The 72,089-nt window shown below is 47.1% G+C and overlaps 2 protein-coding genes across 2 annotated transcripts; both read right to left on the bottom strand.

The window, feature by feature from the left end:
• Positions 1-18,209: 18,209 nt before the first annotated feature.
• On the bottom strand, positions 18,210-49,113 carry LOC149347156 (2-Hydroxyacid oxidase 1-like). The gene is made up of 9 exons (XM_089541507.1): positions 49,098-49,113; positions 48,151-48,325; positions 38,256-38,407; positions 36,608-36,863; positions 28,324-28,487; positions 27,772-27,863; positions 20,239-20,397; positions 19,545-19,614; positions 18,210-18,322 (listed from the first exon to the last, which is right to left on the bottom strand). Exons 1-9 carry the CDS (start codon positions 49,111-49,113, stop codon positions 18,210-18,212), a joined length of 1,197 nt encoding a protein of 398 aa, XP_089397633.1.
• LOC149347157 (uncharacterized) lies at positions 45,059-47,668 on the bottom strand. Its single transcript, XM_089586902.1, has 3 exons — positions 47,229-47,668; positions 46,982-47,164; positions 45,059-45,557 (listed from the first exon to the last, which is right to left on the bottom strand). Exons 1-3 carry the CDS (start codon positions 47,494-47,496, stop codon positions 45,088-45,090), a joined length of 921 nt encoding a protein of 306 aa, XP_089443028.1. The 5' UTR covers positions 47,497-47,668; the 3' UTR covers positions 45,059-45,087.
• Positions 49,114-72,089: the final 22,976 nt, after the last annotated feature.

Below are 72,089 nucleotides of genomic sequence, written 5' to 3' on the forward strand. Positions count from 1 at the left end.
GACCTGAACTGCGGAAGGAGAATCTACGGCTACGTCAAAGCCTTCCTCTCAAACAGAACGGCAACGATTGGCCTGGGGGAGCTCAGATCAGACAAATTTCTTACTCCAAATAAAGGAACACCTCAAGGATCGGTCATCTCCCCTACGGTCTTCAACATAGCCATGATTGGCTTGGCAAAACAGTTAAAAGCAATCGACGGCATACACCATGCCATGTATGCCGACGACATCACCATCGGGGTCAACACAGGCTCGCTCGGAGAGAAAGAAGAGAAATTACAAAAGGCAGCCATCTGCGTAGAGAACTACGTCAGAGCAAGAGGGCTAGCATGCTCCACCGAGAAATCAGAGCTCCTAAGAGTTTGGAGAGGAAAACAAAATCGCACAGTCCCCACTAGCGACGACTTAAAGTTGAACGTCTACCTCGAGGGGAAGTCGATACCGGAAAAAACACTCATCAGAATCTTGGGGATGTGGATACAGTCAAACCAACGCTGCACTCACACTCTCGCCCTACTCAAAGCATCCACTCTACAAGTGGCCCGCATGATCACGCGCATCTCACACAGACGTCATGGCATGCGAGAGGAGGACACACTCAAGTTGGTCAGAAGCCTGGTAGTCAGCCGAGTGACATACAGTCTCCCCTACTACAATCCCATCAAGAGTGAGGTACAACAGGCGGACGTGATTCTACGCAAAGCCTACAAAACCGCACTCCACCTTCCTCACAGCACTTCAACCGAAAAGCTCCTAGCCCTAGGACTAAACAACACTTTCGATGAATTGAGAGAGGCACAACTAGTCTCCCAACTGCGCAGACTACAACAGACCCCATCTGGCAGGGAGCTCCTAAAGAAACTGGGCCGCGCCGATCAAATTCAAGAAATACATAGGACAGAAACAATTCCGGACGAATATCGCAACACACTAAAAGTAACGCCAATGCCCCGGAACATGGATTCCAACCTACACAAAGCACGCAGAGAGGCAAGGGCTGAATACCTACAAAAGACATTAGCACCCCAAGAAACGACGGCATACGTGGACGCAGCCACATACATTAGAACAGCGGGGCAGCACAACAGCAATGCGGTAACAACGGTGATTGACTCAACCCTACGCGAGATCACCAGCGCATCACTACAAGACTGTACGATAGTCGAGGCTGAGGAAGCGGCCGTCGCTCTAGCGGCAGCGGAGGGCTATCGGTGTAAACGGTCTCTAAAAATCCTTACAGACTCACAAACAGCATGCCGCAACTACCTACGCGGCAGAATAGGGCACAGAGCGCTCCGCATACTCCGCTCTGGGGGCCACATAACACAACGACAAACAAACGAAGAACCAATCAGGCATACGATAGTATGGACGCCGGGACATACGGGAGTAACAGGGAACCAAGAGGCGGACAGGATAGCTCGAGGGTACACTTATTACCGAGCATCCAACGTAGACGACCTCGAGGGGAACGAGCCTGTACCCCAAGATTATTCGGCGATACTAAATTATTACAAGGGCTGCAGAAAGCGGTATCCACCACCGGACAACTCGCTTAGCAGAGAGGACTCTGTCGCGTGGAGGCAGCTACAGACGGGCTCCTACCCGAACCTACACGTACTCAACAAAATATATCCAACACAATACAATGACAAATGCCCTTGGTGCCAAGAACCCCCCACGCTGTACCACATAACGTGGGCATGCCAGAGGATAAGCGTGGTACCAGTGATAACAACCCGAGTGCGGAGCAATGGGAGGGAGTGCTCTCCAGCGATCGCCGGGTCGACCAAGAAGGTCTGATTCGGCGAGCAAAACTGGCCGCAGCATCCAGCGGAGCCCTGGACTAAGGGCAACCGACCTTTGAGCAAGATGGACGAAGCCATCTCAAAACCGCCGAACACAATCCGAATCTAGAGCTAATAAAGTTTTCACTCACTCACTCACTGGAGTGCAATCTGTCTATTGTACTGTGTTATGTATTTGAAAGCATCAAGGCATTGATGTATGTGTTTTGGCATTCGCCACTGACTTTGTGAGCGCATGCATGTGCGCGCGAATTTTGTGTTTTGTGAATATTGTTACACAATATTCTTGAAGGAAGGGGCAGTGTCACAAAATTCGGCGCATTTTAGAAACAAACAAAGAAAAACCGCCGCGCGCACGGCGTCTCGCCGGCGCGACCCGAGAGGGAGGGAAGGAAACCCCCGCTGGGCGCCTAGCCTGTGTGCCCGTGCGCTCTCTCCCCTCCACCACCACTCACCGACGCGGCGTGCGCCGAGAGAATGAGTCATCCATGGGGAAGATTTCTCTAGAACATCCGAGTCGCTTCTACAGCTGACGGGGGGAAAAGCGCGTAGCCTTGCGTGCACTAAGACACGTCCCCCTCGCCCGTCGGCGACGGCGCCACTCAAGAACACGCTGGAATCTTCGAGATGCGACCCCCGACCTCTGACCAATGGGGACGCGCGGCCAGTGAGAAGAGGGAAGGGAGACAGCACTGCCAATGCTGCGTGTATGTGCGCGCCTACTCTGGCGCGTAGAACAAACAGACGTGGAAGCGAGTCTATAAAAGAAGGCGTTGACCGCTATCAGTCAGTCCGGACCGCCGTTTAAGCTTCATCGAAGCGCGCCCGTTCGACTCCCGGGAAAACACCACTCGGTCAGCATCGGACCAACGAGGCAACGTTCGCCAGTCTGCGGGACGGCAACGTCATGGAACTCTGGTCGTCGGACTGCCGCAGTGCCCGGTGAACAAATTGTGTTTTGTTTGTTTACCTCTCTCTGTTGTGTTAGTTCACTTTAGGTGCAATATTGTCTTTGTACTGTAGTCTCTCTCTCGAGTTTAACTTTGCCCGAGTTGCATTGTTTGTTAACCACTTTGTATGTGTTTTTACTAGTGATTGTGAAATCCTCTGTATCGTCTCTTAGCTGTATAAACTTTGTTTTTTTTGTAAACCTTTGGCTCCGACCCATTCTCTGGCTTGCGACCAGCGAAAGCTGGGCACCGAACGCCCAAAAACCTCTTGTCACTTGGTAGTTGGTCTCCGCTGAGCTTGCCACGCTGAGTCGAGGGCATCTTCTTCGAGTCCGAGGCCGCTACCCCCACACGCTCTTAGGGTGTCTGGGAGCTTCCCACTAAATGTGCGCGAAGTCTGGGTGACAACCGGAATATTTGCGGCCGTCCTGGCATTGCTGTGATTATGGGAAAGCTAGCAGAAGGTGAACACAACAAAATTAAGATTTAATTTTTTAAAATTGTTTCATTTTACCCCGCTAGACGGCAAAACGAGACTGTGCGCGAGGAAAAATGAGGCGGCCCTCCCAAAAAAGTGAATCACTCAATCATGTAGCAAATCACAAAGGAGGCCTTTTGGCACCAAGCCTATCTCTTTGAGCCGATCTTCGAGTCACAAATGCTGCAGTCAGACGTATAAATGCGCTGTTTTCTCGAATGACTCGCTTCACACCTTGTGGTTGTGTAACGAGGTTTTGGGTATATCGTGGCTCCTCGATCGGTTTCAGTTTCCTGTAATCTTCGCAACAATATCTGGTTTAATATCTTGGCTGTTGCTATTGCGCTTCGAAGCTGTCGCATGGAGCCGCAATATATTTCTGAAATCACTGTACGGGGCCATGGTACACTGGTTGCAGGCAGATGGTTTCTAAAACAAACACAAAGTTAACAGGGGAGGGGAAAACCTCAGGGCGCTTTCCAATGTTTCGGAAAAGCGGGCCTGGAGAAGGCGTGTTAGCGGGCCTAAATAGGGCCTACACTCCAAGGAGAAAGTCCAGCTGAGGGGAGGAGGGCGGGAAGTGGCAGGGGTGTTAGGATCAGAAGCGCGAACCTTCTCCAGGTGTGATGGCTGGTAAACAGGGTTAACGTGCTTAGCTGCGAAACTGTGAAAGGAAATAGGCCCATGCGATTTATGAAGTTTTTGTAGGTCAGAGGAAACAGGTGTCCTTCACCGTCAGCACCTATCTTCGATATTGGCTGTTCTTGCAAGACAAAAAATCTGCAGAGCTTAGATATTACAAATAATTTCGTGCAGTTCCTGTCCTTCGAATTACTTCTGTGAGGGCATCTTTAGAGATTCGAAAACCTATGGTGACACCGGTAGTGTTTGTTGTTCTCCCGTGTTTCTACATGTTTTCTTTGCGCCAATTCGTAATCACTTCTCTTCTTTCGTATGTTCAGGCCATCTCAGGGAGCAAGCGCATAAATAAAAAGATTCAGAGGAGGTATAAAATACAATATCTTCACTGAATACTCGAGACAACGCCGTGGTGTCGCACTTTGGTCCACATGTAGCCATGAACCCAAATAACTCTCCCGGCAAAAGTGGACTGCCAAAGCGCCTTGAAATTTTCAAAGGAGTAGCTGTAATACAAAAATGCTGAAGAAAAATTAAGAACGCTTTCTGGTTGCCCATGTTTCATTCTCCTATCTCCTTTTCACAACTGTCATATCTTATACTAACTTCGTTTTTTCTTTTTTCCTGGCGGCGAGGGTTAATTTTGTTCGGCTGATAACCGTGTGTTACGCTATATTGGGTTATAGTGGCAGTGTACAGCAGGCCTGGGTAGGGCTTTTGAAAAGTTCCTATCGCGCCGCCTTGTTGGGCTCCGTGGTGAAGGGCTGGCGTCATTGATGAACATTGAACATTTTTTCTAGCTTACCATTTTTTATCACCGATCTCTGTCGCAAAGTGGGGCTCATTGAGACAGCGAAATACTTCTGAAAGAATCCAACCAGCTTGCCACAATTCCACGTGGTACACTCTGAGCACGCAGAAAACACTGCTACACTAATTTCACTCTTTTTTGTCATCAAAACTAATGCAGATACCATATACCAAGGCTGCAAGATGAAGTTGCAAATGGAGAACTCAGGATTGAACTCCTCCACAACCACAAATCCCGAAAAATTGTCAGAAATCACATCTTTTGGAGACATCCTAGTGGCAGTCAGCCTATACCGATCCTTGAGTACAGTACGGGGAGTTATCTGAGATGACGGCATGTTACAAAACTTCTATAAGGGCTAAAGGCACAGAACGTGACCAACTTGTAAAGAATAAAAATGCGTAGAGGCAACAAGGAAATAGAAATAAAACACATTGCTCTTGACACTTGCATCACGATTACTGCCACAATCTGTAGAAATCGGCTACATGAAGCTTATATTGAGGCAGTACATACCAAATCCACGACGCTGATAGAAGTGCCAACGGTACGGCCATGACTCTCAGAGCTGCCGGGCACAATTGACGGGCGTCAAGCGCGCATTCTATGAGCATAACTCGGATAACTGCGCGGTTGAACACGATCTTTGCATAAATTGTTAGGGCCACCACCATGAGTACTCACCAGCATGGCCAGTATAGAAACAAGAGAAAGAAAATGTTGCAGTCAAAGTACAACAAAACATAACCTTCAAGGAAGCACAGAAGCAAGTTTCTTTAACGCACAAACTTAGCTTCTCTGCTGTAGAGCAAAATGGCAGGGCACCACGGCGGATTTCGGCTTCTCCTCTGGCCACACGCAGTGAGAGTGGAGCAGGGCCAATGGTACCACTACTGGCAGCAGCTGGAGCTGCGCAACCGCCCACAAAAGAGTCTGCGTGGACCTCCATCTCAGTGGTCCCCAAGGCCTCTCCCCACAAGGACTGGCTCGACACAAACACACTAGTGCGTTTTGCTCCGACGTCCAAGCTATCCGAGGATGCGGTGGACATAACTAAATGTAGTCCAGTGCCATCAACTCCGGATGGACGGCGGGACTCTTTCCATCGACCCAAAAGAAAGAATCCCCGGATCAGGGAGCCTCAAAACAAAATTTATTTCTTTCAGATCACACGTATAGTTGGTTGGTTGGTTGGTTTATGGGGTTTAACGTCCCAAAGCGACTAAGGCTATGAGAGACGCCGTAGTGGAGGGCTCCGGAAATTTCGACCACCTGGGGTTCTTTAACGTGCACTGACATCGCACAGTACACGGGACTCGAGAATTTCTCCCCCAAAGAAATTCAACCGCCGCGGCCGGGATCGAAAACGCGTCTTTCGGGTCAGCAGCCGAGCACCATAACCACCGAGCCATCGCGGCGAGATCACACGTATAATAGAAATGACTTGCATACACTGGAACTGCAGAGGACTTATTTATAACCTAAACAACATAAGATATACTAGCCACATACTCACCTGTTGCCTTGCGTTGGAAAGAAACAAAAGTAGGCTGTAAATGAAAACACGTTCTCAAAAACTAAAAGGCCGTCCACCGGCAGAGAGAGAGGTAAGCAGGCTATCAGGAGGCGTTGCTATCATAGTTTAAAACTGAGTTCCAGCTCGAGCACACGAGAACTAGATTAGAAGTTGTGGCGCCACCCGGCAGACATTTTAAACAATTGAAATGTGCAGCGTATATCTAGAACTACATCTTAGGATATCATGTATGACTTAAAAGACCTTCTAGAGTAACTACGCGAATCGTTTTTGATAGCCGCATCTTTTAACGCCAACTCCAACTTTTGTGGTAGTGACAAAACCTACACCAGAGGTCAAGTCAAGGGGGATTTTATACTATGTAATAACAACTGCCTACTAAACGCTGGAAATCCAACCTAATGTCCTACCTCAGGAAGAAGGAACCGCTTAAACTTACATTTTACTTCATCTGCTAGATTTGAAGATTTAAAATGGAATGCCTAAAACAGACCATGTGGTATTGATCGTCTGCCGTACTGATCAACCTATCGTCTTAACGAGAATTCATTTCAAGAAAACCACGAAGTTAGAAGCTTGATTTAGTCGACTGGCCATTGTTTCTGGAAAAGGTCAGTTTAGATAAAATAGATTCGCAGAACCTCAGTGCAGACGAGTTTAATAAATTTTCTCCAAACTGTTTTATTTTTTCTGCGCTCCTAGGTGTACATCAGTACTCTGGAGTAGTAAAACAAAACCACAAAGTTTAGTATACACAGCAATGTAGATACCCAACATAAGAGAATTTCATGATTTTAAATAAAGCGACAGCGACGGCCCGATACATCCATCGCAGTGCCGAAAAAATCTATGGAAACAATACGTGCAGTCTATAAACAGCTCAACCACATCAAAACAAATGTGAGAGAAGGTTAGAAAGCTAAATAGCAGCTACTCCTCATTCAGTTTCCCTCCTGACAGCTCCGCGTATACGGACAGGTATACAAGAACAGGCAGACATTTTAGGTGAATATTTTTCTGCAGATTCCAGTTCATCTCACTACAGTCATTTCTAAAATGCGAAACTGAGCAGGGAAGTAAAAACTGCTGCCAAATGGCAGTGTAAACGAACCGTACAATTTAAATAGAGTACAAAAGATCCATACAGTAGTGTCTGGTGGTAAGCAAATGGTACCTTGCAAAGATGAAATACATTAACAAATGCTAGCCCATCTCTGAGCCTTAAAACCACAATGCTAGCCCATCTCTGAGCTCAACCACAGAAATAGAGAGACCCTATTTCTGTGGTGCTCAACGTTATGTGTTTGAGTTTTCTTTTTTTTTTCGTTCTGCTTATTGCGTTGTTTTTTTCCTTACGCTCATTTTGCGTGTTGTTCCGCCACATTTTGATACTTGCTGACTTCTACGGTGTTGCGCTTAAATTGTTTTCTTTTAGTTGAGTTCCTCATGTTAGATGATAGTTCTTGTATCTTCATGTTCGAATTTTTTACCACCTCCCCGATGTATTACCCTCGTGCCGAGGGCTTTGAGGGGTTTCTTGAAATAAAACTCTGGGGAAGCGAAGCAGGTGCCCGGCCCAACCTGTGGGGGTGCTGACGGATTTAAAATCTGCCCTTCAAAAGTTAAAGCTATGGTTCCCCACTGATGTTTTTTGTCAGCTCTCTGCGATGGTGGATAACCTTTACAACAAATGCTTGTGTATTTGTTTCCTAATGAATGACCTCACACATCGGAGTCATAGGCAACGAGGTGGCGAACAGCCTCATCCATAAAGCACTGTCAGGTAATCCATCAGTAAATGCCCCTCAAGATGCGAAGAATCTCTTCAGAGCAACGAAGCTTAGCCATTTTAGTACCCTGTGGAACTAATCTAACAAGACATGTGCGGTCAAGGGACTAAGAAGATTGCAGGCAGCTTCACAAAATCGCATTCGCACTGGCTATGTATGCTCTCACCCCCGCGTGGATGTATAAAACTGGCCTAGTATCGTGTCCCCTGCGTTCCACCTGTGATATGTGGGGGGATATAGAACATTATCTTATGTGCTCTCCTGAAAAACGCGCAAAGATAAGTGAGCGAGCCAGCAGCCTCGCACCGTTCACTTCAAGACATTGTGCTGAATGCCCTGAATTCAGTCACTTATATACGAGGCTTCTTGCCAGCACTGGGATGTAGACTCAGATAGTGAGAGGAACAGCTGACCATTGAATATTATTGGTTGTTGTGTGTTTAGCGATGTGTCTCAGCCGGGTCATTGGTCTGTGCCTGACTTACGGACCTTATTGAACATTGAAGTCCAGCTAAGGTTGCACAATTGCCGGCCGAATCCACAAGGATAATCCCACCTACGGCTTGCATCAACCTCAACTTCTGAAGAATTGATCACAATACTGCTGCAAGCTTGAATTTCCCTTTCGCTAGCACCGCCCTGGCATTAGCTGCCCGGCTTCCGACGTCACACGAAGAAACATTCTTTCCCAATACAGTACTTGTTACTTTTGCGATGCTCGAAGTCGCACCCCTTGCAATTAATTCTACTGTTCTGAACTAACGAATCAATAGTCTTCTGGACTTAAAGGAATATGCGCATGCATAACTTTAAGAGCTCATATATTGGTACTCATCATATTGCCACGTATCATTGTAGAGTTTGTTCGTTCACGCTCAAGGCTGCAGGAAAGGGTTGTTATCACTTTTGTTCGTGACGCGAGAAGCGACCGGACTAATCTCGATTGTACACAGCCATGAACAGCTGCATCTACTTGTTTCTAGATTACTCTAGATGATCTCGACCTGTTATCTCGAAGTTTCCTTGCCGGCTTTAAATTGAACGATGCCGCGAGCAGCGGGCATTCGTAGATGGACGATTGACGAGCACGCTTGTTGCTTCCGCCGCTACCGAGTGATTCAGTTCTTTTGCGGGCGCAAGTCAGCCCAAATAAAGAGCTTCGTTTGCAAGTATTTCTGGTGTCTTCCTGACCGCTGGACTGCCGTCACTACAACGTGACAATATGCAATTTTTTCTATCGTTGCTTGCAATGTGTGACGCACCCTTCAGAATTGATGATTTCCAAAGTTGTTCCGTGTATAAAAATGAAGACCCATTGAATTTGTCCAGCTACCGGCTGATTTCTGAAGAGCGCGTTATCAACAATATTTACTAATTATTTTACCTCGCCATATTTACTACCTTTAAGACAAGTTTGGCTTGTGATTCAAACATTCATTGCAATTCACATGAATTCAATGCAGCACTGCACGAAAATAAACTGGCTGTTTTTGCATTTGTTATTTTAAAAAGAGCATTTGATACGTGGATCACGGAATTCTGCTCAACAAATTAAGGCATACTGGATTGCATGCCGATGTCTAAAACTTGCTATCAAGTTATATTGCATATGGCCAGAAAGGTGTAGTTATAAATAACGATATATCATTCCTAGAATATTTACAGACGGGGTTCACCAAGGATCCGTTTTTGGGCCCATGCTGTTGTCGCTATATTTGAATGACTTGCCGTCGGTGGAAAAATTCCCCAAAATGTTTCTTTCATGCGGGTGACACTGCAGTGATAGTTTCAGCTGACAACCATGAGGATTCTGAAGTCGTAAAAATACAAAAAAAGTTCTAGAAATGAACAAGCTCACAGTTCATCCCAATAAAACCAGATTCATAGTTTTCAACTCACCAGAAAACAATTATTGACAACCAACAGATCTACATTATTATTTATGATTGTTAATAATAATGGTCAGAAACTGGAACGAAAAAACTGATTTAAATATCTTGGCCCTATTCTAGACGAACATCTGCACTGGATGTGTGCAAAGCTAGATTTCGACGAGGATGTCATTAACGCGCGTTTGTTCCCTCACTTACTACGCCCGCTTCCTATCTCTTAATGTTACACCTATCGTTTTTCTTTCCATAGCCCGCTGCGTTGTACTTGTCTTAAGCTGAACCCTCTTCGTTAGGCTCCATGTTTTTGCCCCATAGGTGAGTAGCGGTGAGATACAGCTGTTCCATATTTTTGAAGGTTATTGGTAAAATGCCATTCATGATCTCAGAGAACCTTCAATATGCGCTCCATCGCGTTCATACCCTTCTAGTTATTTCCCTGTCATGATCCGGGTCATCGGTCACTACCTGCCCTAAGTAGACGTATTCCCTTAGTAATTCTAGCCCCTCGCTACCAATCACGAACTTCTGTTCCCTTGCTAGTCTGTTGAACATCACCTTGGTTTTCTGCATGTCAATTTTTAGCCCCGCCTTTCTGCTCTGCCTATCTCACTCATTGCTTTGTGGCTCATGTCCTGAGTGAATGAGCAAGGCAATGTCATGGGCGAATCGGAAATTACTTAGGTATTCTTCATTAAATCTTATCCCCAACTGTTCACAATTCAGACCCCGGAATACCTGGTGTAAACAGGCGGTGAATAGCATTGGCGAGAGCGTGTCTCCGTGCCTGACACCTTTCCTTACTGGAATTTTAAGGCTGACTTAACGGACGACTATGGCAGTTGTGCGATCGTTATAAATCTCTTCCAATATTTTCCCATAACACTCTTCTACATCCTGATTCCGCAATGCCTGCATGAGAGCTTATTATTCCACTGAGTCAAAGGCTTTCCATAATTAAGGAAGGCTATCTGAAGCGGTCGGTTATATTCTGCGCATATCTCTATCACCTGATTGATAGCGTCAATATGGTCTATTGTCGACTATCCGTTACGCAAGCCTTCCTGACATATAACTATTGTCTTCATCCTATCCATTGGTTACTAAAAGGCGCGATTCGAATCATGACACAAAGAAATCATATCGATCCCGGTAGACCACCGTGGCTGATGTAGAGATGCGGCAGGCGTTGGTAAAATGAAATGAAATCAGCCACGTGTTGGAATACCACGAGATCTGTTGGAGAGGTAGAAAATATAACCTCTCATAGCTTCCCTCATGAGGAGTTGCATCGAAATACACTACCAGGAATTCAGTCTACGGGGCGCAAATTGTAATGCGGGTCAGGGGACGGCTTCAATGCGAAAGTTGAAAATCGATTGACGAAATATTTAGGGGAATCCCCCAAGGTGGAGAAGATTTGTAATAAGGGAGTAATTACTCATTGACGTCCACCCGAGTGCAGCCATACGGCCACAAAGGTTTCTGTGAAAGCTGTATAGCTTTCCTTTGTGGCCGTATGGCTGCGCTCGGGTGGACGTCAATGAGTAATTACTCCCTTATTGAAAATCGATTGGTATGAAGATTGCAAATCAGAAAAAGAAAGGACAACAAAACATGTTGCTATTCGCAGGGTCAGCGATGGTCCTGTCTACGCTTATGAAAATGGTTTATAGACCGTCTATAGACTTTTTATGAACGTTATTGCCTTCATATTCGTTTTTGCTTTTGTCGATTCATAGATTGCACAGTGTATATGTACAAACGTGTACTAAAAGCAAATGGTCATAAATCAATATATTGTGAATGGACCATCAAATCATTTCTTTAGACTATGAACCAGGAGACAGAAATTGTCTTTAGAAAGTTTGCAGAGTTTATAGACAAAAGTGTATGGACAGTCTTGAGACAGTCTGAAGAAATTGTCAGGATACTTCTTTGTGCCTTGGCGCTGCACTGTATATTACATAAGAATGTACCGTCTAGCTCAACACGACCATCAGAGGCTAGTAGGGGTGAAAAGCGCCTGCTAGAGAGCAGCCCCTCAAGTCACAGCTGCAGCGGCAGCAAGCGCTGTCAGCTAAGGATACTGCGACCGAATTGCAGGTAGCAGTGCGTCTCCTGTATCGATGTTACCGAGCTGTGGGGACACGGTTGTTCATTGCATCGAAGATGTTGTGCCATTGAACTAGCGGATATTCTGACGGTAGAACCGTCCTCGTTCGCGATAAACGATTGTTCGTTATAGCTGCCGCCGCTAAAGTGGGCTCTACTGTAAGTTAATACAACCAGACCACTCAAAGACCGCTCAAAATAGAGCAATAAAAAAACGAATTTCGTGCCTTCTCCCATACACACAAGCATCTACCGAATGGGACCAAGTAATATTTAATGGGCAAATAAAAAAAAACATCTTGACGAGGAACGGAGGCATCAGTCAAGGAGAATAAAAGACAGAGGAAAGCTGGAATGAAGAGAGTAGATGTTTGACAGAGAAGCAAAGAAAAAGTTAAAGAAAGCAAAAGACAAAACACAGGAACCGCAGAAACAGCCAGGATAGAAAAAAATTACTACGCTGGTAAATACGATAGGAAGGTGCCGGCCGAGCCATGCACATAATCTCTTTCTAGTGTGATCCACGGCGGTGGCTCAGTAGTTACGGCACTCGGCTGCTGACCCGAAAGACGCGGGTTCGATCTCTGCAGCTTTACAAAAACAAGGACACAGAAAGAAGTAGACAGAACCGTCCTGTGTACTTCTTTCTTTGTCATCGTTTTTGTAGGCTGAAAAACTTCTTCAAGAAACCATGCTTCAACAACTAGTCCCACAACCTGTTTTGTTAAGTGATTGATCGAGTGGGTGGATACGTGCCCGCTTCTAGCTGTGTTATTGCTTACGACGAAGACGATCTAGTGGGTTGAGACATGACTGCTTCTAGCTCTGTGTTTTTGCCTTGTTTTGCCTGTTTTTTCGCGTTTTGCGTGGGTGGGACAGTGCCCTTCGTGAGAACGAATGCCGAAGACGCCCCTGCGGAGAGGTTCGCGGCAAGGTGGGCTGATGCTGATGTGGAAAAACCCAGCCGAAACCCTAAGGCGCAAGCTAGCCTTAGCTCGGCTCTGCCGAACGAGACCGCTCTGCGCGCCTGCATGGATTATGCGTCGTCAAGGACAATTCGCGGGCGTCCGCTGTGTTGCCACCCGACGCAGCCTCCACGTCCACGCTATCTTCAGCGCCTACGGGCCTCCAACCTGCTCCGTCTCCCGATGCCACGACACTGGTCTTTGCCATGGACTGCTCCAGCGCCTCCGTGCCTGTGGCGCACCCTCAAGAAAGAGTGCCCGTCACACCTGTTCAGTACTCCCGTCAAGGGCCGACGCCAGCGTCTGAGCCCCTGCCGACTCCCCTGATGCCCCCCGTGAGTCAAGCCTCGCTTCCACCTGCTCCTCACTCTTTCCGCGTCACCGCCAAGCCTACATTGCGGTTTGATATGACTGCAATCTCTGCCCGTGTGTTCAAGCCACAACCGACGATGCTCTTTGCTCTTCGAACTACTGCGGATTCACCTTTCATCACCCGTCGAACACCATCACGGTAAACTTGTCATCCTTAGTGGACACCCAAAAAGTGTGCAAAGTTAAGTGGATATCTTGGACGATAGCAAGCATGTCCCGGTACAAATATATTTTGCATCTATCTCTGACACCCTCCGCTAGATGGTTTATCATGTCGACAACACAAGTTCTCCGCAGGAGGTGCTCGTAAACAATTGCTGTGAATCTCACGTAGTGCTGTGAATCTCACGTAGCACCGTAGCAAGCACGCCTCTGGGGCGCCGGGGTTTATACCGGCTCGTTCTGCAAGGCCCTTTCACTCTGCCGGAGTACCTTACCTGCTACGGTGCTATCATCAAACCATAGGCCTTCCGACCGCGTCGTAATTTTTTATATCATTGCCACAAAGTAGGCCATATGCAAAATACCTGCCCTAATCCTGCTTCTATGGTCGATATGAATGAAGCAACAGTTCTTTGTGCCCTATGGAAATCGCCGGACAGTGACATTCGCTTTCCCACTTGTCCAAAGAAGAAGCGAGTGAAGAAGTTGCACAAGCCATCTGTGCAAAAGAATATTCCTACAAATAATCGCTTTGCTGCTCTCGCATGTGACGACGAAGACTTCCCTGAACTTCCTTTAACTGACCCGGCTGCTCACCACGCCTCTTCTCAGCACCTGTATTCTCGGCAGCATTTATACGCACAAGCGGCTCGCCATCATGAACCATATTGTACACCAACATGACCAGTGCATTCCTCACAAGTGAATTCCACAGATGAAGACACAGGTTTAGGAAACGCCATCGTAGAGGCTTGCCGTCGACTAGACGATCTCACCCCGCGCCGGGAACCACGTCACTCTCATTCCTCTCGAAAAATATTGGTCACTCGGGAGCAATCCTCACAGTAGTCACCTCCAATAAGCACTGGGAAACAATCAGGTGACGACCACCCGTTAACCGTGACTACCTCGACAGTGGATAAAATATTGGCGCTCATGAAGCAATTGACCTCCCTCATCATAGAAGCTCTTCGGCCTCGCCATGCGTTGCGCATCATCTATGGTGGTGCAGTGACACTGTCGAGGCTTTCGTAAACAGGCCTCTGAGGTGAACGTCCGCCGTCGCGACGGAAAGCTGTAGACATGTGCATTCCTGTTCCAAGAGCATAATTCACTTCCATGCCTTTCATGGCTTTCAGGAATCTGCGGTTAACCTTCACCCTCTATCTCTGATCGCCGTTGCATCACGTCCTGCCTCAGCCCAGGTAAATCTGCTGTCTATATTGACAGCTCAATTCCCCATACTCCGCTAGACCTTTCACTGTGGTGCAACACACTTCAAGAGGTCGTCGCCCTTCTTTTGAAACCAGCACGCATCCCTCTTATTCTAGTTTTTTTTTTATGGCCGTCCTGGCTCCGCATCACCGAATCTTGGATGGGTTCATTTTCTCCATGCTACCAGCCCGCGTATCCCTTTTCTAGTTGGTCGAAACTTCAACGGCGCACACACTTCGTGCGTCCTAATCACTGCCCTGTTCTTATATCCCTCACTTCTTTGCGTCTACGGAAAATATGCCACAGCGTATGCATAACATCATGGGACTCCGTACGCGCTGACAATCGTTTATCTACATTAAACATGTCTTCAGCACTGTCTACTCTTTCTGCTGTTCTCGCAACTCATACTGCTACCCTTACGGCAAATGAAGGTGACTCAAACCCGGATATACACCTGAATCTGTGGGCTCTTCGTCGAGAAGCCGATAATTATGCTTCTCACCACCCTGAGGACCCTCGGCTCTTTCCTCTCTTCACCGAGCTACCACACGTGCGCCGTGTTATGCAAACTACTAGGCAGGCAATGCTGGGCTGCATGGTTTGCGCACCTGTCCTCTACGGAGGGCAATTGACATCTTTGGGGAGTGTTTCACGCCATGGAGCGCCCTCCCCAGGTTACACATTACACAAAGCATTCGCCTCGCGCTGAATGTGGATGGATATATATATATATTTGCACAAGTGGCACGTCAGTTTCTGCCACACCATGGCAGCACCTCTACATCGCCTCCTGACTTATCAGTTATAGAGCCCTCCGATGAGATTACTTCTGACCTAACCATGACAGAATTGCTGGCATTCATTGAACGCCTTAAAACTACCACTTCTCCACGGCATGACGGCACACCTAACTCTTTATTTCGTAACTTGGAAGGGTCTGCTTTGCAAACCATACTTGATACTTTCAACCAAGTGTGGAACTCTGGCGTCCTGCGTGGAGTGTGGAAGTATTGTACATGTATTGTGGTCCTAATACTCAAGTCAGGTCAGCCTCTAGTATCTCTCTCGGCCCTTCGTCCAATTTCTCTCACCCCTACTATCTGCATGCTTTACGAAAACATTCTCGCTGCACGCTTGTCATGGTGGCTGGAATCCCACTATTGGTACCCCGATTCCCAAATCGCTGCCCGTCCGCAGATTGGAACGGAGGATGGTCTTGCTACTTCGGCTGCTGACGTGCTTCTCTACTCTCCGCACAGTCACCTTGTCCGAACCGTGATCGCTACAGACATAACAAAGGTGTTTGATAACATCCTTCACTCTGCCATTTTTGCTTCCCTTCAAACACTTGTTTCCCTAACCGGTTTCTCCTCTCCGTTCACGCCTTTTTAACTATCGAACCTTCAGTGTACGTGTCCACGGAAAGCCCTTTGGTAAGTTAACTTCCAATAGAGGAGTGCCCCAGGGCTCCGTTCTCGCCCGCACATTGTTCAATGTGGCTTTTATTCCTCTTATTCGAGCCCTAGTAGCCATCCCTTCTATCCGTGTGCTTGCGTAGCCCGATGACATAACCTTGTTGTGCTGTCACCCAGATGCGTCTATCCATCAGTCGGTCCTCCAGGACGCGCTGGATGTCTTGACATCTTCCCTCCCCCCTCTGTGTCTAACCCTCTCGCCTACTAAATCATGTTTCATTCGCATTGGAAACAAAGCCGGCTGACTGAAAGCTCCCCCTTTAAATTTTACATTTCATAGATCTCCAATTCCTCAGGTAGAAACTGTTCGTATTCTTGGCCTTCTCTTTCATACCTATTGGACTGGCTCGCCATGGCTGACGGCCACCCGAAAATCGGCTAAAGCTACACTAAGGCTGATTCATCGCACAGCTATGCAATTTTGTGGCGCGTGCTCATACCGCCCGGCAGCTTGTGCGCGCTATCCTTCAGCCACGGATAATATATCAGGCTCAATTTCAACGTCTCACCCGCAGACAGTGGGACTCTCTTCAAACTGTCAATCGTAAGGCTATGCGCGCTATAACATATTTGCCCCGTTTAACAAATATACCCGCGCTTCAGGAGTTCGCCCAACTTAATACTCTCAGTGAACTCATCGACCAGCGGGCGGCAAACAGAGCTCGCAAAGAGTCTCTACAACTTCATCGTTTAAAGACTCTCCCTTCGTTGTCGCACTGTCAGCTCACCGTTTCCCCGTCGGCTTGAGCCGCGTATCTGCCTGAGGGGTGAATACTGTACACCGATGCATCACATACTGCAGAGCGGGAAGTTATTGCTGTATATAGACCCTCCCATCCGCATCTCAACTCTCGCGGATACACCGCGGATGTATACACCGCGGATACATCCACCGCCCTGGCATTGAAACTTCAAGCCATTTACAATCGCTGAGCGAAAAAGTGGACGTGCTTAAAATGCATTTCAAACGTATTATATTAATTTCATATTTATTTCGCATTTTTTTGTTCCTATGCTTAAAATGCAGTACGAATGCTTTCTGAGTACACTAGGAATAATATTTTGAACGTCCTTTATAATGCGTGAAAAGTACATTTTTGTCCGCTCAGTATGTCTATAATGCATTCAAAATATACTCTAAATATACAATAAATACATCAGAAATAGACGAAAAATATACATTTAATACACTAAAATGTACTCACTTCGGCTTAAAAAGGTCTACTGGTCGGTTTCGCAGAATGATACGGGTTAATGCTTCGACTGCAGGACGAATTGTAGACTCGTAGTTATCAATGAAGAGGTGCATGAGGTTTTAAGGGCACGTGACTGAATGAGAACGGCAAAGATAACTACACACCATACCATGACGAAAGTGCCGCACTAAACAAGAAATGCTCTGACAAGCGCCATAATTGGCTTGCCTTATATAAACCCGCCGAGAGCAACGCACCCTCCCCACCCCTCCCCCCCTTTTTTGAACTTTCTATATTCTACATTCCACACCCCCTTTCCCAACTTAGGCCTCATGGCAGACTTCTCGAATAAGACAAAAAAAAGTGATCGATCCCGGCCTCGGCGGTGGAATTATGGAGGCGAAATTCTGGAGACCCGCGTACTGCGCGATATCAGTGCACGTTGAAGAACAGCAGGTGGTCGAAATTTCCGGAGCCCTCCACTACGGCGTCCCTCATAGCCCGAGTCGCTTTCTGACGGCAAACCCTCACAAAAGAAAATCCTTGTAGTGTGCTGCCAAGATAAGAAGGAGAGTGTGCCAGCCCATCACGTCCATTATTAATGCATGAAATGTTTCGGGATTCAGACACTTGACTGGCTGGCCTTGGTTCCAGCGTCAGCACAGTTGGCTGACTGTCATAGTCTGAAAAGTTTGATAAATTCTAGTGAAAAATTCAAGTAGCCGTTTACACAAGATACGCGATATCAAAAGACGCCATGTTTTCACGTTTTTATTTCACTTCATTCGTCTGTCCTTCTGTATATTAGATGCAGTGTACCGAGGGCACTTTTGGCTTGCGGGTGCTCCACAGTGGCTCGGAGTAGTGTCCCTCGCGTGCTATGAAGTCCGTGCACAAGACCCTGGAATCGGGGCAGCCTGTAAAGCAAGGAGCAGTGTTTAAAAAAATGATAGTACATGAAAGTGAAAAGATCCGTCATGTCTTTCGCTGGAGGCTTCCAATGAACACGCTGTAATTTTGTTTTACACAGTTATGTGGATTTTCACTGATTTTCCTTGTTGATTGTTTCCCTCAATCAGCACTGGACTGGGCAGAAAAAATATCAATAAATCGTCCTTCCCTCTGCTTTCTCTACCCAGTGGGTGTTTGATTGGCGCCTTGCGCTAAGCAGACTCTTATTTCCGAAGTACAGTACAGCTTTTGGACGTTAAACCCCATAACACACCACATCTAAATAAATTTTTTTTCCACCCAGAAATTGAAACTGGATCGCACGACCACTTTCACGACATTTTTTGCCTGTCCAAACGCTTCCGTTGACGAGAAATTGAGCGTCCGTCTAACATAGCGCATCGCGAAGCAACATTACTGTGCCGTCTATGGTTCGGCGTTGCCTTCACAAATCAAAGTGCTTTCCGGATCGCAGTGGCCGCCAGCCCTTCTTGTGTAAACTGTGCCTGTGAAGAGACAGTCAGCCGTCTTCTGTGCGAATGCCCTTTGTGAATCAAAGACGTAAGCTGCGTTGTGCTCTGGACCGCCTTGATCCTCGCCCTTTCACATACGCGAAGATCCTTGGTCCGTGGCCACAACAGTCGACCACCATCATGGCTTACAAGGCCCTGTTTTGTTTTTACGAGGACTGCCTTGATTGACAGATTTAAGACTGTGTTTCTCGTTCCTTCTCTCTTCCCTTTTAAATCCCCACATTCCCTTCCCGGGTGCAGGGCAGCCAACCGGAAACCTTTCTGCTTAACATCCCTGTGTCTCCACCCTCTCTGTATCTATCTTCTTCACCCTGGTAGCTATTATTTCGCGACCTCTAAGACTGCGCTCGATGTCATAAGCGGTGTTGCAATATTAACTTGTGGGCAATTTTCGTGTGAGAATTGTTTTGATAAAAGCCATCTCTTAAAGCTGGAATATGCTATATTTGTTCAAATAGGCGTAGTTCTTGACCTTTATTTTGTACTCTTAAGCCAATCTGAGGAAAATGACATGCATGACAAGCGTGTAGTTAGGACAAGAAGGAAATTTCAAAGTTAGGGTGTTAGAACGGAAATGGAGAGCCTTGTGGAATGAGAAAAATAAAAATAGATGGCTCACTTGGAGGCAAAAATTTATTTGGGGTGGGTTCCTTACCAAGAAGTTGCATTGTCCGTTTGAATTCACTCCTCAGTATGTCCAATACCTTATCAACTCCTTTCTTGCCCTGTTCATGTAGAAGGTTGTCGTAGAGCAAAAACAAATACAAAAATTCTTTGAGTTAAGACTGGTTTCGGTATAATAATGAATAGGTTTTTCCTCCTACACTGAAGATAATACTAGTGCATATAATACTGCATATACATACTACATAGAACAAGGATACTAGAAAAGTAATTCTCCATTGAAAATCGCTAGCACTTAGGAGACGTCGCGATGAAGGCACGAAAGCATTAAATTTTGTCTGAAATTGTTCGAGGTGTTTGATGGTTGGCAAATTTAGAACACTCTACAAACCCTTGATAAAGTCCGAACATGCGGCGAAGTGGTTTGCAACGAGCTAGAAATTTCAGGTTTTGTTCTATTGGGTTCTATTAGGCGATCTGATTTCGCGCAGCTAGTGGTTCGCTGCATAGGTTCCAGTGATGGCCTACGACCGAGTCGCAGATATTCGGGGAGGCTGTACGTGGCACTGTGCAAATATGTAAATAACCTAAAGAGAACGGGATGAAAAATGATCCTCAGCATAGCTTTGGCAGAGCCGCGAAAGCAGGATACGCATAGTTCTATTCATATTAGTGTGAGGCTTGGGAGCTATGACATTTTTATGAAGAGAGTGGGTGTGGCGTACGTTGTAGGCGAGCCCCCATAATACAGGCCTTCCCACGAAGACTGCGCGGGCTCCGAGGCTGAGCGCCTTGGCAACGTCGGCGCCCGAGCGCACTCCACCATCCAGGTACACCTCCATATGCTCGCCTACTGCCGCCGCCACCTCGGGGAGGGCCTCGATCTGGCGCAGGAAGTACACTGTACAATATTTAACTAGTATTTAGCACAGGAAACAAAAAAAAACGACACAGGAAGCCGCACCTCGCATGTAACACCGTTTCCTGAAACAACCAGCGTGCATTGGTCGCTTGCCATTCAATCCGAACACTTATCATCTAGAGAAGAATACCGACGGCGGACGTTGCCGTCACTCCATTCTTTCAATGGGCACGACAGACTGGCCACTTCTGGCAAAGGCGGTACGTTGTTAAAGGTCCAGGGATAAATTTTTAATAGCGTCTTGGAGCACGGCCAAGTTCCCCTTGCGGGTCATGGCCACCGTCACCGCCGACATAAAATAACTCTATGCCGCTACCTGCGCCACAGCATCTTGGCGCGCTGCTAATGCCTGCGCTGTTGACAGCGCCGACAACGGCGAAAAACTGAGGAAGGGTTTAAGCAGAGCTAACATTATAGAAAAACAACCAATGTGCTTGGAGTGTGGAATTGAAAAAAATATATGAACGCCGCATGATTTTGGCTGCGATACAAGAACAAATTGGGCGATGTTGCGAAAAAAGTGACGTCTTTGGTGGCCTGAGCGCGAGGAAAAGCCAGCGCGGATGAGGAGGAAAACAAAGAACAGTAAAGAGACCTGGCTATATGTAATATTGCCACAGTACGAACCAATCAGTGGCGCCGTACCGCGGCCGAACTGTTCTAGCTTGGACTTGCCAAGCATTCGGCATTCGAGGTGCTCGAAGATTGTCTTCTTCCTCGCTCGAGCTGCCTGTTGGCTGGCACGCCCCCCTCGTCTAATTAGAACCTGGGCTGTTTCTTCACCCGTTTGCCGGTGGCATAATTGGTGGAGATCCTGGGTAGCGTACCATGTACTCGGAATGCGAGAACACTCTCTACGCCTGTTCTCCACGCGTGGACGCAGCCCCCGTCCACAAAGCGAGCCGCCGTCTGCGAGGCCTACAACCGGAGTTCGGTCAGCTGACAGCGCCGGTAAGAGCGGTAAGTGCCATGACATGCACCGTGGCTAGCCAGACAACTGAGCATTCCGGGAATGCCCCGCCATTTGTCCACGCACCTCGGTCGCCGCCACCGTTCCACGGGGACAGGTTCGAGGAGGCAGAAGACTGGTTGGCCAGCTTTGACCGAGTGGCGGGTTTCAACGAATGGGACGGCGAGCGCAAATTGCGCAACGTCTACTTTGCGCTGCAGGACTCAGCCAAAACGTGGTTTGAGAACCACGAAACTTCGTTTACCACCTGGGAGGTTTTTCGACGAGGACTGCTAGCGACGTTTACCACCACCGAAAGAAAAGAAAAGGCTGAAATCGCCCTACACTCGAGGTCACAGCAGTCAAACGAAAGCGTCGCGATGTTCATCGAGGACATGACGCGACCGTTCCATCGGGCCGACCCTGCTATGCCAGAGGCCAAGAAGGTGCCCTACCTAATGCGCGACGTAAAAGAGCAGCTATTCGCCGGACTGGTCTGTGACCCGCCAAGAATAGTGGTAGACTTCACAAGGGAGGCAACGAGTATCGAGCGTTCACTGCAGGAACGGAGTGCGCACTACAGACCTGAGGCTACTGTAGCACCCGCTTCCCAGTACACGCCTACGCCGCTGCCCGCCAAGGAGCTTCGGGAGCTTGTAAGAAGGGTTGTGCGCGAGGAATTGGCGAAACTTCGCTTGGAAGCTCCACAGGCCAGTGTCGCTGCCGTAACGGATGTGGTCAGTGACGAAATCCGACGAGCTATGGAGCCGCCCCCAGCTCCACACCCGGTGCCCTCTGTTATGACGGACAGCGAGGCACTACGAAGTCCTGGGCCAGTGATGCAAGCCTTTTGCCCCCTCGTTCCCATGCCAGTGCCATCTCTGCAGTACCCGAGCGCAGCAGTACCATCTGTGCCGCAGGAGTACAGGCCCCCCATGAGCAAAGCGCACGTGTGGCGTACGCCAAACAATCGGCCGCTCTGTTACCACTGCGGGGGGCTCGGCCACATCCTCCGCCACTGCCCCTGCCGCAGAATGGGTTTAAGGGGGTTTTCACCTGACGCACCTCGACCGTGCTACAGTGAAAGACCACGGGATATCGAGCTGTACCTGGCTGATAACGTGCAGTTCTCGATCCCGCAGCGGCGCTAGTCCCGATCACCATCCCCAAGGCGGTTCTCTTCGCCCGGCCACCCATCGTCCTCTGGCCAGTTCAGAGGTGCGTCCCCACATCGGGAAAACTGAAGACGGCGTCCTCCGGAGGTAGGGCCGCCGCTACTGGACCGTGTCAAGAGCCTCCATTCGAAGATTCGCTGCGACGCTCCGACCGACGACGACCTGGCCTGACGACCTCAACGACGCGCTGCGACCGACTGGTTTCTGCCGAAATTCCGGTATCCGCCGACAACCACGACGTTACCGCACTAGTGGATACCGGCGCCGATTTTTCTGTAATGAGCAGTCGGTTAGTCACGGCCCTGTGGAAGGTTCTGACCTCTTGGTCTGGGCCGCAGATCCGGACAGCTGGTGACCACGTCGAAACGCCGATCAGTGTCTGCACTTCGCTAATCTAGATCCGCGGAGTTACTTTCCCTGGTTGCTTTGCTGTGTTACCCGAATGCTCCAAGGACCTCATACTCGGTTTGGATTTTCTTCGAGAGTACGGTGCCCTTATCAATCTACGGGAACTAATTGTGTCGTTTTCCACCCAAGGCCCAGTCGACGACGATACGGAGCCACGCCGGGCTAAGCTATGCGTCTCTGATGACCGGGTACTAATTCCGTCAAGAGCCAGCATGTTTGTTACCGTAGAGTGCGATAACAGCCCCAACACTGGTGGCATCGCTGAAACCAATATCTCGCTGCTCCTTGGCCGGCAAGTCTGCTTAGCTCGCGGAATTATTGAATGCAACAGTGGGCAAACCGAACTTCTGGTGACCAATTTTGGCTCTGAACTTCAGTGTTTGCCTGGTGAAACAGCTATTGCGTATTTCTAAGAACTTAAGTGTATTCTCGGGACAACACACGTTGTCCGAAACCCCGGCATCAGTGGAGGCACCGACCACTCCCATTAAAACTGACGTGAACCCGAACCTCCCTTCTAATCAGAAACGCTGCCTGGAGAGCATTATCGAATCGTTCCGCGACTGTTTCGCCTCGACCTCGAAGGCTAGACAGACTACACTCACAAAGCATCGCATTGTAGTTGACGCAAACCAGCGATCGTTATGCCAGCCGCCTTATCAGATCTCTTCGAAGGAACGTGATGCCATTCGCCGACAAGTTCAAGAAATGCTCCAGGATGACGTGATAAAGCCGTCGACGAGCCCGTGGGCATCGCCTGTTTTTCCTGTGGCGAAGAAGAATGGAACCCTACGGTTCTGTGTTGATTACAGGCGTGTAAACAAAGTCACCAAAAAAACGTTTATCCTCTGCCGCGCATTGATGACTCCCTGGACCGTCTGCGCTACGCCACGTACATCTCGTCACTAGATTTACGCAGTGGCTATTGGCAAATCGAGGTGGACGAAAGCGGCCGGGAAAAGACCGCATTTACTACACCCGATGGTCTGTACGAATACCGGGTGCTCCTTTCGGACTATACTCGGCTCCTGCCACCTTCCAGCGGATGATGGAGACCGTGCTCGCCGAACTAAAATGGCAGTCCTGCGATGACGTTGTCATCTTCTCCGCCACGTTCGAAGAGCACCTGAGGCGCCTGCGGGCTGTGTTCGCCGCAATTCATTCGGCCTGTCTTTCCCTCAAGCCCGAAAAGTGTCACTTCGCCTTCCAGGAGCTGAAGTTTCTGGGTCACATCATGAGCGCTAAGGGAGTTAGCCCTGACCCCGGTAAGACAGCCGCTCTCGCTGCTTTGCCCGTGCCAACCGACAAGCGAAGTGTGCGCCGCTTTCTGGGTCTTTGCGCCTATTATCGGCGTTTTGTGCAAAACTTCTCCAAGATCGCTGAGCCCCTCATCCGCCTCACGAAAGATGCCGAACCGTTCTTCTGGGGCCAAGAGCAACAACAGGCCTTCGAAGACCTTCGAACTCGTCTCAAAGGTCGCTCATTCTTGGCCACTTAGACGAGTCAGCCGACACTGAACTGCACACAGACGCCAGCAACACCGGCCTCGGTGCAGTCCTTGTGCAGTGGCAGGATGGTATCGAACGCGTAATCGCATACGCAAGCCGCACCTTGTCACGCTCGGAGGCGAGCTATTCCACCACTGAAAAAGAATGCCTGGCAACTGTGTGGGAAGTGACCAGATTTCGCCCATATTTATACGTTCGCCCATTTAGAGTTGTCAGTGATCACCATTCGCTGTGTTGGCTGGCTAACCTGAAAGATCCCTCGGGGCGGCTTGCACGCTGGAGCCTCCGTCTTCAAGAGTTCGATGTGACCATCGTTTATAAGTCCGGTAGGTAGCACAGTGATGCCGACTGTTTGTCTCGTGCCCCTGTCGAGGACAACCGAGCTGATTTCGACGCCGAGTCTGTGTTTCTCGGTGCCCTCTACAGGTCCGTCCTCACTCAACACCAAAGAGACGACAGTGAACTACGGCCTCTCATTGAGTATCTTGAAGGAAGCGCAAAGACGCCCCCGCGACTCTTCTCACGTGGTCTGTCGTCATTCTCTTTGCGCGATGGCATTCTGTATCAGAAAAACTACCGCCCGACGGAAGCTGTCTATCTACTCGTCGTACCTGCGGCCTTGAGCGACGAAGTCCTGCAGGCGTGCCGCGATGACCAATCTTCTGGTCACCTGGGTTTTTCCCGCACTTTGGCGCGGATACGCCAAAAGTACTACTGGCCCAGGGTTGCTGCAGTTGTACAGCGTTACGTCCGAACTTGCTGCGAGTGCCAACGTCGCAAGACGCCACCGACTAAGCCAGCCGGACTACTACAGCCCATTGATCGGCCACAAGCCCCCTTCCACCAAGTCGGCATGGACTTACTCGGCCCATTTCCGGACTCCTCGCAGGGTAACCGCTACATTGTGGTCGCCACGGACTACCTCAGCCGGTACTGCGAAACTAAAGCTCTCCCTCGTGGTACCGCTGACGAAATTGCGAACTTTTTTGTTCAAAACATTGTGCTTCGTCACGGTGACCCCATCTTCGTTGTAACTGACAGGGAAACGGCGTTCACCTCGGCCCTCACACAGGAGGTTATGCGCCTTAGCGGCACGAGTCACCTCAAAACAACCGCTTACCACCCTGAAACGAACGGACTCAGCGAACGACTCAACAAGACGATCGCCGACATGATCGCCATGTATTTTGACACAGACGACCGGAACTGGGGCGCCATAATCCCTAACGTCACATTCGCCTATAACACTTCACTACAAGAAAGGACGCGCTTCACTCCATTTCGTTTAGTGCATGGTCGCGAAGCCACAACCATGCTGGACATAATGTTGCTTCCGACTAGCACACCTCAACTGTTATGGGTGCTGACCACTTTGTTCGTCACGCCGATGCCACCCGCCAATTCGCTCGACAGCGCATCCGGCACCAGTAAACCCACGACGCTCGCCGCTATAACCTCTGCCAAAGAGCTGTTAGTTACCCGCCCGGCGAACAAGTCTGGGTTTGGAGCCCAATCCGCATGCGTGGGAGCTCCGAAAAGCTTCTGCACCGATATTTCGGCCCCTACGAGGTACTCCGCCAAGTCAGTGAGGTGAACTATGAAGTTCTTCCCCAAGGAACAGTTCGCTCCTCTAGACGGCCGACCTCTGAAGTCCTCCATGTCGCACGGATGGAGCCGTACCACGCCCACTAGCGCTTCAGGCGTGTCTACAACTGCCGCCGGACACATGCGGCGTCCCTTCTCTTCGTGCTGCCCACTGCTGCGACACCGAGTCGGTGCCCTTCAGAGAGGGGGAGTAATGCCACTGTACGAACCAATCAGTGGTGCCGTACCGCGGCCGAACTGTTCTAGCTGGGACTTGCCAAGCCTTGGACATTCAAGGTGCTCGATGATTGTCTTCTTTCTTGCTCGAGCTGCCTGCTGGCTGGCACGCCCACCTCGTCTAATTAGAGACTGGCCTGTTCCTTCACCCGTTTGTCGGTGACAATATAAAACTTGCTTCCCGATTAAATTCCACTTTTAAACTCCCCATCCTTTACCATTGGCTTAAGCGAAGGCCGCGCCATACGTTTCAGCCAATAACCGTGGGGAATGGCGTCACTTCAGCCACGGATGGGCGGGCACCTAAAAAGCGGCACAAATCATTCAGAGAATCGATATATTATAGCACCCTTGGTATTCTCGCAGACAACCGCATTCTCGGCAAAAGAATAAGAGCAGCGAAGAACCTATGGCAGGCGAGATCGTCGAGGCGAGGTTCTTTTCGAATCAACGACAGAGAGAGGCACCGATCTCCTTGTGTGGATTCTTCGGTCAAAAACTCCTCATCAAAATTTCCGCGCTACTTTGATTTCCTAAGGTCAAAAGGAGTGTGAACGGGGATAGTTATGTTAGCGGTCTGCAGCTAGCCTGGGAGTCATGGGCGAACAGGCACCAGCGAGAGTGGCATCGCACATCAAGTTATGGGAATCAGTGCGTGGGCAGGGAGATCAGCTTAAACAGCCATCTAAAGAAGCGCTTGATACAGTTGATTAGATGAGTGGAAAAATTGATGGCGTTCTTCAAAGAGCGTGATATCGAAAAGTCATGAGCATAATTCCTGCACTTAGCACCCAGGAAATGGAATGCGCCAACACTGAGAACCTTTAGTAAAACTTGGTGCTGGGCTAGTTGGTTAGACATTCTTTGAAGCAGGTTAGCGCCAAAAAAGACTACTAAAAAAGACAAAAAATGAAGACGAAAAAGGCGCTCTTCTCTGTCGGGCGATCGTCCTCTCGCCTTGTGTTCGTCTTTTTTGGCGCTAACCTATTACAATGACTGAGAACCTCGGCCACGAAGAATGAACGAAGGTCGGACCTGAAGGGGCAAGCAAGCCGACACCAAGGGCGAGACTGGGCCACGGACCAGCAGGTCTGCACCCAAACAGCAAGTAACAGGTGTTCAGCAAAACGAAACATCAGTCCGTTAGGAGAAAAGATGCCCACTCGCTTTGAAAATACATCCCCATAATACCATGGACATCTATTCGTTTCAGGATTGCTTTAAATAAACAAATAAACGGAGTAGGCGGCAGCTTTTGGCGGGCCGTAATCTGGTGAAGTTTTAGAAAATAGGCCTTAGCAGAAGACGGAGACGTCGCTGTGGCATCCTCGGTCGCGCTCTTTTTTGTTTGGCCATTAAGGCAACCACCTAAGCAAGCGCTATTGATTTCTCTGGTTCTTCAACAGCATAGAACATATGACACTAATCTAGCTAGTTTACCAAGTCACATAATTTATAAAGAAGCATTGGCATACCGTTGAAGGACCTCCGTTCAGCTGACGACCACCGTGGTTCGACACCAGGACCGCCGCTGCACCATATTGCATTGCTTTCAAGGCTGCCTCCGCTGCAATGAAGATGGGTTCATTGTCTATGGAATAAGATCTTCAGTGCTCGATGCGGAAACTGGCGCCGAGGTTTAAAGTGTTTCTACCCGCTTTATAGCTGCGCTACTACATTAATGCTGGCAATGCATGAGCAAGTGTCCACACGGAACTACCTTTAATGTAGTGGTCAAATATTTCATTATAAAGTCCTAGCACTATTTCCTCAGTGAAGTCAACCAATGTTCACTTTTGGCAACGGTTCTCTCTACCACATAATGCAAAAGTGGTGACTTGAACGCATCCCTTAGTCTGGAACTGCATGATAGAAAATATAGAACCACGCATTAAACGAGGCGATGTTCTTAGTTCGCTTTTGTTCCAGTTACGCCAAGGGCTTTTTACGAGTTATAGCCCTTGCGCTTTTAGAGAAATGTAAAGAGGTCGCGCTAAAGTATTCACACCTTCTGATTTGATACCTACCCGTCAGGACACCTTTTACGACGATAGGCAGCCTACAGATGCGCCTCAGCCAGCCGATGTCTTCCCAAGTTGCGGATGCTGACAGTAGATTTCCTATGAAGCCCGCACTGCTCGGATCGAATGTGAATGAATGACCCGGAGACGACGCCTCCAAGTTTGCGAGCCTGGGTGGACACAGAACCGAGAGAGAGAGAGAGAAAAAAAACTTTATTGAGAGAGGAATTCGGGGCACGCCCCAGGGTCCTCGCATGACCCCACTGCACTCAAGTGTTTATGTTCCTAATGGTCCATAACACTGGCAGCCCGGCCGGTGGCGATGGTCTGCACGGCCGGGTCTTCCGAGCGCAGCAGGGTCTCCCAGTCCTCCCAGGTATTGAGGTTCTCTAGATCCTTCGGGGGAGGGTCCGCCGGTCAGAGGGAAAGGATGTGGAGGGAAGAGGCGAAGTGTTTTGGGCATAGGGCGCACGCCGGAGTGGGGAAGGAGGGATGATAGTGGGCTAGGGTAAGGGGTGAGGGAAGAGAGTGTGTCTGTAGTCTGCGCCAGAGTGTTGCTTGTTTGCTATCTGGGGAGGGGTGGGGCGCGCGGTAGAGCTGGCGTGAGGCTCTGTAGGACTGCGTCAGCTCGTTGAATGAGTGCATGCGCTCCTTCGTGAATCCTCGATCAGTGGCCACCTGAGCCCGGTTTAAAGAACCTCGAGCTAAAACATTGGCGGCCTCGTTTCCGGGATTCCCGGAGTGCGCAGGCACCCATATCAGCTCCACTTGGCGGAGTGGGAGTGCATCGGGCGAGTCCAGTATGCCAAAAGCAGGTACAGCGAGCTCAACGGGCGGCAGTGGCCAGGGGAGCCCTGTACTGAGGGCAACCGACCATTGATTAGATGCGGACGACTTCTACAGAGAAGACTCCTGGGGATAGAATCAAGGAGAAAACGTCTCTGAAGATGCCCCCAAAGCGCAGAAAAAAGGACTAGAGTAAAGTAGAGTTTTTCCTTCCTTCCTAGAGCTAATGCAATAGCTGCGTCCTGCTCCCACTGCTCCTCCGAGTGGTTGGGGATGGAGTCAACTAAGGGATTATATTGGCATGCCCACAGCATATGGTAGAGGTTAGCTACCTCTCCACAATGTGGACACTGCGAAGAGTATAGTGTAGGGTACCACTGGTGTAATTTAGCTGGTGTTGGGTACTCCTTTCTGGCTGTTCTGTATGGCGCGAGATTGTCAGCATACACTGCTAAACCTATTAGGTCACGGCACCCTTCATGGTCATCAGGGGGAGACGCCCGGTATAGAAGAGCTCGGGCATGCCCGTGGGCGTCTTCGTTTCCTCCTGGTAGTTCCAGGTGACCGGGGAACCAGATGACTGAGGCTTGGTTGGGTGGATGCTTAGTCAGCAATGACAACCCTGACTTGTGAATTAATCCGTTATTGAAGTTGCGACAGGCGTTCTGGGTATCAGTGAGCACAGCGGCGTTGGAGTTAGATGCTGCTCAGCGATGATCCTGACCGTCAGCACTTGCTGGTGGGGAGGGCCAGCGCAGCAGCAGCAGCTAGTGGACTACCGGACTAGGCGGCCCACCCACATGTTCTGAGAATATTGAAGAAATAAAGATGTTTGTAATCAATCAATCAATCAATCAATCAATCAATCAATCAATCAATCCCATCCTTCGTTCGAGGGAGGCGAAACGCAAGAGGCGCCCGTATGCTGTGCGATGTCAGTGCAAGTTAAAGATCCCCAGGTGGTCGAATTTATTCCGGAGACCTCCACTACGCCAACTCTTTCTCTATTTCTTCTTTCTCTCCTACCTTCCTCCCTTCCCTTACGACGCGGTTCAGGTGTCCGCCGAGATATGCGAGACAGATACTGCGCCATTTCCTTTCCTTAAAAACCAAAACCAATGCGCCAGAAACGCGGCGCTGAAGCCATAGGCCATCGGGTGATGAGAGAGATATGTGGTTTGCATGCGTTAGCGCTGACAACGGTGAGCGAACTCTCGCGATCAACCATTAAGTGCCACCTGCCTAGGTGGCAGAGTGGGTGGTGACTTTAATGCAGATATAAAGACAAACAGGAATTTCTGATCACTTATGTGGGAGAACATCCTGTTCCCCTCGCTCAAACGCCTCCCACGGCTGTGCAACCTCTCGAAATACTTGCACAGACCTCGTCTTTGAGAACCAGGCATTGGTGCAGCAAGTCGAGCTTATATCTATTTCTTCGACTCCGAAGCTTGCTTCATGACAATCAAGAACTGTTAGTGGAGTGTTCCTTGAAAAAGGAATGGGTGTTAAAAATTAGAAGTTGTCCGAAACTGTACATACATGGCTTGCTCGAATTATTTGCCTCAATCTATCGAAAAGCTGAAAAAGTTGATGAGCTGCGCTCATATTTCGCATTAAGAAGTAACGGAATCGTATGTAATTTTTTTCACCTTGTTGAGTTAACTGTAATCTACGCCGAACTGAAGTGCCTTCCTATTGACCACATCACAAGCGCGGCCCACGGACTTTTGAATGGCTAGATGACATCATCGTTTATCGTTTGAGAAACTTTTCCCTCTATGGTTTCCCTTTATTTCAAAGAAACTCTTCACGGCCAGACCAAATAAACACTGCGGCGATCAGGAACTTAACTAAAAATGAGATCACGGCATTTACAAAATACACAAACGACTCCGTGTGGGAAGAGAACGTAATTCCACAAGAGTGGAACACTCTCAAGTCATTTTGATTCCAAAACCAGTGAAGACGCCCACCATCCAGGCGCTCCGTCTAGTACCTCTAACTTATTGCCTGGTGAAGCTGTACGAACGGGTTATCCAAGCAAAACTTCAGCATTACGCCAAGGAAAACCTCTTCCAACGATACATGACAGGTTTCGGAGTAGGCTTGTCAACAGAAGACACCTCTCACTGATCCGAGAAGAAGTCCTTAACAACATTCCAAGAGGCGGGGAACATGTGATCATGCCACTCGACATGAAGGGACCCTTTGAGAACGTGTCCCACAAAGCAACCCTCAAATAGCTGACCAACATCAATTCTGGCAGATCCATATTCCAGTTTGTGAGCAACTTCTTGTCCAATTGCACGGCAACAATTGGGATGGGCGAGATGAGATCGGATCGGCCAGAGGAACCGAGAAAAGGCACGCCTCAAGGATCGATCACCTCCCTGCTCATGTTCAAGATCGCCATGATAAGAGTCGGCCGAACGCTAGATGAAATTCCGGACATCGTATTCACATTGTATGCCGACGATATGACGATTTGGCCAAGGAAAGGTTCCCTGGCGGAGAGAGAACAACAGCAAACGGCCGCAACCTGCGTCGAAGAGACAACCAGGGGGTAGGGGCACAAATGCTCTCCGAGAAAACGGAGATACCCGCCCCCCCCCCCCCCCCTTCTTCGGACAGTAGACACCTTAGTGGCGTTTTAAGCAACTAAACCAATAGAGTGGGACCTTGGAAAGCAAAAGAAAGGCCCATAACTGCCGTCTTGGAACAGTGGACACCTGAGTCGCGCTTTGAGCTACGCGGAGGTAGTGACAGATGTGCGCCGCATGCGTTGTCATTGGCGACGTTGTGGCAGATATGCAGCACAAGCCATAGGCTGTCGGCGTTCATTGTGTTTGTTGGCGTTGGCTTTGAAAACGTTTTACACTGCAATGATTTTAAGGAAATGAAGTGCACATAACTGGCTCCCTGGATCAGTGGACGCCTGAATCGGGCTTATGTGTACGTAGGGTGATAGAGAGGTGTGGGCTGCATGCGCTAGCGCTGACAACATTGTGGCAGACACGCGGCACAGCTGCAATAGGCCGCAGCGCTCATTGGGTGAGCATACTCTCGCGATCAACCATTGACTGCCACCTGCTAGTGTGGCAGGGTGGGTGTGCTGCCTGTTCAGTGTCAGGAACGCACTCGACATTAAAGACGCCAATCCGCTTATAGTTAGCCGACACGCCACAGATTGTGCTCTTGTGCTCTCGAACCAGGTTCAGCAGTAGTTGAACTGCAGGTAATTTTTTCCGACGAGTAAGTAGGGAAAGGCTTTCGACGAATCCCGCGAAGAGGAGATGTTGGGCGACGTAGTGACGGTGAGCGGGAGGCACCATGGGGACCTGGTGCTGTTAACGAAGAAGATGAAATGTACTCCTGCATCTTTCACGGTTGTTAACCATAGCATGGGAGTGGATCAGCTGAGTTGAAACCTCTAAGACCGATTTATCGGCAGGGTTAGAAGCGATACATGTGGTCAGGTTCAACGGACTGGAATAGCAGCTGCCTTCTATCTGCAATCCGCTAGATGTAACTTTTCCTGCGTTCCAAGACTACCGAGGATGCATCATACAGTGACAGAAAATGGTGGTGTCGAAGGCCGCAATCGGCAGCGCGGAGGTAATGGCTTTGGTACCAAACAATCTGCGATTCGCTGTTGATATTGCCTTGCTGAGTTACTCAGGAGATTAACTGCAAAGCTTACTGAATGAGTTGTACAGGCAGAGCAGAACGGTGGGTATAAAAATTAACATGCAGAAAACCAAAGTAATGTTTTACAGTCTATCAAGGGCACTGCAGGGAACAGCAATTGATAGCGAGGTACTGGAAGTGGCAAGGGAATACGCTTGCTTAAGGCAAGTAGTGACAGCTAATCGCGATCGTGAGAGGGAAATAACTTGAAGAATAAGAACAGGGTGGAGCGCATATGGGAGGTTCTCTCAGATTATGAATGGCAATATACCAATATCCCCCAAGAGAAAAGTATACAATACTCTTGTCTTAACGGTACTCACCAATGGGGCAGAAACTTGGAGGCTAACGGAAAGGGCTCAGCTTAAGTTAAGGACAACGCAGCGAGCAATGGAAAGAAAAATGGATATTACGTCAAGAGACCAGAAGCCGGCAGCGTGGGTGAGGTAACAAACGAGTGTTAATGACATCCTAGTGGAATTCAAAAGGAAGAAATGGGCTTCGCCAGGGCATGTAATGTGATGGCAGGATAACCGCTGGTCTTTAAGGGTAACGGGGTGGATTCTAAGAGAAGGCATTGTGGTACGGGGCAGCAGAAAGTGAGGTTGGAGGACGAGATTAAGCTTTGTGGGGATACAGTGGCCACAGCAGATAAATGACAGGGTTATCTGGCGAGATGGGAGAGGGCTTAGCCTGCAGTGGGCGTAGTCAAGCTGATGATGATTAGTTAAGGTAAGTTATGAGTGGGCATGTTTGTCTAGTGCACTGGAAGTTATGAGTAGGCATGTTTTATCTAGTGCACTGCATTGTCTGAATGAAATTCGATATTTGTAATCAGCCAGCAGTATTTCTTCAGTATTAGTATTTGCCATAGAGCTTTTTTTAACTACGAAAGCGGGTTTAATGTCAGCTCTACAGCACAAAGAATTCTCGCCGTCGCGAGTGCATTTGAAAAGCACGCGTCCTGAAGACATGTCGCTGGCGGCGCATGTGCCACATTACGTTCTCAATGAGGTATGGTCTCGAGAAGCCAGCCGCAGCGAGAACCGCGGTGCAGGTTGGACCACAGTAGGCGGAACAGAGAGGGTTGTGCCATAAAAACATCAAGTGACACCTGCTTCATGAAGTGAGGCGCCGTGAAAGGCGTTGTTTAGCTTTCACTAAGAAAGCGCGTTTTTTGTTGAGGGTTCATGGCGTGAGCAATTTTTCCATGCTTCAGGTCTTGTCCTCAGCCTAGTTCGTTTTCTTTGTGGTGGCACCTTGTATGTTTTCTTCGTGGTGCTGTTGTTAATCTGGCAGCGTTGATAAGTAAGCTTGTTTTTCACACAGGTTTTTACAAAGCTTGTTTTTCACAAAGTACTGAAGTTGTTAGCGAAGTTGTGAACTGAGATCTCTTTGGTATAATCACCCCAGGGCAACTTCTATTCATCTGAATTTTTGTTACATTCCAATTGTTTTGTGTGGGGATGTTCTTGTCGGTGCGACAGCAGTTGACATGTATATTGCCAGGAAATGTGGTTTCAAACAGACGCATTTGATCTCGCCAATCGAATTATAATTATGACCTCAGTAATGAAATTAAGATTTTGTGATCATTAAAAAGTGAATTGCGGCATTGTTTAGCCTTAGACAAGAGGTCATTGACGACATCAAAGTTTTTAATAGAAAAAGGGTACTGGCGACGATAGTTGTCGCAGTTTAACGCGTTATAAAGTTTTAAAAACTTGATTCAGGGAAAACGACCTGTTTGTCCAGCAGTGCGGTAATTTATCCACGTGTATTGAGCGACCCGTGGAGTGATCTCTCGGAAAAAGAAGAAGCCTTCATTTCTCGAGAGGAATTTCAAACCGACTAGGAAGCGGTAGCTTGGATTGGGAACGATTACACTCGAAAGTATACGATATTCGTGATTTACAAAGCGGTTTTCCTGGTTTACAGTTGAACGTTTTTTAGGTTTACAATCTGAGCAAGCTGGTTAGCTGATAGGAAAGGCGAATCTGATGTCAGAGACATTTTGTTCCTTAAGAGCGCTTAGAGGAGGTTTGCACCCTTGCCAGCCATGATTGTGGACGTTGAAGTATACGAATATTTGTTTTGCCTGAAATCAAGGATAACAATTCAAGCATGCGGACATGGTACTAACGACCACAGGTGACAGATACCAGTTCTGCACTTAATGCGAACGCAATCAAAGCAGCTTTGCAATATGGAAATGATTTATTACAAACAGCAAACCGTTTTCAAGAAAGCCATGTGCTTTGCAAACTGGCGAGACTTCTTCGCCAGCATTCTGACGGATTTCGGCGACTGAGAGGATACATAGCTGAAAGCTGGACACAATTCCATGCGGAGTACTTGAAAAGCCGCATTGATACTTCGCAGCCCAGTGAACTATAAATACCGGCCTTAAATCCCCAGCCTTTCAAATTCTCTCGCTTCTCTTTGAAACGGCACAGCTGGAATTTGATTTAACTTAAAGGCGCACGAGGTAATAATTTTCCGCCAGGAAAGAATCTTGTAAAAGTGGCTTTCCTTGCGAACAATGCCTAGAAAACAGGGATGAAGTCTGGCAGGAGTAGCATGATGGGAGCGTCTCCTGTTACCTTCACTGGCAGTTCAATCAGCTAAGTAACTTGAGCTAAGTAGTTGGTTCTAAGGCCCTATTTGGGCATAAAAGTCAAATAACGGTTAATATGCAGTTCATTCCCTAGAATAGTAAACCGCGTAAATCTTCGCACACTTACATTACACCAGACACCCTACCTGCTCACAGATGCAGGTGAAGAGTTGCTCTGCATGAGACACTGCCTCTTAATAAATACCGCGACCACCATTGTGTGTCTCTTGGCTGCATGTTTTATTAACGCCAAATTGTGAAATCAGAATATCTTTGTGGACCCTTGCATCCTTTATAGGGCTACATGCATTAAGGTTCGGGCGAAAGCATTTTCAAGGGACCTGACGCAGGTTACCCGCCCCTAGAGTTTTGAAATGGAACTAAAATCGAGCGTTCCACTAAATAGCACTCTAAACATATACCGGGTGTCCCAGCTAAATGTAACCAACCTTTTAAAAAAGGTGAAGTTTCCTAGTACAGTGAAACCAACTCAGAATTGTTCATAGTCGCGTGGCCTAGTCTTGAGTATTTTTTCGCTCTTCAAAGTTACTTAATTAGTTAAGTTTAATTAGCTAACGTTTTCATTATTAACTACAGGAAGAAAGTGTCAATGCAAAAGTTTTAGATCACCTCGAAAAACCGCTAGTAGTGCTGTTTCCGTCAAGTTACGATTTACGTAGCTTCATTTATTGGCCTTAAAAGAAAGTTGTCACATGACCAGCTGCTCGCTCACTTCTCTGCCCTAATGTACACCCAAAGCCTCATCGAGGAGAGGACTTCAGAAAATATGGTTTTTATTCTTTAAGGCGCGTCTAGGGACATTGAATTGGCACAGTTGTCATGTGGAAGCTTTTTCTTATTGTGTGGGTTATGGTTAAAGGCCGCTAAAAAAACTACTTTACGTGAATATTACTTTGCTGCAAATGTCTAAGTAAGCTGTTTCTCAAAGCGATCTACAGCTTTTCCATTGACACTTTGTTCCTGAAGTCAATAATTAAAAAGTTAGTTAATTAAGCTTAACTAATTAGTCAACCTTGAAGAACGAAAAAATACTGCAGACTAGGTCACGCGACTCTAAACAACCCTCATTTGGTTTCAGACGGCTAGAACACCTCGCGTTTTTTAAAAGCTTGGTTACATTTAGCGGGGACACCTGGTATACTGCAGTGTGCTCAGGAAATGCACTTGAGTCCAGACCTGAGACCTTCAGGAAGACGGAAGCGCTCCTTGGTAATGCTGGTTTTTCGTCCGCCGACAGGTGCGTCCACGGTGACAACGATGGCACCGAAGTTCTGGGCTGCAGCCCTCCTCACCAGCGACTCCGTGAGTGACCGGTCGCGGAATATGTAGACCTGCTGCCACAGCAAGCAGTCAGGCACACTGGCTCGGATGTCTTCGATCGATGCAGTACTGATAGAGCTCAGGATCATTAGTGTGCCGGCATCACGTGCCGCTGCAGCAGAAAATGTAGAATACATGTCCTTTTTTATTGCATGTGCTACAATCTAAACTCACCCGGCGGTTCTTCTTTTTCTTATGCGAGTGTACATGTTGCATTTCGGTTTTGTGAATGCAATACATCTAGCTAGGCATTGAACTTAACATGAGACGATTTCGCTGCATCCTCGTCTTTGGGCTGGGCTGTTTATGGGTGCAGTTCTTTGCAGTAGCTTTGAATGAGACGAGCTTATGAAAAAATAATTCTGTCTCTTTGCTTCCTTCAAATATTTTTTTTATTTCTCCTTCGAGCAACATACAGGTATTGCCCACGAGGCAAGACAAAAGGAGGTACTGAACCTCCTGACTGGGTCTTGTCCTCGCCTGGGTACAGCAGCAGGAGCGGTATTGCATTATAAAACAAAAAAGGCTATCTTTGCCATCACTTACACAACAGACGCATCATAAACATTTCTTGTAAATATGTACAGATAATAAAATAATAATACACACTAAATCATATGCAAAAATGGTACAGAAATGCAATACATAAGTGTCGTTTGAACCTATGTAACATTACATCAAACGGAGCCAGAAGTAAGCATTTTGTCGTCTAGGACACAACGTTATACAAAAAGAAAGACGAACAGATGCGTTTAAAACCCCTGGGCGTGGAACTATATTTAGCAGCATCTATTACAAACGGACGAGAATTACACAACAACATGATTTGGTGCTCAATTTATTGTGTTCCGTAGTTAGTACGAGGCCTATTTACCACAACAGAAGTCTGACGCAAGCTGTAACCAGTAGATCTATTTAGGTGCGTGTTAAAAAAATTGATATAATTTGTTTTTATTTCATATCCTATAACCATTAAGTCATCGGCAGTGAAGAGCTTTGAAGAAATTGGTCTGCACCATTACGGGCTAAAGGGCAGATCTGTCCTGACGCTGACGGGCGCCCGCTTCGTAGCTGTTTGAGTCGCAGTTAAAACTCGAACAAGAGACTAGCAAATGCAGGCGACGAAAGTCAGTATTCGGAAACAATAATTTGTTCAAGAACGATTCACCTCGGTTTACGACAATATTATGGCTGTATTTCACCTACTAGAGCCTCGTAACATGGAGAAGCTACGGATCATTGTACTTACACGATTTCTATTGTCAGCATAATCTCCGTGGAATGAAAAACGGGGGACACAAAAACTCGCAGCCGTTTCTCTTTTCCTCGGGTCCACTGGGTTGCACTGGGAACACCTAATAGTTACCATTCCAGCTAAAGAAACCTTTTAAAGTGAATAATACAGCAGTACAGCGCTCGTGGAAAGGTTTAAAATTTCTGCTCTTCGAAACTTTAAAAAACTGTGGGGGGGGGGGGGGGGGGTCATCCAATCTTGGGCGCTCACCTTTCGCTGTGCCAAACTCTCCGGCCGGGTGCGCAATCATTTGGGCGGCAGATGGCGAGAAGCCGATCGGGAGGGAGATTCTCATGCCCAATACTGTTGTGGCTGTGTTAATCTTCGACACGTCAACAAGCAACCGGGGACGGAATCGAAGCCTGTGGATGGCGGGAGGCGAAAGACACAAATTATTCAGGGAGCAACTGCTCGGTAGCTTCTAAATCAACGCAGCCATACGACTACAAAAAAAAGCAATAATGCTTTCTCAATGAAGCGTGTGGGACAGTCGTAGGAAGCATGCTTGGAGGCGCATGTGGATGCTGAGTAATTACTTCGTTAAATGAAATCCGCACAACCTGGCAGACCTGGCTTTAAGTATGTTGCAGGAGGGCAGAAAAAAAAAGCCGTAGGCGTATTGAAAGTCAGCATATCTTGAAAGCGATGAAACTTGATTTTCAGTCGGGATTAAAAAAAATTCCTTTTGACGGAACACGAGTTGACAGTGCAGTGCTTTAACGGACTATTACGTTATGTCGTCTCAGGATTAATTTCAACTTTCTTAAATTGAAAGACGCGGGTTCGATCCTGGCCGCGGCGGTTGAATTTCTTTGGAGGAGAGATTCTAGAGGCCCGTGTACTGTGCGATGTCAGTGCACGTTAAAGAACCCCAGGTGGTCGAAATTTCCGGAGCCCTCCACTACGGCGTCTCTCATAACCTTAGTCGCTTTGGGACGTTAAACCCCATAAACCAGCCAACCAACCAACTTTCTTAAATTGGTGGTAAGGAGGCCCGGGAGCTTCTAATGCACGCAAGGCAAAGTACTGTAAGATGATACGGTTTTTTTGTAATGTAGCCTCTAGTGTTGTCTGGCCTGGGCACTCTGTCGTGTGACTATATGTGTTGTGTGCTGTATCCTGCCAGAGGTCATGGACTGTAAACATAAATTAGCCCCAATAGGTGTATAAATGGCAACCGAGCGCTTTAATTTCCTTATAATAAAATAGTGCGACCAGCAGCAAGTGTTGAAATTGAGGAAATTCCACTTTTTTACTGCCCTAAAAAAAATCCAGGAGTACAATAAAGCATTCAGATCAATTTACTACTTTTCCAAGCAGGTGTACGTGGGCTTGAATACTGCTCAAAGCCTTAAACCGTGAAGGTTTTTACAAACTGCTTTCTTAACGTCTGCTCGCCGCCTAGTGTCAGCTGCCGGTACGACGCACTTGCAGGTAACGACGCCGGCTCTCTCGTACCAGCTTGCTCTCTTCTCTGCTCTTGCTGCTTCGCGCAGGTTTGTCATAATAGAAGACACCGCATCGCCGTCGTTTGCGCAGCAATGTGCTGCTCAGACTCTGAAGCCGCCAGTGAGCTCGCGGAACGCTTGGTGCTCTTTCGCTTGCGCCGCCCGTCCTCGAGAGGCCTTGCTGCGTCGAGTCAACATGGCGGTGCCTGATGTGTCGGCCTTGCCGGAGCTGCCAGACTACCACCCGCTCCTTTACGCGCGCTTGCCGCGTTATAAGAGACTGGACATCATCATGGAGTTTTCTCGAAACCGTCGGCCTCTCACTAGCTCGCTGTATCTTCATGAGATCCTGCCAAGATACAAAAAACAGGCCGCCATCGTGGTGAATAGTGTTAAGCACCATTGATCTCTCCTCTCATGTCCATGATGTGCATGTCCTTAAAGCCACTCCTGTGTGTTGCAACTTGGTGTGAACCTCACAAGGAATTTGGGTGCGCCGAGACGAAAGGCTTCGTCGTGGCATCGAGGAGCCAACCAACACAGCGGTCATGAAGTAAGTATCTGAAAAATTTATTGTTGCATGAGTCTGTAGAAATTGTATGGCAGTGCAGTCCTGGCTCTTCACGTTAACAAGTAACACTAGAAGCATGTTCAGTTTTACCGAGGAGCACATTTTCTCTGTGTATTAACACCACATGAACACGGAAACATCTCTCCAGGCAATGAGGGTGAAAGTGATCGGCCATTGGGGTCCATTAATTTTTGTCACGTTATTAGAAACAGCCTTGAGAACACAGCCTCGCCTTATTTAATCGGTTCCTCACTTTCCTGTGTTTTAATAGGGCCCTGCAATGAAAAAATCCAGCGATTTTATTATTCGTATTCACAGCACAGGGCATGGCGATACCCTAGCACCCAACGAGATTGCCTAAATGGTAATAATTTACGGATTTGCGGGGTCGAAACGTAGCAGCGATCTTCGGCAGCGTATATGAGGTAGCAGTCATACTGAGCGCAGCCTATCTTTCGTTAGGCGTCTTGCCCATATATGGTATCTTGTAGGCTTATCGCATTTGAAAAAAAATGTGAAAAGAAGCAGTTTCCTGGTTATGGTTCAAGCTGCAGATCCCGAGAGGGCACTGAAACGAAAAGATTAAAGCCGGCTGACACAGACTGGGCAAGAATGTGACAGCCAAGCAGAACAGAAGACAGGTTGGAAGTGGGCTGATGGAGCTGGGATCTGACGATAGCATTCGATTACTAACAGTGCTAAAGAAATTACAATAAAGCTTCACTGCCCCTGTTGTGGTAATTGCCCTTGCCCTGCCTTGGATGTGTATGGAGAATGCGACGCCGCTAAAATGCGCGGCTGCGGGTTCTCCTGGCAATGTGATTGTATGCAAGTTTCCACTGCATGTGTGCAAAGTGCTGTCTTTTCTTTCCATGCTCAGGTGTCATGATTACTTTAAATCTGGTGTCTGTAATGGGCAAGGAACATTCTGATCAGTGAAAAATAATTTATTCAAGGTCACTCTCAGTGCAGGAAAGCAGCCAAAAAAGTACGATTTCGCAAGTTCTTGAGTAAGTCTCTTTTCTTTTTGCAGCTTTATATTTTGTAGAAAAAAGGTTTTCGGTTGATGCTGCTTTCCATTTGCCGGATTGCAATAAATGGCTGAGAAGGCGGCTCTTTCAGCAACTGTGTGATACACCTGAAAACCGTGTTCAGCTGCTGTCACCAGACAGGATACAGATATGTTCTAGCTAGTAGATTAGCTACTATGTACTACGAGGTAAAATTTTGTGACGAAAATCTTTTGAACGTCAACAATGCCCATTTCATTGCTTTTGTCAACTAGTCTCAACTTTTAATTGAAGCACTTGATATCTCAAACTCAGAGGTGTAATTGCGCGTATTTTTTTTCTACTCCTTCTTTCAGAAGGAGCGTCCTTTGACTTCGAGGCTTGTATCCAGCGGTAGCAAGATAGATCTGTTTGCTGACAGAGAAGCTTTCGAGGATGCCCCTCTTACTTGCGTGGGTGTATTTTTATTCCTTTCTCTCTTTTATTTCCTCTTATTTCCCTTAATTTTTTGCAGGGACCAAGGCAGTGGTATTTCGCAAAGATCAAAAGCTAGCTGCAGGAGAGTTGGCTGGAATGTTTGGTACCGAATATGAATATTGTTTGAAATCCGTCCCTATAATTTCATTGAGGCATTTATTTTGGAACGCAAAGCTCAGAAAGGAGACTTCCATAGGAGTACTGCATTTCAAGTGCGCTTCCTCAAGAAGTGAAGGATACTTCTCTCGGCATCATAAAGCCCACCTTGTAGTAAGGTAAACTATACCAAAAATATCAACTAAAAAGTACTTATAAGGAACAAGCACATAATACTGATTTACTATAAGTTCAGCTGCAAACGGTATATAATACTTCTATTATTGCTGTGATAACTAGTTTCTGAACGGAACATTTACTTCAAAAATAAACTCTTGTCTAGCGAGCGCTAACACATTAGTCCGTCTAGCACCGCTAAAATACCTCTCCAAACAGAGGAGTAGATCAGGTACTCCTTTTCTTAGGTATATCTAACCACCATTTCTGAAGTGCGCAACGCGACGAGCGATTTACTTCTATCCAAGTGTTTTTTTTTTTCTGTTTACAGTGTGGATACCAACGGACTGTCTCCAAAAGCTTCACATTAACGATATTTTCGAACTTTCTTTAATCAGGGACGATTTTTCCACGTGAACAATAGTTATACCTGGTTAATAATTTCTAGCGCATGGTATCTGGAAAGTTACGGAACAAGACGGGATGCAGCTCCTTTTGCAAGTTTGTTTTGGGAAAGCACATTGCGTGTGCTTTAATTAGAATATAAGCAGGTGCGCCCAACCAGATGAGGTTGACTGAATGCGACGTCGGATGAACATCGGCAATCACCTTGTCTGAAGCTCCCTTGCTCCTGTCCTGTTCTTCTTGTGCGCTGTTTTTTTTCCAAACATGCACCCTCTCCAACTTGCCCTGTTCAGGCTCCTTGTGTAAGGAATGTAATGCCGCCCCTTTCTTTTTTATGACAGCAGCACCTCCCCCTGTCCTGCTCGCTTGCGCCTTCTCCAAGGGTTCCAATAAAAGATCACTTTGGCAGGTTATTTGTTAGCCGTTAATGCATATGATGTTTTTAAACAGATCCATAGATTGCCCCATCGAATTAATGAAATGCGGCTGTCGTTGCCCGTTGCATACGCTTCCGAGTATACGACGTCTAGTATTTCAAGCACGGTGCCGGAAAGTGCAACTTTTACTTCGCTCACTCTACCTATCAGTGCGCACGCAAAAGCTGATGATGACAAATGCACACTGGTCTTTCATTTAGGTTAGTTTTAGAAAACTCCCACGATTTCCAAACTCTATCGGTACAACCAGATGATACCAACGTGTCTCTCGCACAGTAACGCCATCAACCAATGAGAGCGGCCGCTACCAGGCCGCCCGAAATGAATCCTGCACGGCGACCATGTCAGCGCGGAACTTTTCGGCTTCCTTATTTGTTTATGTGAATGAAGCCTACCGAGTTTATCGCAAAGGAGGTGTTCATTGTCTTGTGTTTGGTGTTAATGGCGCATAGGCAACTCAGCACTGATGGCCGAATTCTAAAACCCTCCTTACCTTACTCAGGTCGCCTTACCGACCGTAAGGCGGCCTCACGTGAATTCTAGAACGTTCCTTATTAAGGGGCACTAAGCTAAGGCCTCCTTGGTGGTCCCTCTCGCTGAGGCAGCTTGTGTGGTACCTTCATGCTTCCTCACTTCTCTCCTCTGACTGAAGGCTTGCTTTCCCACAAAACTCTGCACGGGGCACCGCGCGCGGTTCGCATCCAGACGGCACGCAGCTGCTCCGCGCGCGCGTAGGGAAGATAGCCGCCGCCGAGCCAGTCGCGCAGTCGCGAAGCGCCCGCTCCGTTGTCCTTCTTTCCGTGGCGCGTGATTTTTGTCAAGTGTGCTTCCTGAGTTCGCGAGAATGCTGTCACGCGCTTATGTCTCTGACGACGGCGGTTTTGAAGCCTATCGAAGATTTTTACGCCGCGCAGATGGACTTCTGCACGGCGATGTGTATAGACCGTCGGTGTCGCCTCGGCTACGGAGCCTCGCAGATCGCCTCAACCCGTTAGAGTGCTACAACGACCACGAATTTTCAGCACGCTACCGTTTCTCCAAAGAAGCTGTGCTAGCCTTACTGGCGGAGCTGCAGATTAAGGACAAGACGGATAACAGAGGAGCTCCACTACCACCCGCACTCAAGCTGCTCATTGCGCTCCGGTTTTACGGGACCGGTGCTATGCAGACTGTTGTGGGGGACCTTGTGAACGTGTCGCAACCTGCAGTCTGCAGAAGCATTTGGGAGATGACACAGCTAATTTGTGTGCGTCTGTTTCCCAAGTACGTGAACGTGCCGAGCTCAACGGAAACAAGGCCTACGATGACCAAATTTTACGAGATCGGTGGGTTTCCCGGCGTCACGGGGTGCATTGATTGCACCCATGTGCCCATCAAAAGCCCCGGTGGGGATAACGCTGAAGTATACAGAAACAGAAAAGGTGTCTTTTCATTAAATGTGCAGGTAAGTGACCGCCATACACTCTTTGAATAGTGCCTGCCGATGTTCACTCACTGTAATAATTACAAATCGTTGTGTCATAATATTGCTTTATTTGCATGAACGACACTACGTGATGGTAAATGTAAAAAAAAAACTGCTATCAGGACAGCTTGAACTAGTAGTGCAGCATTAATGCACTTCACATGAATCCACGTATCCTGGGGTTAAACTCACAATATGACTGATATTTTACAGGCTGTCACAGGGCCTGCGCTGCAGTTTTATGACGTCGTCGCAAGGTGGCCCGGCTCTGTCCATGATAACCGGATTTTTGAGAACAGTAGGGTCATGGTGAGGTATGAGGAGAAGGAAGTACCAGGCACTCTACTTGGTGATCAGGGATACGGATGTTTGCCTTATCTCATGACACCATTGAGAAACCCTCGTACCTCTGCACAAAAACGGCAAGTAAAACAATTTTACGGCAGTGAATTGGAACATACGAGCTTATTATTTTGTCTTCCTTTTCTTATAGGTACAACCGAAGCCACATAAAAACTCGGAACTCTGTTGAGCGTGCGTTTGGAGTGCGGAAAAGAAGGTTTGCATGCCTCAGCAAGAAACTGGAAACCAAACTTGAAAGAACGACAGCAATCATCACAGCGTGTGCGGCTCTTCACAACGTTGCCTGCTCTCTAAGGGACCCACTGCCTAATGGAGATGAGCCGGAACGTGAAGAGGATGATGAAGCTGGGCCAAGTGTTCCCGATAGTTGCCTGGGCACGCAGCGTAGAAACCGCCTCATTGAATGTTGCTTCACAAGTGACTCAAACGGCAGAGAAATGGATTCCGATTAGAGGTAATACTATGCGATTACTGTAATGTAGAATTTGTGCCCGAAATAAGGGGGCTGATAAAAAAGCTATTAGTAACAGAAAATCACATGCAAGAAAGCACAATGCAATGTACCTGAGTCCAAAAGAACTTTATTTTGCCCTTCATGGCATATTCAAGCCATTGTGGTTGGTGCTTTTCACTGCTTCAAGCTGCTTTGAAAGAAAAACTTGTTTAAGTTGCTCAGTTTTTAGTTTCGCTCTCAAGACCCTCATTTTCAATTTGTGAATGGCATTTCTCTTGTGCTTTTCATCCTCATACTGTTCTTGTTTTGCTGCATGCTCATCAGTAATCATCTTCATTCTTGATTTGTGTTCAGTGTGCCTTTGACTTTTGTCGTCCTCAGCAGCCTGAAGACGAGCCTCGAGCTCAGCAGACAGTGCCTGCTCGACAGCAGCAGCTCGACCTCCTTGCGTGCGGCGTGCTGCAGGCTCCGCTATTTCATCCAGGCTGCGCGGTGGTGTCGCTCTCGCATTCTCAGTTGAAGGCCCAGCAGCACCAATGTCACGCGCTGGTGAGGCCAGCACTGTGGCATCAGAAATCCTGTCTTCACTTTCAAGGATCACTGTAGACTCTGTAAAAAAAATGTAAATAAAGAATTGTAGCCCAGTTTGTTCCAGATTACTATCGGGGATTTTTTCTACTGTGGATCACTACCAACCAGACATGCAATACCAACTCTATAGTCAAAGTTTAAAGCATGGGAGATTGCAAACTGCGACTTCTGGCCATCAGCAGGTACATGAGTTAGCCTGGTCTCTTATATTGGGAACCACGTTTGCTTACAAAAACGGCCTGCATCCCTGGGAATAAAGCGGACGAGAATAAACACCTGCTAAAAGACCTGTGAGATAACTCAAAGGCTTCCTTCTCACACCAGAGGTGCCCCGCCGGAGACGGTCTTGCGATGGGACTGTGGGATAGTTTACACAACTTACAAGTTTAGGCACCTTGGTACATTTCCACAGCAAGACCTAAGGGTATGATCTATATATTACACTACCCAATCACAGAAAATTCCGACCTTGATTATTTCCCATACTACAAATAAATACTCTCCCGAAAATGCACGCAAAAAATAAGCTGCTCAATTCTTAGAAATTGTCTGGAAATGACTGGCTCCATGTTACGCGTCCCGCCGAAGATCTTCCGTAAAGTTCTGTCATTCCTACATGAAAAAAAAGGCAAACATACAAACATGCTTCTTCGTCTGAACGCGTAGTTTTCCATGAGTTGGTTGACCTCCGCTCTGCCGGTAGTTCGGCATAAAAAAAATGTATATATATATATATATATATATATGTGAAGGACTGCCGCTGTCGCTGACAATAGTGGGGCCTGGGCCGGCAGGATGCTCTGATAATGAGCTAAGCCGTTCCGTCGCCAGCGTTTCTCTGGCCTTCAAGTTGGCACGACCGCCGCCAATTCGTCAGGTGGAAACACTCAAGCCGCCTTGTTAAGTGCACTGACACTACGCGAGTGCTGAAGCGAAGGGAGCTCGTACGGCAGCCGTCGACAAAGGGACCCCGAAGCGCGGCTGAACCGGCTTAGCACACCGTGAGACGCCACGCCGTTTCTGGAAATCGGCCCCTTCTACAGCTACGTATTCAATGCGCTGCTCTTTGCTTTCTCCGAGGCGCTTCTGGCAACGCAGTAGCCACTGTAACCGCGGTGGCAAGTGGGGCTGGAGGCTGCGAAAAGCTACCCGACTCAAGACAAGAACGCGTTCTCGACGCTCGCCGAGCGGACACCAAAACGACTCTTCAAATATATTGACACAGCAAGTCCGTATCGGTAGTCGCGGTCATTACACTCTTTAAAAGACAAAATACATCGCATTATAATAGCACTGCTAACTAAAAATTTCCTGACTACAGACAACTACACTTTGGTTAACTGCCTAACATAGAGATAGAGAAGATATGCAACTATGACGGTAGAAACAGCAAAAAAAAAAAGAAATTACATGGTAAAAACAGACCAGTAAGTTGCACCTACCTCCGTCACTCTCGTCGAGTCGGGCATCCCCGTGGACCATCGCATCGATTATATCAGAGACGTCTGCGCTGGCTCGAGGCCGGTCACTGTCAAAAGTGCTTGGTGCCGTCGTAGTGATGTGCGGCACAATCGCTTCTACTTGTGACAGCCTTTCGTCCAACGGCTCCGGTGGAGGACCCCCACCTGTCATCAACCATGCACACTTCGAATTAGCACTTATCATTTGCAAAAAAACACGGAAACTTACCTGTAGCCATAACTGCTCTTGATATCCTAGCCCTTCCTTTCTTCGCCTTTTGTTTTTGGTTGTCCCACAGTTTCTTCAATTGCTTCACCTCGCGAGGCCGCACGTTTGGCATGCTGTTGTACTCGCAGCACAAGCGCTCCCATTCTTTCGATTTTGCAGTGAGCGAGACACCGTCGGTTTTCTTGCATTCGACTACATGCTTGTACTTTCTTAACAGCTCCTGAAGAAGATCTTTCTCTTCCTCGGAAAAATACAACTTCCCGGGCATATCGGCGTAAACTACCTACACAACTCGAGCGCAAATGACACACACACGAGGATGGCGAAGACGACGGCACTGGGGGTGGTGGTGGCTACTATGAATATTCAGGGGAGAGTATACTGGTCCCGGCGTATGTTACTAGTTAGTGACATCACTCTTGGGGACCAGGGGGACGGGAATTGGGAGGTGGGTGTAGTTGTGGGGAGGGGGGGGGGGAGGAGGAGGAGTGGCACTGCACCCTACCAGTCCCAGCGGAGCCATGACAATTACGGCTTCAGTTTTTGTTGTTGCCAGACTCAGCTTGCTACTTCACAAAAATTGACCGTTTAAGAACGGTAAACAAAGTTTTTACTAACTAGATAGACGTTGTGCTGACGCAGAGCAAATAAATTCAATTTTATTAGACCATTACGTTTAATCGTGACAAATACTGCTAAAATCATTAAGAGTTATTGTGCATAATCTCGACACCTGTACGGCCACGATCCCGCCCTCCTTCCTTAAGCGGCTCCTTTCGTGAGGAAGCCCCAAGGAAGCTTTCAGCATTCCGAGTGGCCCCCTTAGGCTGCCTTACGTTTAGGCAGCATGAAGGCCTCCTTACGAAAGGTAAGGAAGTGGTGTAAGTGAAGGAGCGTTACGAGGAAAACCGAGAATTCTCACCTGGTGAAGGCTTTTATGTTTTCTCGGAGCGTCTGCTCCGTCTCTGCACCGCTGCCGATGTAGCGCCTGGCGCCATCGTCTAAGTTTGCCTCTCCCCGGCGCTGAATGTCGGCTATCGTAACCACGAGGTTCTCCTCACCCTTGAGAGGTTCTTTTTGCACTGGATTGCGGGACACTGCGTAAGAACACAAGACACAACTCACTCGCACACTCTTTTCAATCAGTTTAGTTTTCTGGAAAGCCCCTGAGTTAAGCAAGCCGTGTTAAAAGATCAATGCAGAGAATTCATGGAAATTTCTGTTGATATCGAAGCCTAATAGTTGGGAACTTTGTGCATTTGTTGTTGCTTGATCCCAAGCAAAGGACACGTTTATTGCTTAGATGTTTGGAATCGAAGTTGAAAAAGATTTGCTCGCCCCTCCGATTCAAACTAGGGGAGTCTCTGCTGACGTAAACGAACAAAAATCACGCAAATGTGGGCTCCTTGATTAGGGGAGCAAGCGGTCTAGCAACAGCCGACGTGAAATCTACCATGGACAATACGTTGCAGGAATTTTTATCAGCCCTCTGTTGTCAGCGCTCGGCTCCTATGGGTCTCAGTCCCCATCCCGACAAGGAAATCATCCCTAAGAACTTCAGCCTGCAGTTTAGCCACTTCAGCGGCACAGAGCGTGCGAGGATTTTGAGGGCTGAGCCTACTGGTCTTGCTGGATACCAAGAATATCTCAGAGCCGAGGAGTCGGCAGTGCCGGCTACAAGTGAAACTCTCGGCGTGAAAACTGCAAGTGAAAATTGGCCGCCTGAGTTGCAGCTAAGAATATCTTTTCTCCGGCTTCCAACCTTGCTCTTAGTTTTGACGCCGTTCTTGAGTCATAAAAATGCACTATCGATTTTGATACGAGACCTAATATAATATTCAGCGATTCAGGCCTGTAACTTTCACGAACATCTGCCAACTTTCATGATCCGTAATTGTCGAGGTTTTCGCTCGCACTTGCAATATTGGGTAGTGGTGGCGAGGCCTGTTCTTGATCGTTTCCACTGTACCAGAGCTTTTTATTTAAGTAAGAGTGGTTTTCTCAAGATTAGGAGCTTGTATTCTGTCCAGAAAGTCAACTTCTGGTTCGTCTCAGTGTCCCTTTAATATTTGGCGTTCATGCATAAGAACATCCCACAAAACACAAAATAAACATTTGTATGTCACTGAATGTCCTCTAAAAATAATCAGAACATCCACTGGTGAACGAAACGAGGCAGTTAGGATGAACTGACACAAGACCGATATGAATAAAGATTCATGTACTACGAACAAGCTAAAGTAATATTGACGTTAAGAACGAACTGCATAGCAGCGTTGGAGCTCATGCGATGAAAAAAGGAAAATGTTGAACTGCGAGTTTTGTGAACGAGACATGATTGAGTCAGTGCAGTTATGAGCTTTCGGCTTGTGCACGGATGTAAGCTGCTCGTGAATGACCAGCGCCTGTAAACAGGGATCTATATGCGTAGGACCCCGGAGATGTACCCAGAGATTTCACTATTTTTCTGAAGTCCATCATCCTAGGACATCGGTTTTCACAGTGTGCCAACTGTGCAAGGTTAGCAGGGCTATGGAAATATTTACGGCAATGATTCCTCCGATGATTAACAATATATTTCTTTTCATGTTTATCCATCGCTCGCATTTAGTAGTTAAGAGTACCATAGAAAACTAATGGGGGGGGGGGGCGGTTTTAGGATACCAAAAACGTTAGTAAAAAAAAAGCTAACCGAGAGTCGATCGGCGGATATATTGATCGGTTTTGAAGATTTGCTCAATAAATTAAAAAAGTGCGTTCATAAACAATTTTCTTTTAAAAAATGCGGTTTTCCAGCATTTCTGTGTACGAAAAAAACATATGATGATACCGTCAGCAAGAACTCAGTTACCTCCCAGGTAGCACACGGCAGCGGGCCAATATTGGAAATCCACTGGCAAAGCGTGGCCCTAACTAGGCCCAGAGTTGCCAGTGAGCATCCGATATTGGTTGTGCCACTCCTTAGCACATCCAACTATGGCCCTGGTTGTCCGTCGCTTTACCAGTATTGGCTGAGCCGTAATTAGATCCTGGCTATCATGGGCCAGGTTAGCCAGGATTGCCCCACTGTTTGCCATTGCTGGCTGTGCCATCATCGAATCCTGGCTATCATGGGCCATGTTAGCCAGTGTAGTTCCACTCTTTGCCAGAATTGGCTATGCCCTTTCCGGGAGCTGGCTATATTGGCCTAGGATTGCCACCGCTTATCCAGTGTTCAAAGTATACTGGCAAACGTTGGTAAACATTGTGTCATCCATTAAAATGGGTTCAAAATTATTTTTATTGTCGAGTACCATATCGGCAGTTCATAATTTTCGAACGCGCTAAAACATGCGAGTTCAAAGATTTGGTTTTATTTATTATTATATTTTAACCGAACACTTTTGGAGTTTGTGAGCAAAGCTACCCATGATCCCGTTGGAAAAGCTGCACTCTGGTTGCGCAGTGAGCAGCAATAATACGTTTAGGAGAATTGCGATCGAAGTCCTGTTGATCAGAATTAACGTTCTGATTACACCCGAGACGCCTTCAACAAAAATTGTCAACAGGCGCCTTCAACAAAAATCAAATAAGTTTGATTTGATTGAATTTCTGGAATAAAAAAATCACTTTTTTTTATTCGCTCTAGGAATTCACTGCCGCAGTGCGCAGCTGGTGTCTGCTTCATGGAGATCGCGATACAAACGTAATAGATTAGCGCAAGTGCATTCGCTAAACCGAAATTTGCTCAGTTTTGGCAACGTCCAGAAACGAAGCAGTCGCTTCGTAATTTCGAATTATGCGTTGCGCTCGTGAAATATTAGGTGGGTGCTTCATAAACGCACGCGGACACGTGCTAAGCGATTCCTACGCTTCCCTACCTCGTGCCCTGTGATCGCGCCTTTAACGTGTTTTCTGATTTGCAATTTCCTTCCTTTTCTGCAAATCGTAGTGTTGGAAATTGTTGTTTTTGATCATTTTATTCTTCTGTAGCGTAATTTGCATTGGGGGCAATATAGCGCTTGCTCACGTCCTTGCATATTTACTCGCAAGTTTTTTTTTTCTTTCGAACATGACCTTTATTGATGAAAACCATCGAAAGTAGTTAGGAACCACAATTCAACATGCCTTTGTTTGTTTTTGCTTTTTTTGCGCGAAACTTCCACACCAACAAACAATTTGAAGATTCTGCGACGACCACTGAATAAATGGACTGACAACTGGTGTTAGACGCATGTTAACCTAGCTTGTTTGGCGTATGTACGGTACATGAAACTATGAAATAGCGCGCATTCTGCTTGGATATTTTTTTTGCTTTATATTTTTGTTATTATGTGGTAACATTTTAAGCTATCTTGAACTAACAGAAGCCACATCATACGGCCCCACAAAATACGCGAGTGTCTGAAGTCGTTTTGGCGAAATTCATCTTGAAGCTCCAAGTTTTTCACTTCAAAATTTTCGGGCTTTTGCTGCAGCTTTGTAGCAATACTTTGACGCTTCCGTGTTTCCCATCCACTTGTTCCTTGTAGGTATTGCTTTCCGTACTGCCTGTGGCCATGTGACATTCTCCAAAAATTCCAAACCCTTTTCACGTGTTTTGGCCCCTTTCCCTCTCTCTTTCAAGTCTTCCCATATCTCCCTACCTGTTCTCCCGGCCGCGCCCTTTTTTTAGGTAGCGGGCTAACCCCCCACCCCGCGAAGCGCTTTTTTTTCTTTTTCGTTGTCACTTCCTCAAAGCTATTTTCCCTCGCGCGCAGCTACGCGCTTCGCTGTTCGTGCACCCTTCCACGATCTCCCTTCCTCCACCTTTCAGCTCGAGGACTTTTCTCGGAACCACAAAACCTGTGTAAGGGAAAATGACTCTCTCCACTCCTCCCCCCCCCCCCCCAACCATCGTCTCCACTGCTCGTCTTGGAACCGCGCGAATCATCACAAAAAAGACATTCTTCACTGCACGGCGGAGCTCAACCACGTGCACGACCAACACGGCGAAAATGCATGCACACTCGAGCTAGCACCGTTCATAGTCTGTGCACGCGAAAAGCCACGCTCATATATTAGGAGAGCTCCGACGCTGTTCGTACCACCAGCAAGATCTTATTTGTAAGTACTAAAACTCTTTTATCTTGATATACGTCTGGAAGTTAAAGTCGTTTTTGTATTAAACGTTGCTTTGACTAATGCGCCTTTATTTTTTCGGCAGGAAAACAGAGCGAGCCAAAAAGCACGACGACGACTTCTGTGTACCCACTCTCATTGCGAAATGGCTTGCTTGACGTCGTGCGCAGTGGAATTGTGGCCGAATGGTGAGAATTTAATTTTTCGTCTTTGGTGAGATGAACTCACTGAAGATTCACTACTTTGGCTAACAGCGGGTTTGAACTCAAATGACCTGAGATGGGATGCATTCGGGAATATGTCCTTTACCGCTTATGCACGACGGAAATCAGAACCGCTTAATTAATTTTCCACTGCAGACCAGTTGGTAAGAATATGTGTAATACTTCCGTACTGTTTCCTTTTGCCTTCTACACTTGAATACTCAATAGAAAATCCGCAATTTCTGGGTAAAGCTTTTTCCCAAGTTCTCTCGCAATGAAAAAGGGCATTACTCTGGACTATCAGACTAGTATTTTTGTGTGGTTTGCAAGTCGCAGTTTCGAATCCAATTATAGCATGCATGCGAAGCGACTAAGGTAAAACAAAGGTGCCCTTAGTTCCTTGCGTTCAGCGTATTTCGCAAAAAATCGCAAGCCGTGTTTTTAACCCTATTAAAAAAAACTAATCAAAAATGTTGTTTTGACGTCCATGTGGAAGAGACGCTACAACCTGTGCATATTTACTTGAATAAAAAATTAGCTCACAATTTAGAGATACGAGTTATGATATTAAAACAAAATAATACATTAATCTGTTTTCAATATCACATTAATTTGCTTATCTCGCATTGAATATATTTACTGGGAGTGCGACAAGACGCATTGGACTAAATTAAACCATTTGGTATAAGAGAAGTTTAGTAAATTAAATTCCACTTTGTGCAACTAATGTGGTGCTGGTTCTTAAGAATAAATTTAAAATTATCCTGTAAAATATGTTGCTAGTGTCTTCACGATGACTGTGTTTCACAAAATTCGGTGTTATTTAATCATTTTTGTTTTTGTTCTGTGATGGCCATAATTCAACTTACCATGACATCATGCATCTCGATCGTTGCAGGCTTGGCGCTTCGTGAGGCCATCGTGCAAGAGCTGGACGAGGAATTTGTTTGAATGCAGTCCAGCAGCCCTCTTGCAACGATTACTTCGGATATGACTGATCAGTTCACTGGAGGACAGCTCCGTTGAGCATTCTATGGATGCCTTAGCCGTGCTGCAGCAGCTTGCCCAGATGCTTTGCCCAACCTGATCGGCACGCACCAAACTTGAAAATAAATTGTTTTCCCACAGCCTCTGCCACCATGCTCTTGGGCCCCTTTTACTCCCCAGGGTGGCTGCTGGTAGCGCAAACCATCCTGTGCGGGCTAAAAGCGTGATTCTAACTCAAAGCAATAAACGGGTCTTTTTTCTGGAATTCTTTCGCACCCTCTATTGTGAATATTTGCTAGGTAGTATGGTATGTACATCCATCCACAGTGCCGGTCATTGGCGAGTGGGTTAATTGCATGTGCCAGCGTTCGAAAGCTGGATGCCATTATTCGAAAGCTGGATGCCATTATTCGAAAGCTGGAAACCATTATTCGAAAGCTGGATGCCATTATTCGAAAGCTGGAAACCATTATTCGAAAGCTGGCTACCAATCTTTGAAAGTTGGCTACCAATGTTTGAAAGCTGGCTACCAATGTTTGAAAGTTGGATACCAGTATGAGACCTTTGCTGGCCCATGCTGCAGAACGAACATCGGTACTGCGTTGGCCGCTTGATCGTCCGAACATTGGCCCAAAACTGGCATGAAAGTAGGTCCAATGTGTAAAGTGGTAGCGCTCGGCCCAAATGCCAGTGTAGGACCGATGTTCGTGCCAGTTTTTGCCAACAGTTGACCGACCTTCGGCCAATGTTGTTGTGCTGCCTGGGTTGCAGCTGTTTGTGCGAGAGGTCCGTTAGCTTAATGAATCAGTTATGCTGATGCGTTCTAGAAGTTGGACTTAACTGCAGCGTTCTTTTTCGAACACTTTCCATTTAAATGCCTGGCCGTTTTTAGAAGCGCTGATATCTCAGGACCTAACACCAACAACATACACCAAAAAACGTGCAAGCAATGAATAAAAACCCTTCTCTCACTTTGATTGCCTCCTCCAGGTTACCACTAGATATTTGCAGCGGCGAACGATAAGAGTTAGGGCGTAGCATAGGTTCAGCGCAGTACAATCTGCGCAAAAACATTTGGTTTCAGACGGGTGCGAAGGCATACCATTGGTGTGTACGAACGCATTGGCAGCACGAGGGGATATTGGCAACGATATGAGAGTCCCTTTCCCTATTAGATAAGTACAAACGTTTGCATAGTAACTGAACCAGGTGTTCGCCCGTGCAACTTGGAAAAAAAAACCTTTTCTCATTGCGTTGGGTTGGGCCGTCAGAACTTGATGTTAGTAGTCACGAGTTTCATACCCGACAGGTTTTATTTCTCATACCGACGTTAGACATCCTGTATGTATTACATTGCACTTATCAAAGTGCGCTAAGTATAACAACATGCAAAGGGACGTTTGTTCAACTATCTTTCTAAACTAAATTACCCTTTGAATCTGAGATTTGAGTGGAGATGTGATTTGCTTTAGAGGCTCTTGACTAAAGAGTTTTTATTTTACTGAAGATCGGGGCAAACAATAGCGGCTATGCGAAATGAGAAGTGAAAATTCAGAATAAAAAACATTGAGAAGACGAATGAAACAAAAAAAGCAAGAAAAGAGAAAAGCCTAAGGTGAAAAAAAAGTACACATGGTTCGTGCGCCATGATTATGCGCTCCGCATTCTTAAAGCAATATGAGGTACTTTAATTTACGGTAGTGATGTTGTACACAACGTAGCAGTCGTAGACGTCAAGACAAGCATAGCCACTTCTTTCTTGCTTCCATGCCGAACTCAAAGATTTGCTAAATTGGTTTATGGTTTAGGGGGTATAACATCAGAAAGTGACTCAGGCTATGAATGACGCAGTAGTGAACTGCCCGGAAATTTCGACCACATGGGGTTCTTTAACCTGGAGCGATATAGCACAGTACACGGGCCTCTATAATTTTGTACTTGCCATGCGTGCAAGTTGCTCGCTCCAGTTCAACGACGCAATCGGGAACGTTTCAGCTGATGCTCGAGAATGAGAGCTGAGCCATTCTCCAGTGCCTTCATTCTCATCCCCATCTTCTCGGTGGCTGAATTTCAATGAAGGCGAAATTCTAGAGGCCCGTGTACTGTGCGATGTCAGTGCACGTCAAAAAATCCCCGGTGGTTGAAATTTCGGGAGCCCTTAACTACGGCGTCCCTCATAGCCTGAGTTGCTTTGGGACTTCAACCCCCTCCCACCCCCCAAACAAACAAACAAACAAACAATACACCACCATTATCGGAAGGACTGCTGATACCGCATACCTTAGCCACAGGCGTTTTGCTTTGCCTTCTCAGAAAAGTGACCGCAATGTGCGCGAGAAAGAGCGTTTCAAACCCCTTTGGTTTGGTTCTTGGTTTTTGAGGAAAGGAAATGGCGCAGTATCTGTCTCAAATACTTCGGCGGACACCTGAACCGTGCCGTAAGGGAAGGGAGGAAGGTAGGAGTGAAAGAAGATACAGAGAAAAAGGTGCCGTGGTGGAGGTTTCCGCTATAATTTCGGCCACCTGGGGATCTTTAACGTGCACTGACATCACACAGCACACGGCGCCTCTTCCGTTTCGCCTCCATCGAAACGCGGCCGCCGCGGTCGGGTTCGAACCCGGGTACTCCGGCTCGTTAGACGAGCGCCTTACCACTGAGCCTCCGCGGCGGGTATAGCAACTATCTCTTGCAAAAACGACGAATTGACTTCATTAGTAACCGAAGATTTTATGCAATTAATTTCACGACGCGAGCTAAGCTTCCTGATACCAAAAGATTTCGCTACAACGCTGTCGGCTCAGGTTTGTTACCAGAAACTTATTAAAATTCCTACGTTCACTCCACACTGCGTACTTTCGAAACATGAGGGAGAAATCTTATATCGTTCAAATTTATATAATATAGCGCATTGCGAAAACTTTATGATCGATATCAATGCACAAGAAAGAGAATCTAGCCGATCACCCGAAACATCGGATTGTTGGCGCATTGGTGACCGTTATTTTGCTTGAGGGCACTTTTGCGTTCTTCAAATAGGTAGATTACTGACATAAGTACTGAGGTCGCGCTTTAGTTAAGGCTGCTGAGAAATATAGTATAGATTTATCTATTTATAGGAATAATGTAAGGCTGCGCCTCATCAAGGCGTAGCTAGTTTTTTAATTACTTTAGCTTGAGATTACTGTGCGTCTCCTGTCTACGCTGATATTTCTCGGAGCTCACCGCCCATGCGACCCTCGCAAACATACAGTAAAGTGCGCAAGTCACTGTCGACTTAACAGAATCGCTACGATAGCTGCAGAGTCCTAGAACTGTTGACCGCTGTTGAACACACAAGAATGTTTAAAGCATGTAGTCTTCACTACAAACTTGCAGATAGAACACTTTCGCAGACAGTGATAGATTGACCAGGGCCTTTTTTTTTTGTGCAAGCATAAAATAAAATCTGGCAGCGGTCTGTGACATACCTCAACACTACTGGTTCTATGTTTTAGGGGATCCCCCAAGGAATTAGTCAAAGAGATTCCCCCCAGAAACATTGGGCCAGCACAGCTCCCACTTCGAGTTATGGATCCATTCGCTCTCCTCCTCCCATAATCTTGCCGTCCCGGTTAGCTCATTTGGTAGAAGGACTGCTCCGGTGAAGCGGCAGTCACGGGTTGGAACCCCGGACCTGGACGATTTTTTCTTTTGCTACTATGTTTCTGAGGAAGCTGTATAGTTTTCCTTTGTAGCCGTATGGCTGCGCTCGGATGGATGACAATCAGTTATTACTCCCTTATTACAACACTGTTACACAAAACACCGCTTACGCAACACTGCACTTACACAGGAATGTATTGAGCACGTAGCCTCACGACAAAATGGCAGCTAGCACGCTTGCGCAGACAGTGAGGCACTGCCTTTTGCTTTTCGTAGCAGCATAACCTTGAGCCAGGCAGTCTGACGCGGATGGATGGATGGATGGATGGATGGATGGATGGATGGATGGATGGACGGACGGACGGACGGACGGACGGACGGACGGACGGACGGACGGACGGACGGATGGATGGATGGATGGATGGATGGATGGATGGATGGATGGATGGACGGACGGACGGACGGACGGAGGGACGGACGGACGGACGGACGGACGGACGGACGGACGGACGGACGGATGGATGGATGGATGGATGGATGGATGGATGGATGGATGGATGGATGGATGGATGGATGGATGGACGGACGGACGGACGGACGGACGGACTGACGGACGGACGGATGGATGGATGGATGGATGGATGGATGTACGGACGGACGGACGGACGGACGGACGGACGGATGGATGGATGGATGGATGGATGGATGGATGGATGGATGGATGGATGGATGGATGGATGGACGGACGGACGGACGGACGGACGGACGGACGGACGGACGGACGGACGGACGGACGGACGGATGGATGGATGGATGGATGGATGGATGGATGGATGGAAAAGCTGTCTGCAGTTGTACAGGCACGGACAGAAGTAAACGGAGTGCGCCGCACAGGAAAGAACTGCGTGTCAGCGACGCCTAGCCGAACCAGACGAAAGCTCAAAATCGCCGCGCGCATGTGCAGGCCCCTACCGGCGCGACTTTCTCATTGCTCCGCTTGCCTCGCATTCGGCCCGCGTCTATGTCATGCTGATGATGGTGATCGCGATTGGATGTCCGCTCCCTGTGTAACGAGCGGGCATTTCGGAATGCACAGACCGCTGCCTTGATAAGGTAGATTCTGCGGGGACGACGCTACCATTATGCCGCTTGATCTGAGACAGCTGTAGGCGTGTCTCCATCAAAAATAGCCCGTGTCCTTCGAACTTTTGTTGCCTCTGGGATTCATTTGCACATCGCTATCGACCGAAAGCGCTCGGGACGCTCCATCTGCCGCCTCAGTTTCGGGTTCGTTTATTAGAGTTGGTTTTCGCCTTGCTCGCATGAGGAGCCGATACTGCGGCAATGCATGCGCCCTGTGTGTCGATCCTGCAGCACACTTCTTCTGCACGGGAACCTCGCTTGGTAGCTCAGCTTAAAATGAGACGAAACCGTCGTTGTGGGCGCTTTTTGCAGTGCGATCACGCATCGCGAGGATAGAGGCTACTCCCAGAGGAGCTGCAAGCATTTGCTGGGTTGCAACGCATATATTGTAAAACAGATCGATGTCTATATGTAATCGGCAGAATGAAGTAATATAACTCGCATAGAGGAGTTAGGACTGCTGGCCGGTGTCTGTCGCGGCTCATTCACTAATTAGTGGGCGCGCACGGGTGCTTATATGCCGAATATCGCACACGCAGCTCGCACCAGTGACGCACCACTGTCGCGGCATTCACGTGTGCGAGACAGCGGCTGCTTGCAGTCGACCGAAGATCCGAAGGTGCACGCAAGGTGATTACCCGAGCTTTGCTCCGCACATGACAGCGCGATACGCAGCGCGCTGTCCCGGTGGCGATAAGACCAGGTTCCAGTACAGGGGCTGTGTGCTTCGCGGGAGACAGACAGGGTACATTGGTGCTGCGTTGGCGCCTCGCAGGGGCAAATTGAGTCATAGAGGATAACTGTAGGAAATTTACACGAAAATGCGGCAGTGCGCGGGGGGTTTCGACCGTGTTTGGTTGCTAGCGAGACACAGATGAGTCCAAGAGGCAAAAAGAGTTCGAAAAATGCGGGTTATTTGCGGCGTAAACGCGCCTCCAGCTGTCTCAGATCAAAAGGCATAATGGTAGAACCGTACCCGTGGAATCTACCTTATCAAGGCAGCGGTCTGTGCATTCCGAAAGGCCCGCTCGCTACACTGGGAGCGGCCATCCGACCGCGATCTTCATCAGGATGACATAGACGCGGCCCGAATGCGAGGCAAGCGGAGCAATGAGAGGGTCGAGCCGGTAGGGGGCCTGCACATGCGCGCGACGATTTTGAGCTTTCGTCTGGTTCGGCTGGGCGGCGCTGACACGCAGTTCTTTCCTGCGCGGCGCGCTCCATTTACTTCAGTCCGCGCCTGTACATAGATGTCTTGCTCGCATTCTTTGCCTCAATGGATCGAAAAGCTGAAACCGCTGATGCGCTGCGCTCAAGTTTTGCCTTAGGAAATAACGTAATTGTCGACAATTTTTTTCAGTAAGAGTGGTGCTCTTGTATTTAGGACATAGAGTTCTGTCAATAGCGCAAACTTGTACTTATCATTGCCTCTTTAATAGTTGGCATTCTTGCAGAACACTATCCGGAAACACACAAAATGAATTTCTGGATATTAGGATACCAATATATAAAGCACGTTTTGCAGACACCTGGTCCCGTGGCGGTATAGAGCGTTAATGGGCAAGCATTACGTCAAAGCAATGTTTAAATCCTTCATGGAATGAATATGAGCCTCAATCTTCGTTTTTATTTCCCATCAAAAACTAAGATCTTGTTCTTTAGGGGGGGGGGGGGGGGGGGTGGTGTCATTCGTTGGACACGTGTGCAAACTGAAGGTTGCAGAAAAATATGGTTCAGTTCTTGGCGTAAATATTAATGTTTTTGTCCGCCTTCATTCATTAAGTGCACTTCTGTGCATTCTGCAAAACTTCTGCCCTATTGCAGCTTGTATCGTAGTACATATCGTTGTGAAATGTTATTTAAGGCAATTCTTATAACTATGATTTATATGGCATACATGAAAACTGTATGAATCATAAGGGCGCTATAAGAACTTTTAACACTAGGAATGCACAAAATTGAAGTTTATGTATACGTTCTATGACTCCATAATCATCATGTGAAAATAATTAAGAACCTACGCGTTAAGGTTAATGAAACTACATTATAAACACAAGAAAGGCGCATTTAGTGTATACTGCCATATACACGCATTGCGTTTTGCATTAATTCGATATTTGCTGCACATATTGAACGCTTGAGATGGACTCCCACATTCAAATTCAAATGGTTGTTCTTTAAACTGGATGATAGTTACGGAAGATAAGAAGCCCTGTTCAGATAATAGACAAATGTAAAAAAATATCCGCCAACCGTTTGCGAGAATTTACTTGCTGTTTAAATAATCGCTAGCGACAAAACAAAACATAAAGCTCTAAAATTTTCCGTTCTCTTTAAATGGAGAAGTTAACGTGAGTGATGTAACGCATTTACTTCAGCTCCTATAACACAAGCCGTCAGCAAAGTCTTTCCCATCTCAAATATCCTGAGCTCACCTTTGCTACATTCGATGACCAGCTGTTCACCGCGGGTTTTTCTCCCTCCGGCGTTTACCCTGTTGGAGAAATTCATCACTCATCGCGATTCAAGAAGATACACCTGTCATGTGCAACGCATAAATTGCTGGAGCTAAGTTGTAAATGGAGCACTTAGCTTAATCTGGGAACAATGTTTTCCGGATTCGTGAGTGTCTTCAACTCTCTGAAAGACGTATAGCACTACTGAAACGTTTTTATACAAGTAGGGCATGCGAAACAAAGGGTAGGTAATGTCTATAGGATATTGCCACGTATCATTGTAGTGTTTGTTCGTTCACGCTCAAGGCTGCAGGAAAGGGTTGTTATCACTTTTGTTCGTGACGCGAGAAGCGACCAGACTAATCTCCATTGTTCGCAGCCATGAAAGGCTGCATCTAGGTTTTTCCAGATTACCGTAGATAATCTTGACCTGTTATCTGGAAGTTTCCTTGCCGGCTTTAAATTGAGCGATGCCGGGAGCGACGGACATTCGTAGTTCGACGACCGACGAGCACGTTTGTTGCTTACGCCGCCGCCGAGTGATTCAGTTATTTTGCGGGCGCAAGTCAGCCCAAATAAAGAGCTTCGTTTCCAAGACTGGCTGGTGTCTTCCTGACCACTGGACTGCCGTCACTACAACGTGACATCTGGTGGAGGTGCTGGGTAGCCTTCCATGTACCGGACACCCCCAGCAAGTCGTGACGCCAGCAGTTCGAGTCATTCACCGGAGGACTTGACTCCAGTCTACCATGCAGCCTCTTGGAGCCTCCAGCCATGACTTACGCCGCAGCAGTGCGCCGTCCTGCACCTCGACGACGGCACCTAAGCCCCTATCGCCATTAGCCAGCTGCGTTAGAGAGGTGCCCTCTCGCCCCAACTCGCCCGTCCTACGAGCGTCGCACACAGCCGAGGAAATGCGATGAGTGGAGAACTCCCGACCAGCGCCGCCCACTATGCTTCCACTGTGGCGAAGCCGGTCACGTCCTCCGGCACTGCCCATACAGAAGACTGGGCATCCGAGGGTTCTCTTACGACGCCCCACGACCCCGACCCGGCCAGCGACCAGTCGAAATCGAAGAGTTTTTGCGTCGGGAAGAATGCTCACCGCCCAACCGCCTATCACGTTCCCCGTCGCCATCGTCACCGCGCTTGGTATCTCTTAGCCGAGGCTACGCAGTGCGCGGACGCTTCCCCAGGCCCCGAAGGTTAAACTGAATAAAGCAGCCTCTGGAGGTGAGGTTGCTGATGAGCGCCAGAACTAAGAACCTCCATCAACGAAAACCCAACACTATGCCTCAACTACGACGACCCCTACGACGATGACGACCCCTACGACGACGACGACCCCTACGACGACGACGACCCCTACGACGACGACGACCCCTACGACGACGACGATTCCTACGACGACGATCCCTACGACGACGACGATCCCTACGACGATCCCTACGACGACGATCCCTACGACGACAAAAACTACAACACCGACGACGACGACGACACGGCCAGACTTGAAGCTTTTACCGCTGCCCTTACACCTTATTAGGAACGCTAAAGGACTCTAAGTTCTCGAAGCATTCTCCGTGTTTAATTTCATTTTAAAGCATCGAGGCGATGCTTCTTTGGAAGGGGGGTAATGCCACGTATCATTGTAGTGTTTGTTCGTTCACGCTCAAAGCTGCAGGAAAGGGTTGTTATCACTTTTGTTCGGGACGCGAGAAGCGACCAGACTAATCTCCATTGTTCGCAGCCATGAAAGGCTGCATCTAGGTTTTTCCAGACTACCGTAGATGATCTTGACCTGTTATCTGGAAGTTTCCTTGCCGGCTTTAAATTGAGCGATGCCGGGAGCGACGGACATTCGTAGTTCGACGACCGACGAGCACGTTTGTTGCTTACGCCGCCGCCGAGTGATTCAGTTATTTTGCGGGCGCAAGTCAGCCCAAATAAAGAGCTTCGTTTCCAAGACTGGCTGGTGTCTTCCTGATCACTGGACTGCCGTCACTACAACGTGACAATATGACACAAAAACATGAGGGTTTTGATATAGTTTTTCATACGTTTCTGTGAACTGCAGTATCCTTGGGTACAGTTTTCGCATGGGTAACGTTTGCTGTGGGTGGCGCAATTAATCTTCCTTAGGAATTTAGAATTTTCCGCGTGCATTGGTCGCATAGGGTCCACATGATGCATGCAGTCTTACTGTGGTCCATATAACAATGTGGACCTCGAAATACAGAGCCTTTTTCCGAAGGAACTAACTCACCTATCCAGCTCGAAGCTCTTCCAGAGGTGGTGGCAGCAGTAGGACACCGGATGGAGGTGTACATGGACGGCGGTGTGCGCTCCGGGACCGACGTTGCGAAGGCCCTCATCCTTGGAGGCCGCGCAGTGTTCGTGGGAAGGCCCGTGCTATGGGGACTCGCCTACAACGTACGCATCACTCGTCATCATTTATTCAAATGGTCTTTATACTCGCGTCTGTGAGCACGATCTTCACCATGGATGGTGCTTTTTTATAAGCCTCTTGCGTGACAACTACGTGTATGAAAGTGTACGAAACTCCAGACGACAACATTGCGATTCGATTAACTTATCTTTTCCGACTACCGCAACGCATGCAACAAGTTTTACGCATCCGAACTCATCCAGCTACCCAATAGTGAAACCTTCCGTTTCTTGCTCGCGGGATAATGACGTCTAAAAGGACGTCAAGATGGCGTGCCTAGAGGACAGCCAATGACACGGCTGCAGTGAGGGCATTGTGGGGTGGCGCCTGCCTTATTTTCTGGTGCCACTTTGTGCTACCTGCTTTGTGTCTGTCTGGAGGACAGTAGAAAATTTAGACTTGTTTTGGGAGTTTTCATGTTTCGCATATGCGACCCACTTCTTTTCAAAGCAGGCGAACACCTAAATATTTTGAATACAGTTGCGCTCGTTTCAGTTAACTGCCGGTCTTGATACTATACCGAGCACATCAAATTGGTGGAGATTAAACGGCTTGCAATCTTACGATCTTAAAAAGTGGTTTGGGGCTCTCATATAACGCATTAGCAGGAACCGCGGCATGAGTCCACCTTGCGTTTCCGCTATAGGACGACAGCTGTTTTCTCAAGGTGCCGGCAAAAAAGGACGGAAATGCTGTCCGCCAAAGAACACGGTGGCGCCGGTGGAGAAACTGTGGAGAAACTGCAGTTTCTACACAGAAGCTGTGCAGTTGAAGGAAAGAAATGCTGCCGTTCCCAGAGCGATAACCAACGGCAAAATCAATCGTGTTGCACAAAATCTTTACTGAATATAAATATGCCTGCCAAAAGAGCCTTTAAAGTTTTAAGATTGATTACTGCAATTTTTTTTTGCTTCATTAGGGCAAAAAAGGAGTTGATAAGGTGCTGGACGTATTAAGGACGGAATTCATCTGAACAATCCGGTTTCTGGGTAAGTGACACATATTCGATATCGCATGATGGTATCCTTCCTTCCGGCTCTTTACATTGTCTTCGTAATGCTTCATTTTTCACTAGAAAGAGTTCTTGTGTCCTGGACTACAGCTGCTCTTTTGCTTGAAATACGCTGCCAGGATCCTGCATGAAGGGGTTTTCATTATTTTTTTCAGTGGCCTATTACTGCTGGCCTATTATTGCTATTACTCTTATCTGCCCATCTCGTCGCTTGACGGATCTTGCTTGCGTCAGGCATACTATATGCGACGTTTTCTTTTTTATAATGTGGACTGAACGGACAGCTTTTTCTACCTAACAGACTGAGCGGGTGGGCATCTCACTGGATTGTTTTCATTTTGGTACACAGTGTGGTGCCCTTCGTACATTTGTTTCTCACTTACTACCTGCTGATATAAATTTTCTCTAGTAATATGTACACACTTGAAATTTGAATGCGATGACAACTATTGAGTTCCCGCTCAAACATGGTCGGCACAAAAATGCATGCATGTGGGTCACTGCAAGGAAGTGGCATTGCGATCTTATTCTGCTTTGTGCAGATAGGTTCACGTCCAGGCACCACAGTTTAAAACGAGTTACAAGAGCACAAGCTCGCAGACGCGCACACAAGCAAGACCGAGATACACGCACACATGTAGCGAATAAAACGTGCGTGACTGGCTAGCGATGGCCTTTTGCAGTAATAATGTAGGCAGAACAGAAGAGATACACTGGCGCAGATGAGAAAAAAATTTGGGGGAGAATCAACTAAGGACATTTGCTGCGATATCGGGGCTCGGGCAGTCACAGGGAAAGGAGAAAGATTATTGGGAGAGGTCTCTCGTTTGTAGTTCACATACCCTGGACTGCAGCTGCTGCTGCTAATGACAGGGATAATAACTAAGAAATTTTACCGGGGTTCCGACTAAGAATTCTTATGAAAAGCTGTTTAGCAACTGCCTCAGATTCCAGTGATTTCTTAAACCAGCTAATATTGCGGAAAAAACTAAAGGAAGACAAGTGCCGCTTATACTAATCGGAATAGTTTTCGTGTGCGCACTTGGGCGCACACGTTCGTCATCAAAACTTTCTAACGGCCTTGTTTTATGCTCTGGGATGCTTTTTTTTTCTTGTGCTCGTAGCTACCATTGTTTCTTGTTATCTGCAAGAAAAAAATTACTGTGAAAACTAAAGCTTCCTCGATATGGAAGTAAAGTCTGCTACGGTCATGATTTTGTGCTTTATCATAACTACGTTGTACCTGCTCAGAAAACCCCAGAAGACCCCACAATGCTAGGGCAATTATGGCAGAGCTGATGCGCTTATATTCAATTTCTTTTTTGATTTTTCACAATATCTTAGGAAACGTTGTATATTCTCATTTCGCAAAAAATTTCAACATTTTATTAAAGAATGAGCCCCAGACTGGGACCTTGTAATAAATAAAGACGAAATGGCACGCCACTGCGCGTGCGTCTTCTTAGTGACTATGTGCTTCTCACTCTCCGGCTGAAATTCTGCATTTAGGTTAAGTAGGACCGCAGAAAGGCGCTGAAAACTATCACCAAACTGCCTTAAATATTTATGATTGATAGACGCACATGAATAATCTACACTGACGAGCGCAACAAAATCCGAATCAGAACGAAGCAAGACACAGGGAATACAGACAGGAATATGATGTGAAAACCGTGGTATGCACTTGCGAACAAATTTAAACAAAGCGAGACTAAAACAGGGTCCCTTTGCAGAAATTAGGCTCAATAAGCGCAGTGAATATGCTAATAAGTGCTTTCTGATGAAGAATGGAACCGCACTTGTTTTTTGCGCTTTGATAATAAACTGTGTTCCTTGTATTACAGGGTGCCCCGATTCCAAGGACTTGTGTGAAGATTTCATCGAGAGCTGAGGACCATTTTTCTGGGCTACTTCGCCTGAGGTTCAAATCAAGGGAACTCATGGCGATTGTCCGGAGGTTAATGTTGCGGAATAATGCTCAATCAGAAATGAAACAGCACGAACGCACCGTCATTCAAGACTTCTTTTACTTATGTGACCATGAGGTACAGAATGCTCAAGCAAAAGCTTTTCAAATAATGCTTGGAAGTAATATGACCTCCATAATAAAAGAATAAATAAATAAATAAATAAATAAATAAATAAATAAATAAATAAATAAATAAATAAATAAATAAACAAACAAATAAAATTCAGCATACCGTTCAAAGAATACCATCAGTATTTTATCGAGGCCGCAAGATTTCTTCGGTTCTGAAGTTAGCAGACGCTGAAAAACATCCTCATTATTGATGCGAATCTCTTGCATTGGATACTGTAACGTGGAAAATAAATAATCACTCTCATTGTCCATCTTATCTCTGCCTAACATCGATTGCAAAAAAAAGGAATAAACAGGTTCGCAATATCACTTTTTTCACTCAGGACTTATTCCCCATCATTCATCTGTTCAATTGTGTTCTATCTGAAAAATATTGCAAGAATTTTTTTGGGTGGAGAGCATCTCAGTAAGCTGGTCAGCGTTTTGTTGAAGCAAGTTTTTTCGTCTCTAGTAACACAGTTTTGAGCTTCTTCTTGACATTTGACACTTCAGCTACCTTATTTTATTTTTTCGTATTGTTCTTATTTGCGGTTTAGGTGAATGATATCTCTAGTAACAAAAAGACTGCAGTGCTTTCATTTCTTTGGCCGAGTAGGAACATGTTTTATTGCGCAATATTTCAGTGTGCCTTTAAATTGTTGTCACAAATCCTCGACACTTTCACGGGTTGATGAAATTTCAAAATCACCAAAATTTGTTTCTGAAGCATCTAAGTAGCCGTGTCGTCGGACCGGCAAAAATTTTTCACACGCACTAAAACACAAGGTTTTTTTACGGACTCATGTGTTGCACAGCACGTTCACGATAACCATCTTCATCATAGATTCACGCAAACCATCTGGATATGAAAAACAAATCCAACATTGATTGCGACCTTGGCGAAGCCCATATGAAATCCTTAACTATTTGCTTAAGCGTGCACTGAAGAGGAATCTGAACTCGTATTTTTACCGCTGGAACTCAATCTACACGTTCTGAGCGTTCTTGGAAACTTCGAATAGCTGTGAACACAAAATTCACGCATAACCGTGACGGACACACATCAACTTCTTGAACATTTTGCTCGCGCAAGCGCGCTTACCTTTAGCTGCGTATCGCATATCCTGCGTATCGCAGTTAGCTGCGTATCGCATATCCATCCTACAGCCTTGCCTTAGAAGACGAGCACTTGAAATAAAGGCGTTAATAACAGCATTTCGTACCGGTGCCTCACGTACTGCATGCATGGATACCCGCGCTGGAAACTATTAGTGCGAAAACACTACATAGCACGGTAAAACGCAACTAAGAATCTAGCGGCTTGCATATCCCTGAGGTTGACATTGGATAACCTGCAGGAGTAATACAAATATTACCGCGATTGGGTTTCGAACCAGCGGCGCACGAGCAGAGGAGCTTCATTGGCCACTGCACAAGAGCACTATGCTATCGCTGCAGCTGATCACGCCTTCCATATAATTGCAATCGCGTTATAATAGTCGCGTATATAATAGTCTGCTTTTAAGCTACAGTTAGTGTTTCTTTTCATCGCCGAAGGTCCGACAAACACCGATTGCCAAAGCATCACAATGTAACCGACCAGCACGTCCGACCTCTCCGCCAAAGTCTCTACCGTGTGTCGCTGCGATAACGACAAGCCATCCGGGACCATGTTCGCTTCACCGGCAAGCGACACCTTCGAAGGCCCGCGCAGTGCAGTGCATTCGTTGCGGGGTGGCTCAAACAGGCAGGAGAGGGGCGTAAGGGCGCGATGTTATATAATGCATAGGCATAATTCCCCTAGGCCTGTAGCATTGCAATTAACTTTTCAAACACCTTAGCACTTCAGCATCGCACTAACACTGAATATTAGTAAAGCATTTAGGTTGATCGGATTTTCTTAATAGTGCCTTAAAGGTACACTGAAGAGGAGTCTGAATTCACTCGTATTTTTATTGCTGTAACTCAATCTGCATGTCCCGAGCGTTCTTAGAGACCCGGAATTATTGCCCTGTGCGGCCGATTTCCCTATAAAGTATTTTAAACACAGCACAGCCTCTGTTCTGAATGGCGCTTCTATGGTTATTGTATTGTTTTTGGGAGTTTTAGCGCCGTCTTATCATTCGAAAAGGAACATAAAAGGCGAAAAATAATTACGGAACGCTGTTAAGCCTTATCCCGTTCTTTGAATGCGAAATAATTTTGTAGCGCAAGCTACACTGGCCACGAACTTGCGATTTCGCTGTGGCGGTGCTCCGAGGAGGCACAGACTGACCTTGAGCCGTTGCCTAGGAATCGCCGCAGCTGGCGGACGCCGCGTGCTCGCCGCGCCATCTGGCATGACGTCATACCGCGCGCCTCGCCACGGAGCCACCACTCCCGTTTGGTATGACGTCACACCGCTTGCCTCGTCGTTGCGCTCGCCTCTGCTCGCTTCGCCAACTGAGTCGCATGCCTGATAACAAACTTTCGCTACGTATATCCTGGCATAGCCAAGCTAAGCCACTGCCAATTTTTATTTCTAATTTTTTTTATTTGTATTTATTTTTATTTTTTCCTTGTTTTTAATGACCCACCTATTGATTAGCATAAAGTCGTAAGGCAAAGCTTTATTAAGTTCACCTTTGTGCGCCAAGCAGCAACGCGGTTTTGCGGTCTACGGGTTGTGCGCTCGCCTCTTGATCTGAAGTTCCTGCATTCAATTACCCGAACCTTCAGAACAAATTTTATTTTACAATGTTATTTGAAATGGAATTTTGGGACCACTGCTGTTGGTCAATGACGCAGTCTCGTTTCACTGCACATCAGCAATATAGTATTTTCGCGTTTAAAATCCATAGCGTGGTTAGTTCACGTGGCATTTTAGAAAGTGTGTAGGTGCTCAAATCCGCTTGTTCGGAATAATTTATGCCAAGCAATTTAGGACAAAAATTTTAAAACTGAAAAAATTTGGAGATACTTTTGCGTAAATAATGAAGTTAATGGCCCACTCTTCTGATATGTAGCAATATCTCTCTGTTAAAATATTTCCATTGATCTCATTGAAGAGTTAAGACTCCCTTAGAATATCAATGTTGAACGTTTTAGACGATAGCAAAAACGTTTACGAAAAAAATGTTCAAGGCTGCTGTCGGCTCATCTCTGGATATATTGGTTGTTATAGTGAAATCTTACTTTGTATGAGAAAATGACGTTCATAAAAAGGTTTCCCGCTCCAAAATGCCTTTGTCCACAATTGTGGGTATGTTGTGGTCGTATTTTTATCAATCAATAATAACACCTAGAAAATAATTTGCCATCTCGTCTTTTTGTGTTAGCATTTTGGTTGCATACTCGCGTGTTTTTAAAACGAGGAACGCCGTTCTGGTTAGGCGAGCGGGCAGGCGTAATCGAAAGTTCGGGTACTGCGGTGCCAAAAGAACGGAATTACGCCTCAGGGGCAGTAGTGCTGCAGCCGTTAAAGCTCTGTAATGACTACCAAACCATAAAATGCGTCAAAAATCTGTAACTTAACCAGGGTTTGAGGTGAAAGCCGAACAGTGCTTCACTGATTGCTTATAGCAACGATATGCGAACGCGCGCGACTGCAATAAGCCGCCCAGAACGATACTCAACGCTAAGGAAGGAACATGGCCAAGACTGCTTTCTGTGATACCCTTAGCAGCAATAACATGTTCAATTCATATGCAGAGAATGCGGGATCACCTGTCGCCCATCTTTAAATTTGCTACAAAGTTTCCACATAGGCTTTCATGCTGGAACCTCCTCTCAGCGGCCAGACATATTGGCAATACTAGACATGTTGAATAAACAGCGCGAAAGACGACAAGCGCAAGAGACAAGGAAACGGACGACACAGCGCTGCTTTTTTCTGCTCCTGACAGGACGTCTACGCCATCCAGAGTGCATCTGTCTCGATCGGCTGGGCTGGCTCTGGGGAAAACTAGCCCGCAAAACCTTTTAATACTAGACAGTTAAGTAATTCTATACATATTCATCATATTAGCGGTTCTGCGACTGCTCATCGAAAATGAATCAAGAATGAAGTTCAGTGGACTTGAGACAGTTGCAAATAGGTGACTTTGGGATATCGCAAAAATTTATACCTTGATTTCCATTTCAACAACAAAGCCGCGCGCGTACCTGTGTGTTTTTAATGCCAAACAGTTATATGTCCCATTGACACGAAGTCCGGCGTCTGTCACCGTCCATGGCACGAATTTCTTCAGTGGCGTCATCATGCTCTTGCATGGCTTCAGCAGTATACTATAAGATAGTGAACAAGACAAGATAACTAAAGATAAAAGGGAACAAATGCGGGCTAATAACATCCGAGTCGAAATCAAGAGGAAGAAATGGGCTTGGGCACGGCATGTAACTCGAAGGCAAGATAACCGCTGGTCCTTAAGGGTAACGGAGTGGACTCCAAGAGAAGGCAAGCGTAGCAGGGGGCGGCAGAAAATTAGGTGGGCGGATGAGATTAAGAAGTCTGCGAGGACACTGTGGCCCCAACTGGCAAAGCACTGGGTTAATTGGAGAGACATGACGGAGGCCTGTGGCAAAGGACAGGGTTAATAGGGCAGACATGGGAGAGACTTTTGCCCTGCAGTGCACGTAGTCAGGCTGATGATGATAGGATAGTGACGTCTACAGCAAAGAAGAAGAAATCAAATTTCTTCGCAAGGTGCGGAGGATTCAGCCACGGACCTTTAGTTTGCTGGGTGAGCGCACAGACATAACCCAAAAATGGTGCTATTTCTTAGCGATTAAAGGTAAACGTAGTGCATGCGTTACCTTACAAATGCATGCTAACAAATAGATGTGTGATTAGGAAGGAAGAAATCTTTAATGAACTTCGCAACGGTGTTCACGAGGAGACTGATTTCGTATTCAAAGCACGTAAGCAGTGTTAAGTGCCCTCCATATCTCATTGCTTTTCTTTACGTCAGGTGTTCGGTATCACGAATTTTTCTACCCCTACTGTTCGTTAAAAAAAACTCCTGCATGGAGCAAAAATGAATAAGGATTGCAACGGGCATGAAGACATGCTTTCTGCTTTCTATTTCTCAGTTTAAAACTTTTTTGTTCCCAATGCACAAAAAAGTAATGCGTTGTATTTTTTTTTCTTATTCACTAACCACTGACGATAGGTGTATAACGAGGAAAGACCTACATTTATATATCTTGAATAAATGGCAGAAATGTACCGCCTTCTGTGTTTCTGTCCTGGAAGTAGGAAATGCGCAAGTGCTGTTGTAGCGTCTTTGTAACCAGAGGTGAAAAATCTGCGCACGCGAAACAGGATCCTTTTGCTGCTACACCCGTGTATATAAATCGAAAGTTTCAATGTTCTATAGTTTAGCCTGCATTATCAACATCATCATCATCATCATCATCATCAGCCTGACTACACCCACTGCAGGGCAAAGGCCTCTCCCATGTCTCTCCAATTAACCCTGTCCTTTGTCAGTTGCCGCCACTGTATCCCTGCAAACTTCTTAATCTCATCCGCCCACCTAACTTTCTGCCGTCCCCTGCTACGTTTGCTTTCTCTTGGAATCCACTCCGTTACCCTTAAGGACCAGCGGTTATCTTGCCTTCGCATTACATGCCCTGCCCAAGCCCATTTCTTCCTCTTGATTTCAACTAAGATGTCATTAACCCGCGTTTGTTCCCTCACCCACTCCGCCCTCTTCCGATCTCTTAACGTTACACCTATCATTTTCCTTTCCATAGCTCGCTGCGTTGTTCTTAACTTAAGCTGAACCCTCTTTGTTAGCCTCCACGT

The sequence above is a fragment of the Amblyomma mixtum genome, chromosome 4, assembly GCF_055824585.1.
Source record: "Amblyomma mixtum isolate Tamu chromosome 4, ASM5582458v1, whole genome shotgun sequence".
Lineage (NCBI taxonomy): Eukaryota > Metazoa > Arthropoda > Arachnida > Ixodida > Ixodidae > Amblyomma > Amblyomma mixtum.

Bases quoted from the DNA above. Each gene is read 5' to 3' on its own strand.
- LOC149347157 (XM_089586902.1), bottom strand. From the start codon at position 47,496: ATGCCCGGGAAGTTGTATTTTTCCGAGGAAGAGAAAGATCTTCTTCAG. The intron at 47,165-47,228 runs GTAAGTTTCCGT...GGTTGATGACAG, and splicing joins AAGAGCAGTTATGGCTACAG to GTGGGGGTCCTCCACCGGAG. The intron at 45,558-46,981 runs GTAGGTGCAACT...TTTTTTTTACAG, and splicing joins ACTCGACGAGAGTGACGGAG to AGTCTACAGTGATCCTTGAA.
- LOC149347156 (XM_089541507.1), bottom strand. The intron at 19,615-20,238 runs GTACGCCACACC...CTACATGAACAG, and splicing joins TATGGGGGCTCGCCTACAAC to GGCAAGAAAGGAGTTGATAA. The intron at 18,323-19,544 runs GTAAGGAACCCA...CTTGCTTTACAG, and splicing joins ACGGACAATGCAACTTCTTG to GCTGCCCCGATTCCAGGGTC.